We start from the raw sequence: 72089 nt of genomic DNA, 5'->3' as shown, positions 1-72089 counted from the left end.
AAGGAGTCCATGGATTGCTTAGGGCCTAAGCATCCAAATTAGGGTTTCCTTGTTAAATAACCCTAATAGCCTTACTATTTAAGGACCCCTTGGGCACCAAAAAACGTGGGCAACTGAATCCTTAGGGTTTCTACATGTTTTTGGGTGTCTTCTCTCTCCTTATTCTTCATCCTCTTGCTCTTGGTGTTTGTGAGCCATTAGAGGAGTGACATTTGTGACTCTAAGCTTTCTAAAGTCAATACAATAAGGATTTGAGATTGTTATTGCAACATAACAATCAATGTAATATCTTAAACCTATTTCTTATGTTAATATGATTACTTGTATGCTAGAATTAGGGTTTTAAAGTCTTGGATAAATAGCATGTACAATAGAGAAACCTAGATCCAAGCATTAGGGTTTGTATGAGCACATAGGATGTTCTTATGGCTAAAACCCATCAGTGGTATCAGAGCCTTGATTGGTTTCTATTGTATTGATGCCTTGGTTATTTGTTCAAGCCTTAAAAAATCGACTTTTTGCCTCCTGCCTGATGAACTCGGCGAGTCCCATTGTGGACTCGGCGAGTCCATAGGGGTACTCGGTGAGTTCGAGCGTCAGAAGGAGGGGATTTCGGGATTTCTTGTTGTTTTACTCATGGATACATGCCTTATCTGTTTTAGATCATTAAAATCTGATTTTATGCATATTTTTTAGTATATCCTTGATTAAACAAAAGATAATTACCAATTGATTGGATAATAACTTCCTTATATGATTAAAGTTGATTATTTGTATTAATTGGGTAACTTAGTTTGCAAGAAATTAAAATTAGGTCAAATATAGATAATGATAAAATAAATTGTTTAATTTATATTATTTGTTATTTGATCCTTGTGTTATGAAAAGTTTCAATTTTTCCCCTTTTGGTTTTATAGTTTAAATTTGAACTCAAAAGTTTTGTTTTGAAATTTAAATAGTTGAAACCCTAATGTTTTGAAAAAGGTTTCAAAACTTGCCCTCAAGTTTTGGAATTTAAATTTTGATTGAAAAGTTTGATTTTGAAATATTTAAATTCTAAACCCAAATGTTTTGAAATGTTTCAAACTTGCCCTCAAGTTTTGGAATTTAAAAGTTGATTAAACGTTTAATTTAGGAATGTTAAATTGTAAAACCCTAGTATTGTTTTGAAAAGTTCAAATCACACCCTTATGGTTTTATTAATTAATTAAAGTGTATAATTAAAAGAGATTTAGTAAATCCATAAAGTTTTGGTGTACAATTTAATTAAATTAAAAGTATAATTATTAAATTAGACCACCTAGTATTATAAAAGTGTAAAATACACCCTATACTATATATAACATTAAAAGTCGAACATTATATATATGTATGAGTAAAAGTCAGTCTTACCGTTAGTAGGCCTCATTCACGAAGCTGGTCTATAAGGGTGTTTAAGGAAATTGTCTATAAAATGACGATTGAATGGGTATCCACTCTTACCCACCGCACTCTTGACTAGTGGAGGGTCGTTAGCCGAACGGGTAGGATAGGACAGAAACCTTCCATTATAAGTATAATGAAGTATAAAAGTAACTAAATTCTTTTTCAAAATTCCCAATCTTAATTACTTTAGGCAAAAGTGAATTGATGCAATTCCATGAAATTACACTTTGTACCCTTGCGAAGACGCTAGTGGAGCGTGTGTGGTTAACCGGCACACTAAATGGTTCTAAGCAAAGGTAGCAAAGGGTGACTCAATGTTTGTCATAGTTCGGTGGAGCGTGTGTGGTTTACCAGCACATCGAATATATGACTGTAACATGTGAGGGCACCATGTAGATTTGCATGGTTATTCACACCCGCTTTGTGATCCTCGGCATCCCAATCAGAAACTAGAGGGGCATATCGAGATTTAAACATGCCATTGAAAAGGTTCAATGAATCTCAAAGGATCTAGGAGTTTTCATAGATTTAAAACTTAAATTTCTTTTTCGTTTTTAATGGTGGAAATTAGTGAATTGTCATTCACTTACCTTCAAATATTCTGCAACTAGATTACGGCATCCCTTTTTTAGGTTGTAGCGTATTGTGTTGTGTCCTAGCCTTAATATCTCATTTGGGTGATTTATTAAGGACTCAATCAATCAACTAACTTGAATTTGTTTTCTCCCGTTTTGTAGATGTCAAAGTACGACAACTATGGTCTTCCCAAATCCCGTGGAATAAGCATTCCACATGAAGATGATATTCCACGATTCGATCGAGGAACAAGAAATCATGCTTCACTTCCTCCTCCTCCTCCTGTTGATCTCCCTAACCCACAAGATCGAAGAATTGAAAGGTTCAATGTCACTAAAGCCCTATTGGAAATGAAACATGAAGATGGTAAACCTGTGTGTGCCCACGTTCTAGGAATGAAATCATACATCGATAGGTTGATAATGTTGGGTGTGTCGTTCCCTGATAAGTTGGCTGCGAACTGGGTTCTGCAGTCACTTCCTGAATCATATAATGAGTTCAAAAGAAAGTATTATATGATGGATCATGACGAAAACGTCATTGACCTAACTTACATGCTCATTGTTGCTGAATCAGAAATGATTTGGCAAAGCGATGGAGCGTATTTGTTGGGAAAGTCAACCAACCATGCTTCCGAGGATGTTCTAGGAGAAATGACATGCGTTTGCTGCCAAGAGAAAGGGCGTTGGATACAAGTCTGCCCTAAGAGCCTGGAGAGTCCAGAAGATGGGAGAGTCAAAGAGTATGGTTGTGCTTCAGGTAAAATCCACTATCTAACTTCATTAAGTTCCTATTCGTTGATTCTTAATACATGATGTGATAAGATTGCATTTGAATGTTTTGCAGGATCAGTGAAAAGAGAGGAAGCTTGATGAAAGAGCAAGATGAGTCTAATCACGAAGAAATGGATCTCGATCGCATGGATTCGAAGATTAGATTTTGAGCTTAGAAAGTTATGATAGAGTTGTTAGGAATATTTGATTACATAGTTTTTCAGTTGATTTTGCATTGTAAGGACAAATGTTTTCCGTTGCTATTATAAATAAAAATAAATTTTGGTTTGACTCATTTATTTATTTAGTTATTTCCTTTCAATAAAATCGTTATGAAAAATTGATGTTTATATATTTCTACAATAAATGGATGTGATTCTTAATTATGTTAATTGTGGAAATGTCAAGAATTTACCAAATAGGGAGTGTTTCCCATCGCCCAAGTTTCAATTGGACAGAAACTTGGAATCATGCAGCTTGGTTGCACGATGAATGAGAAATTTCATATTTGGAAATTAGACTAAGTCGTTGACAAAGTGTCAAGTGAAGGACTAGGAGATCGAGTACACAAAGTTATGTGTTGAGCAAGTCCACCACAAGAGTAACAAAAATATTCGTTTAGTAAATATGATTATATTTATAAGATTAAGTGTAATTCTGAATTGATTGAAAAGGTTTAAATCAATAGCAGAACGAATAAGAAGAATCAAGTAGGCAGAAAGATAAAAGGTTCTCTATTCTAAGAAGAAGGGAGAGTACTTTTTATGATGAGTCTTAATGATTAAGAACCATATCTCAATTGATCCTCTAAGTAAATCTTAGTACAATTGTATGTCTAAGAAGAGGAATTAAGAATTGATGAAATGGTTAAATCAAAGAAGTCAATCATACTTCGTTCCAAAACAAGTCTTAGAGTTAAGATTGTGACATTGACTGACAAGTCTTAAGAAGGTTTACAATATTTATTAAGTGTAGAATTTGGAAAAGGATTTTCTTATTTTCGTACATTTGAAATTGGAAAGTTGTGATGTCTTGGATAAGACAAAGACCAACTAGGACCAATTTTATATGGTGTTTTGTCTTGATAAAAGCTACACTAACTCTTGAATATTTATTTGTCAAGAAATGTTTATTGACAAGAAAATCTTATATGTCAAGGAGTCAGTGGGAGTCTTAATGGTCTTGAAAAAGTTTAAGAACTAATCAAGAATAAACCTTATCGATCATCACTAGCACACGATTTGAGGTTTACAACCTATCGTGTTGACACTATTTTCTGCGGTTCCATATTAAGTTAATTAAGCATGTGAGTCCTATAAGTTCTCATTTGAGTGCATAAAAGGCAAGGACTTTGATCAATGAAAAGTACATTGATGGGAAAGGGTGAGCTGCTTAACTACTTGGAAGACATGGTGGGCAGCCGTGTTACCATAAGGCAAGAAATCAAGATTAAGAAAGTTCAGTCCATATGAGTTTGAATTTGTCATAAACTTTGTTTTTAACAAATTCACATGGATAGGAACGTATACACCATTAAAATCGAAGTTTCATAAGATTTCCTCCTTCATTAAAACGACTGTGAGGAAATGCTTTCACTAAGGAGGCTTTTAAGAAGATAGTGATTGTGAAATTGTATTCTCGAATTCGATTATGGTTACGGTATCCCTTTCCGTGATTCGAATTGTGAGATTTGGCAATTAGTCTGAATTGTTTAAGACACACATATGAGCTATCTAAGGCAAAGGTGTATAAGTTTAAGAAGCCTTGATAAAAGATTATCAAAGCATTGGGTATTAGAAATATGAACTTAAAGAAATTCAATAGGCATTGTTATTTCTGAAAGTTAAGTTGTTTCTGAATACGTGTCAAAGCTAGGGGGAGCATAAGTGTTATGTTGATAATAATCATCATGATAGTGGGAGCATAAAAGTTGTGCTGGTATGATTATTAAGGCAAGTATTGCAAGTTAGCAATATTAATTATAGAAAACAAGAGTCATACTTTGCAAAGTAGTAAGGATGTAAAGTTGTTATTTTGTAATTAAGGGAGAAAATATTATGCTTCATTTCAAATCTAAAGGCTTAGGTTGTGGAATGTTGATATTTTTAGTCAAAGATACATAGTGTGTTCTTAAATTTCGATTATGATTACGGCATTCCTCTTCATAGTTCGAAATGTGAGAACGTAGCACATAAAATATTATGGCAGAAGATTGATAAAGTATTAAATCTTCATGTAAGACATTATGCATCGTGTCCCGTACACTTGGGGTATAAGATCGAATTGCAAATGCTATAATATTTGACCATTCTAAAATTTTCCAAATGTCCAGCACATTTAGAGGGAAAAGGACAAGAATCGGTTTTGACTAAGATAATTAAACAACTATCAAAGGACGATCCAAAGCTTGCTGAGGATTGATCGCTTGTGACTAGTTGGAAGTATGATATTGGATGGAGCGTATCGACATTATTATGAATAGATAAGATTCTATTAAGAATGAGTTGTGATATGGTAAGTATGGAAAGCTTTCCATATTGGGAGTTGGATATTGAGAATCAATGTCTAGATTAGAAACTTTTATGCAAAAGGATGTTCAAAGGAATGTACTTTGAGTGAGAGACATCACATCTACGAAATTGTCTTGTAAAATTTTCCGATAGAGAGCTTTGTAATATCATTGGTAATAGTCATTGTGACTTTAGTGCAGTGACATTACGAAAGGATCATCGCATAAAATGTTAGAATCTAACATATTCTATAAGTGGCAAGAATTTTATATTCTTTCACTTGTGAAAAGGATTAGGAGTTGTGAAATGAGTGAGATTGGAAATGTGTTCATTTGATCTATTTCACAAAGTAAGAACCATAGGTAAACATTGTGTGCATGAGCATGGGACAAGTGTAATAATTCAAGTAAGAAGTTGATTACCCGAAAAAACAAATAATGAGTAATCGATATGGTGATAAATAAAAGGTGTTTTATTTATACCCAAAGGTTTGAGGCCATATGGGATTAGTATTATTCTTGTGTTTCACTTTGCATGTTTTGACTTCCTGAATAATTTAATTGGTTAAGGACAGTCAAATTATTCAAACAGACCACGGTCGTTCATATCTTGGAAGTAGATATGAAAGAAGACTGTCGTGAATTGGTGTGTGGATTGTCTAAAGAGTATTAGACATAAGCAATTGTTTGCTGCAACGTTCATGAGTGCTTATGAATATGATTTGAGCATTGGATTAAACCCACGCTCACTTGGATCACTTCATGGATTTCATCACGAGTGATTGGTGAGACGATAACATCTTATATTCTTGAAACCGAGATGTGTGAGTTGTATCTTGCGAGTCGGTTGCACATTGATAATATGTAAACGCACCAGTAACTTGGTATTATAAAACATATTATTGTGTGTGATTTGGTGAGTAAGTGCAAGCGAGCATTGAGTCAAAGTTTATCCGTTCCTTTTATCCAAAGTAGGATAAAAGCGATATCTTTGGGCCCCTCGATGATTTAGTGATGACACCTAAGCGCTTGGCCAAGCCGGGACTAAATTGATGTGTTCAATTGTATTCTGTTGTCAGTCGTCATAAATCTGAATTCGGGAAACAACATATAGACAGAGAGAATGATTTAGATCCATGTCTCAGTCTATATGATAATATCTAGAATGGAGGAATATATGATCCCTTATCTAAAGGACAAGCGTATCTGATAAGATCAGAGTAGACAGTGGCTTTGGAAAGCTACGATTACAGATCAGGATCTGAAGTTATACGCATAATAGTTATTAGACTTATCCAAGTGGGAGACTGTTGGATTAGTGTCTAAGTCCATAACTATTTTGGTATGTACTTGACCCGATGGTGCATGGTCCTTTTGGGTTGCCTTCATCAAAGCAACTTGATAGGATGAATTATGGAGAGAAATGATTAATTATGATTTATTAATATATTATAAGAACAATATATTAAAGGAGAAATCATATTGCTTAATTAATATTAGTCAAGAATTAATAAGAATTAAGTTTGTGGCTAGAAGACATTAATTAAACTTAAGGGACTAAAACTGTCAATTGTATGATAGTTGAATATTGGGCTAATGGACTCCATATTAGAGGAGTGGACGAATTCTATGGGGGAAACCCATTAGAAATCATCCAAGGCCTTTAAGAAAGGAGTCCATGGATTGCTTAGGGCCTAAGCATCCAAATTAGGGTTTCCTTGTTAAATAACCCTAATAGCCTTACTATTTAAGGACCCCTTGGGCACCAAAAAACGTGGGCAACTGAATCCTTAGGGTTTCTACATGTTTTTGGGTGTCTTCTCTCTCCTTATTCTTCATCCTCTTGCTCTTGGTGTTTGTGAGCCATTAGAGGAGTGACATTTGTGACTCTAAGCTTTCTAAAGTCAATACAATAAGGATTTGAGATTGTTATTGCAACATAACAATCTATGTAATATCTTAAACCTATTTCTTATGTTAATATGATTACTTGTATGCTAGAATTAGGGTTTTAAAGTCTTGGATAAATAGCATGTACAATAGAGAAACCTAGATCCAAGCATTAGGGTTTGTATGAGCACATAGGATGTTCTTATGGCTAAAACCCATCAGTTACAAACCCATGGGTCATGGAAATGAAGAGTCATGACACATTAGGTTTTACATGGTGTAACCCTAGATGTGTCACATTATATAAGTAACACTTTCTCCACCAAAATCGGCTACACAAGAACATAAGAGGGCTAGGCCGATTTTACAAGGGTGTGCATTCTCTCAAAAGTCATTCCAAGGAATTTGGTGTTGTGTGAAGCATTTGAGGCATCACACTTGGGGTGCTAGGCTCACAAGGTTTCAAGGAATCAAAATCGACTACAAGATATGTAATTCTTGCCATCCTTTTAGGATAAAAGTTCCCCATGTATGCTAGATAGGATTATGAACCTTGGAAACCATATTTTGCATGTATTTTAGACAAACATAGATCCAAGGCTTTTCTAGGGTTGCATGTACACTTAGGGGGGTTAGAATGCTCAAAACCCATCAGTGGTATTAGAGCCTAGGCTTGTTTGTGAATACTTGATGCAAAACAGTGTTGAAAGTCGATTTTTTGTTGTCTGCTCAGGGGACTCGACGAGTCCATGGGGAGGACTTGACGAGTCCAAGTGAAAATGCAACCAACTTGGAGAGTTAGTTCGTGCACTCGACGAGTTGGACATGTAGAATGCAGAAATTCGATTTGTGCTGCTGGAAATGGACTAGAAGCATTACCCTAAACTGTTTTGGTGTTATAAAACTTGTTTTAGATGGTGTAATGGTTGTTCTAATCCATTTACAATGGCTAATATCATTTTTTCTTGATTATATGTGTTCATATGTTCTTGAAACTTTGATATGAATATTCATGTTCTTATGAGTTTTTAATAGATCATAGGAATTACTTGTTTAAATGTTTAATTCATGATCTTTATGTGTTTTAATGGAGTCCATAACTTGTCCTCAAGTTATGGATCACTACTAGAAAATAGGCCTTTAATGACGCGCAATTTCTGACACGCACGGATTTACGACGCGCGTTTTTTTGAAGGATTTAGGACGCGCGTTTTTTGCGCGCCCTACAATTTGTGTCAGAATAAAAACACGGAGGGCGCTTAATATAAAATGTGTGTCATCTCTGCATGTCGCTTTATAATTTTTTAACGCAACACACGTTTTTAATAGCCTTGGGGGGAAATGGAATCCCCAAAAATTAAAACAACCCCCCCATTCGATCCAATCTCAGTCTCCCTTATTCCCTTTGCTGATGCCTCCACCTTCTGTCGTTGAATTAGCAAGAAAGAAGCCCTATGGACTTTGTCTTCACCCACCTCCAGCACCCCTAACCCTTCTTCGATCATCCATCACAATTAAAGCTTTCTCTACAAGAAAACCTCCAACTACATCCTCCACATTAAGAAAAAACCCTAATTGGCAGCCACATTTTGACGTCAGGTACCCTTGGGATGAAAGCCTAATTGGTGGCCACATTTCTACGTTGGGTCCCCTAGGGCTTTTTCTGTTAGGGCCGATTGCTCATATTTAGTTCATACATCCCCTCTAACCAAACCCTTAGCAACCTAAAACAGCCCTAATCTTCTGTTCGTTCGTCTTGGCGGCTAGAAAAGGAGTTGTTCAAGTCTTTGTATGAGGCTATCGGATTTTTGAGTCACCGTCGAGGGAGGAGAAGGAAGAGGACCTCAGGAAAAACTTTTCTCCAGCCTAAGGTATCGATGCCTATTCTTTTCTTCTCTTTCTTTTATGTTTTCCCCGCGAAGCACCACCTAACACCATGGTCGGCAACCTAGGCTTCTGGCGTTTTTCTCTGCCACCACCCATCAGCATTAAGTGGTTATGGTTGTATGTGTGGGTGCTCTAATGTGTATGGTATTCAGATTCATATTCTAATTCATTAGCTTGTGTGTACATGATTTTTTTTCTTTTTGTCCACCACTGTGAACCACCATAAGACCACCACCGGTGACCTCCTGTCGCCGGTGTGTGACACCTCCTGCCACCATGGGTAGGTGGATCTGGATTATGTGTTCGCAATATGTTATGTGAACTTTTCAATGTTAAATTTAAGAGAATCATGTATGTCATTAGTTTCCATTAATCGTATGTGTTGACTTCAAGATCTGTTTCTTTGGTGTTGTTTATAAGCATATATATATATATATATATATATATATATATATATATATATATATATATATATATTACGTGTGTGTGTGCCTGCCTCTAGATTTACAGTTCATTGAAGAATACATGTATGTACTAAAAATGTGTGAAATGCATTGTGGTGCTGGTGGCATAGTTATGGCCCTGTCATCCCAGCAACAAGTGGGTTGGGTTGTGTACATAGTTTGGTTATGGATGGGTATAAGCAAAAGTAAAGAAGTGACGTAGTTTGTCCTTGTAAGAAATACAGGAAGCCTTATAAAAAATCTGTTGATGTTCATTTTGTGGTATAATGAATATGTAGTATCTCTTTCAGGGAGGTCGAAAAGGGAAGAAGAGAGCATCTTGGGTGAGATGGATTTCATGAGTACCATAATTACTCAAGATGATGGATATAGCATATCTAAAGGAAAAGGAGCTGAAACAAAAAGTAGTAGCAGTAGCAGAAAGAAAATGAACCATAATTTTAATATTAATAATAATAGTAATAAAGAAAAGATGAAAACATCATCATCATGTAATGTGCAAGGCAAAGATTGGTTCCTCTGAGCCAAGTTGTAGCATCGGGGGGCTTAAATCATCTCCGAAATCTTAAGTAGGACAAATCAGTCTCTGAAATCTTCAAGCAGAAGCCTGTGCTGCAGAAGTTGTTGCTTCAGGGGAATCTGATGCTCCTGATGTTGGTAAGTAAGTTTCAGATTTCCTTTTTTTTTGGTCTAATAACAAAACAAACATCCTAAAATTTTGGTTTTTATAAATACCATTACTACTCTTTCTTTTGATACCAATTTCTACAGCTGGAATTGTAATCCTGCCACATCTTGCTGATGGGTATGGTGCAGAAACAGAAGCAGAACCATCTCGATTGAAATGGCCCATAAAACTGGTATCATAGAGTCCGACTTCTTCGATTCCTTCGAGGATTCATTGTTTGATGCTCCGCTAAAGGAATTTATCCCAGATGTAACTACAATTTCAACATTCTTTTATACTTTACTTTAAGTGCAAGAAATATAGCAACCTTCTTCTTCTTCCATCTATTTTTTTCTTTATTACATAGTTGAAGTTGTTTGTCCCATTGCTGAGATTTCTGATAACAAGTTGGTTGCTGTTGATGCTAAGTTATATATATATATATATATATATATATATATATATATATATATATATCAAAAGTTGAAAATTAAAAAGAGTTAAGTATGTTGTGTTTAATTAAAGTGTTGTTGACTTGTTGTAGGATCTTTATCTCCTATTGGGGGCTCTGGTAGTTTCCTTGAAGGAGATGATAACAACATCAGACTGAATGCTAAAGCAATTCGCTCAGCACTGAATGAGATGGACCAACTACTACCACTGTGGACTCCACATTACCCGATGGAAATGGAAGTAAGTTTATTTAAGTCTCTCCTTTAAGATGTTAAATATTTTTGTTGCATATATTTAGGAAAATTAGTTTATTTTTTTAATTTTTAATTTGTGTGTGTGTGTGCAGAATATAGACTCATTGGGCTAGTGAGCCACATAGGCAGCAACATACAGTGTGGGCATTGTGTAGCCCACGTGTACAAAGAAGGAAGATGGGTTAATGTGTACAAAGTCCAAAAAATATTCTTTGGATTGATGAAATTGAAGAAGTAATGGAATCATTCATTCCCTTCTATACAAATTCCTAACTTTTTTTTTCTTCTTTGTGTTATTATTATTCAGCTGACTGTGGCAAGCATAAAGATGAATAGGCCTGAAATTGTTGAAAATGCAGTAAAAGTTGCTGAAAGAAGAATAGAAAGAGACAAATGGCCCAAATATTATGACACCAAAAGAGGAAGATTTATCGGGAAACAAGCACGCCTTTTTCAAACATGGTCAATTGCAGGATACATTATTGCAAAACAACTACTTGCAAATCCAGATGCTGCAAATTCCATGATTATGTTTGACTCCTACAGATTCATGAAAAAATAGATATAGCCAAACCAAACCTACTTGATGAGTTTAACTTTGCAGGGAAAGCAGGGCAGTAAGCATTGAATCACTTTGTGTCATTTCAGGGAAATTGGTATGTTTGACTCCTACAGATTCATGTTTTGTCCTTATTTTGAGGTTTCATTTCGGTTTTGTTCCTCCTTACTCGCACTATGAGTTGAAGTCCTTTAAACCTTGGAAAATGATTACTTTGTGCTTACTCTTATATGTTTTTTTATAAAATGTTATTAACAAATATAAATGCAAGGGTGAAATGGCCATTTTACATGGGTCTAACGGACTTCAACTCACGGGATGAGAGAGAGGCGCAAAACTGAAATAAGACGTTGAAATAGGGACCAAAAATGTAATAAAAAGATCCCTTTTTGGAGCTAAACCAAAGAAAATATTTTTCTTTCTTTTTTGGATTCATTTTATTTCGAGATGTCTATTGTTGTCCAGTGCAAAAGGTAATCATTTACTTTTGGTTGATGTTTACGATTACAAGATACAAATGTGCATATATTTTAGGATTGAATAAAATGTATTGATTTTTTTTGGTAGCTTTGGGGACAAAGATTTGGATTTGAGGCTGGCTAATCCCCTTCATCTTCAGAATCTTCTAAAAGACCCTAGATTCTTGGACTCTCGAATAGTGTTGTTACATGCATCCTACCCTTTTTCAAGAGAAGCATCACATTTGGCATCCATATATCATTAGGTCAAAATTTTAAAATGAAAGGATAAATAAGTGAGATCCTAATTCTGAGATCAATATATGAGGTTATAGAAGAAGTGGCATAATCGATTTCAGGTTTACCTTGATTTTGGTTTGGCAATTCCAAAGCTTAGTGTCCATGGCATGATATCAACAGTGAAAGAACTTTTAGAGTTAGCGCCAATAAAAAAGGTGATAATGAGATTTTTCTTACATTTAAAATATTTATTTCCGTTTCCATTTCTTTTTCTATTTCTTGTGTTTGTTTTAAGTCTATCTTTTTGAATACGTGTCATTTGATTAAACTCATTTTTTTTATGTTGGACCAAAATGGTATATACAACTGATGTTCAGCACCGATGGATGTGCATTTCCTGAAACGTTTTACTTAGGTTTGTGAAACCTGAACTATAATCGATTATTTATTTATTTATTTCAGTACAAATATAACGAGGGTATTTTGGTCTTCTAATATAAATAAAAAAACAGAACTGAATATCTCGCACCCTCCCATAGGAATAGTGATATCCATCAAACATGTACTTTGAAGGATTTTGATGACACAATTGAATTATGTCCATCTGGCAACTAGAAACGCCATGGAATGGAATCTTGAATTCCAATTCCGCCGGATTTTGCGAATATAACAAGAGGAATTTAAAAGAGATGTTGGCATGACAGGTGCAAAGAGGGCACGAGAAGTTGTTTTCTCTATTCTACGCGATGCATGCAATGAGGGTGATCTCTCGATTCCTGAAGCTCTTGAAGCTGTTACTGATATCTTTTCTGAAAATTCAAAAAAATTCTACAAGATTGATAGTGATGCCACATCTAGGGTTCTTAGACATGTTTCTGACACCTTAAAAAAGTCCAATAATCAGGAGCTTAACTCTACACAACAAGAGATTGTTCTTGTTCGTGTTTTATGGATAGATGCTTCCGGACAACACCGATGCCGTGTAGTGATTTTATATTTCCTACACTCACTTTTTTCACTATCTTGTGTCATTGTTACAATAATGTTTCCAAAATGTACTTACATTTCTATAATCAAAAGCAAAATGTACCTTTTGTTTTATCTACTATAATAGCATGCACTTACATATTTTGCTACTGATATAGGCTTTGTACTTTATTTGTTTGATATTGCTATTATTGGTAAATAATTGTAACTACATTGCCATTTTGGATAATAATTATAAGTACATTGCTATTTATTATGTGTGAAGAAAATGATAATACATTGCTTGTTATATGGGTAAAGTAAAGTATATTGCCAAAGATTGTATATAAATTGAGGTCATTACTGGATAAGTAGATAGTAATAATACATGCTGTTAGATATATTTAAAGTATAGGGTTTCCTAGTATTTTTTTGATTTGTATCAGAGCCTCTGTTCATGAAACCTTAGCCAAAACCATAGTTGTCGCGTCCGCTCCTGTTTCTTGTAATCTATGTGGTCGACGACTCCTGTTCCGCGCCTGAAACCTAGTTACCACCATCACAAACTTCGAGGCCATTGCAGTTGATTACTTCTTTCATTCTTTTTTTTTTTAAATAATAAGTTTTGCACCATTAAAATTAAATGTTGATTGCTAATAAATTTACAGGTGGAAAACCATTGTTGAAGTTAAACAGGATTCTAAGGCCTGGGGGTGTTTTTATCTGGTCTGCTACACCAGTCTATCGTGATGATGAAAGAGATAAAAAAGTTTGGGAATGTGTGTATACAAATTGCGCTAAACTTGTTTTTTTTCATGTAGTTTCATTAATAAATTGTTATCCTAAATTTTTTCTTTTAAAATTCCTGCAGCCATGATTGTTCTGACTGAATCTATTTGCTGGAAAGTAGTGGCAAAAAGCTTCTTCCTGTTATGAATCACGTAAAGTAAAAAATCCACCTATATGTGATGAGGATGCACATGCAAAAACTTCATGGTAGATGACATCATTTTTCTACCATCATCGTCATCATGGTAATCATCATCTTCATTTTTATATAGGTATACACCCCTTGATGGCTGTATTTCAAGAATCCCTACAACAACCACATGAATCCAATTACACCACTGCATAACCAAATAACTTGCATTAAAAAAATATCTTTCTTTCTTTTTTGTTTCTGCCATGTTATAAAGAACACCACCAGGCCTTAAAGGTTTTGTTAACATCTCAATGAAAGGCCTTTCCACAAGCTCTTGAGCGGGACCCACAGGATCAGAAGAATCAATGATTACAGCATCGTACTTTCCTTCTGGTATGTTCCTTATAAAATCAACAAGTATTGTAAATAATTATATGAAAATTAGATACCAAAGGGGCCAAATTTGCAGTTTACTCTAGTTATAAAAGTAGGGGCAAAATGGTCATTTTACAAAACCGAGTTACCGAAAAAAGACCTCGAAATAGGGACCAAAAATGAAGAAAAAAAGATTCCCTTTTTGGTTTAATCTTTGTTATATTTCCTTCAAAACTGATATCATCTAATATGTTGAATAGGTGTCGTTTTCTGGTTCAACTCATCCTCCCAATTCATAGTCACTAGATGATCTTCCAAAAACTGTGGTTCAGTTACTTAACCAGGGTTCAAATGTCATGTCAATGGACTTCCATCCTCGACACCAAACTATTCCCTTAGGTTGGTCCTCAATCTATTTGCTTCAATTCCTAACAATTTCTCAAATTGATTTAATCTTTTGTATCCTCCTTCCTTTAAAAAAAGAGGTAATGAGATTGTTCATGGCTTTCAGCTGGAACAAATGTTGGTGAAATAAGCATTTGGGAGATTGGAACTCGAGAAAGAATGGTGCATAAACCCTTCAAGGTTTGGGATTTATCTACTTGTTCAATGCCTTTTCAGGTAAGCTTCTATTACTTATTCTATCATTTTTAACTATTTTATAAACTGGCGTAACTTTAACATGAATTATCATCAAATTCATGTCTAGACAACTTTATTAACAACTTTTATTTATTCATGATCTTCAGCTATCTTCTGCTGGTGGGTGGCTTGTAATTTCAAGTGATGGAGTCTGGAATGCTCTTTCCACTAAATTAGCTCTGGAATGCAGTCCCGGATTGGCTCCGGAATCAGCAGCAACACAAATTGTCAAAGTACGGAAACAAAAAATATCAAATTTGTAATAAAATATTATGCAATGGATTCTATTTTTTGTATATGATATTTTGTATGACATTAAATTTTATGAAATGAATTATATTTTTTGTATATGATAATTTATTTTCTATTATGAGGCATTAAATGCAAATTTAATTTGAAAATTAGTAAATCTATAAAAAATATATTTTTTTAAACATTTAAAATTATGATACGCAAAAATGTGTGTCATCTTCATTTATGACATGCCCTTTCTAGACAGGGGCTTTCTTGATACGCATTGCGTGTCATTAACACGCGCGTCGTAAGGTTACGACACGCGAATGCGTGTCGTCTTCCTTTATGACATGGCCTTCCTTGATACGCATTGCGTGTCGTAAACGCGTGTCATAACTGCGCGTCGTAAATTAGCATCGTCTTTCTTTATGGCAGGGCCTTCCTTGACGCGCATTTGCGCGTCGTCTGAGCCTTTTACGACGTGCAATGAGCGTCGTAAAAGGCTGTCTTTCTAGTAGTGGATAACCAAAAGTCTCTTTGTGTTAAAAGCCATTAAAAGAACACATAAGTTATAAAATAAAGAGTCTTCATTTTAATGACTAATAAGTTATGAATGTGAAAGGTTTTGTAAAGTTCCAAAACTTGCCCTCAAGTTTTGGAACATGTAAAGTCACTTAATAAACTTTAGTTCCAACCCTTAGATTTTTACAAGTTAAAAATAAACCCTTATACTTTATAATATTATAAGTTAATAATATACATACATATATATATATATATATATATATATATATATATATATATATATATATATATATATATATATAAGATCAAGTCGTCTTACCGCTAGTATGCCTCATTCACGAAGTCGGTCTATAAGGGGGGTATAAGGTTGTTGCCTATAAAATGGCAACTTAATGGGTGTCCACTCTCACCCACCGCTTCCTTGATCGGTGGAGGGTCGTTAGCCGAATGGGTAGGACAAGGACTTATAAACTTTCATTAAAAGTATAATGAATATTATAAAGTAACTAAATGTTTTATTAAATTCCCAATCTTAGTTACTTTAGGAAAAATGTGAATAAGGTGCTAATCCATGAAATTACACTTTACACTTTGTTTAAGTCGTTGGTGGAGCGTGTGTGGTTAACCGGCACACTAACTTGGACTTAACAAGGGAGGTAAAGGGTGACTTAAGGTTTATCATAGTATCGGCAGAGCGTGTGTGGTTAACCGGCACATCGATTGAGTGATGAATTTTAAGGGTACCAAGTGATTTGCATGGTTACTTCACACCTCGTTTTGTGATCCTCGGTATCCCAGTTACAAAACTTGGAGGGCACACTCGAGATTGAAACATATCTTTGAAAAGTTCATTGAATCTCAAAAGAATCTAGGAATTTCTAAGAACCAATTAAAAACCTAATATTTATATTTCGTTTTTCATGGTGGAAATTGGTGAATCGTCATTCACCTACCTTTCAGATGTGTTATAGCTTGGATTACGACATACCTCTTCTAAGTTATAATATCTTGTGATTGGATCCTAGCCTTAATATTACATTTTTTGTGTTTTATTAAGGACTCTCTTAATATCTAAACTAATCTTGTCCTCTTCTTTCAAATGTCTTCAAACAATGCTGCTTCTTGCTCTAATCCTAATGGCTCCTTTACCCATATGAACTTGTGTGGGAAAGTCACTTTTGATGGATCCAACTTCAATGAATGGATCAGAAACATCAGGATGATTACCCGCTACGAGGACAAAGAATATATCCTCGATAAGGAGCTGAAGGATATTGATGAGACCACTGCAACTCCCCAGGAGATCGCTAACTTCCGAGCACATGAAAGGGATGCTACCAAAGTGGCATGCATCATGTTGGCCACCATGACAATAGAACTCCAAAAGTCCTATGAGGACTTCTACCCTTTTGAAATGCACCAAGATTTGATGGAAAAATACCATCAAAGTGCATGACAAGAGAGGTATGAAATCATCTACTCCATGATAGCAACCAGGATGAAGGACGGAGACTCTGTCACGAGCCACATGCAGAAAATGCAAAGGTATGTGGATCGTTTGTTGAAGCTTAATGTGAACTTCCCTGAGGAACTTGCAATAGATATCATTTTGTACTCCTTACCATCGTGCTATGATCAATTTTGCATGACATACCACATGAATAAGGAAGAAGTCACACTCAGCAAACTTCAGGGACTCCTCAAGACCGCAGAAATAGGTCTTAAAGGTAAGTCAGTTGTTAACACTCTTACTCCTACTCCAAACTCTGTCCCTGTCTTGGCAATCGAGAAAGGTAGAAGGAAGAATAGGAAGAGCTCTTCGAAGGGTACCAAGGCTAGGACCCTTGATGGCTCTTCTTCAAGTGGAACCAAGAAAGGTTTCATCACTCCTTCTTCTGACCCAAAAGAGGTTAAATGCTTCTATTTCCATGAAAAGTCGCATTGGAAGCAGAACTGCCCAAAGAACCAGCAAGATGTGAAGGATGGGAAAGTTAAACCCAACCATGCAGGTATTTACACTATCTTATCTAATAACTCACCATATTCTAACTCTTGGGTCCTTGATACCGGTTGCGGTATTCATATCTGTTCTGATTTGCAGGGACTAAGAAGAAGTGAGAATGTGGAGCATGGAAGAATAAACTTAATCATGGGGAATAAGAAAGCTTTACCTGTCACCAAGATTGGAGTTTATACTTTATCGCTAAGTAGTGGGTTTAATTTAGATTTGAATAAATGTTGTTACTCGCTAGAAATGGAAAGAAATATTATTTCCTTTCATGCATTGTATAAACAAGGTTTCACCTTTTTCATTTGATAATGAAGTTGGTTCGATTAATGCTTTCTTTAATAATGTTCTTTATTTTAAAGCATTACCTTGTGATGGTGTGTATGAAACTGTATTTGTGGTTAATAACTTAGGAAATAATGTATTTTGTATTGATTATGTTAATGATAATAACTTGGATAAAGCATCATTATGGCATTGTCGTCTTGGACATATAAGCAAGAAACACATAGGCCAACTCCAAAAGGATGGAATCTTGGAGTCATTTGACCTAAAGTCAGATGATAGTTGCGAATCATGCTTACTTGAAAAAAATGACAAAGTCACCCTTCACTGGTACTTGTGAGAGGGGTGAAGGTTTGTTGGATCATGTACACACGGATGTGTGTGGACCTTTCAAACATGCCACAAGGGATGCTAATCATTATTATTTGACTTTCATTGATGATTACAGTAGATATGGATATGTCTACCTAATCAAGCATAAGTCAGAGACTTTTGAAAGGTTTAAATAATTTAAACAGGAAGTTGAGAATCAATTGGACAGGAACATTAAGATGCTTCGATCCGGTCGAGGTGGTGAGTATCTTAGTTCAGATTTCCTTGACTATCTATGGGAATGTGGGATTTTCTCACAATCGACACCTCCTAGGACACCGCAGTTGAATGGTGTGGCTAAGAGGCATAATCGAACCTTGTTGGATATGGCCCGTTCCATGATGAGTTGAGCTTCGCTACCAATCTCATTTTGGGGGTATGCCTTAGAGACTGCCGCACATATCCTTAATCTAGTCCCTAGAAAGAAAGTTGTCAAAACTCCTCATGAGATGTGGACTGGTAAAGTACCCAAACTATACCACATCAATATTTGGGGTTGCGAGGCTTTCGTGAGACGCGAGACTCATGATAAGCTCAAACCTCGAAGTGAGAGGTGTATTTTCATCGGCTACCCACATAAATCCTTTGGTTACCTCTTCTACAGACCTAGTGCAAATGTGGTCTTTGTAGCTACGAGGGCTGTCTTGAGAGAGAGAGAGAGAGAGAGAAGAGAGAGAGTTCATAAGCCAAGGAAACAGTGGGAGGCAAGTTGACCTTGAAGAAATTCAAGAGTCAAGTGGTGAAGGAACTTCAAACCCTAGCACTCAACCTGAGGAGGAAACTCCTGTTGAGCCAATTGACAAGTCTATACCTCTGAGGCGTTCCACGAGAGTTAGGAATGCACCTGAACATTACTATGGGTTCCATATTACTGCGGAAGGTGAGACACTTATCAGTGATGAGACATTGGTAAGTTTGGATGAACCTAACAGTTACATGGAAGCCATGGCAGGCCCTGAGTCAGCCAAGTGGAAAGAGGCAATGGACAGCGAGATACAGTCCATGTATGACAATCAAGTTTGGAACTTGGTTCAGAATGTACCAGGTCGTAAGACTGTAGGGTGCAAATGGATTTTCAAGATGAAGACCGAAATGGATGGTAATGTACACACTTATAAGGCACGACTGGTTGCAAAGGGTTTCTCTCAAACTTCGGGAGTTGATTATGATGAGACCTTTTCTCCAGTAGCCAAGATTAAGTCTATTAGGGTTATGTTAGCCATAGCTGCATTTCATGACTATGGAATATGGCAAATGGATGTAAAAACCGCTTTCCTTTATGGAAAGTTGGTTGAGGATGTTTACATGAGTCAGCCAGAGGGTTTTGTCAATACAGAGTACCATAATAGAGTGTGTAAGCTTGAGAAATCCATTTATGGATTAAAGCAAGCACCTCGCAGATGGAATCTTTGCTTAGATGAGAAAGTCAAAGAGTTTGGCTTTTCTAGGAGTGAAGATGAATCTTGTGTATATGTCAAGGCTAGTGGGAGTATAGTTAGCCTTTTGGTATTGTATGTGGATTACATACTACTTATAGGAAATGACATCCCAACTTTGCAGGAAGTTAAGTCCTGGCTTGGGAAGTGTTTCTCTATGAAGGACCTAGGAGAAGCTGCCTATATTCTAGGGATAACGATCTTGAGAGACCGGAGTAAAAGACTAATTGGACTTAGTCAGAGTACCTACTTGGATAAGGTGCTGAAGAGGTTCAGCATGCAGGACTCCAAGAAAGGAGAGTTACCCATCCAGAGTAACGCCAGATTGAGTAAGACACAAAGCCCAAGTATTGAGGCTGAGATAGCATAAATGAGTCGAGTACCTTATGCTTCGGCTGTAGGATCGATCATGTATGCTATGACGTGTACTTGACCTGATGTAGCCTTTGTTTTAAGCATGGTTAGCAGGTATCAGGGGAACCCTGACAAGGCACACTGGACTGCGGTAAAGAATATCCTCAAATACCTACGGAGGACTAAGGACTGGGTCCTTACCCTCGGTGGGAGTGATGACTTGAGAGTTGTAGGGTATAGTGATGCGAGCTTTCAGACTGATAGGGATAATTTCCACTCTCATTCAGGCTGGGTCTTTACCTTAAACGGAGGAGCAATTTCTTGGAAGAGTTCCAAGCAAGAAATAATGGCTGATTCAACTTGCGAATCAGAGTATATAGCAGCAAGCGAGGTAGAAAAGGAGGCGATATGGCTGAAGAACTTTATTGGAGACCTTGGAGTTGTACCAGCTATAAAGGAGCCAATGGAAATTTTCTGTGATAGTGAAAGTGCAGTTGCCTTAGCCAAGGAACCAAGGGATCACGGGAGATCCATACACATTGACAGAAAATACCATTTCATCAGACATCGAATAGAAGAAGGACTCCTCGTGGCGAAGAGGGTGTCATCGGATGAGAATCCAGTAGATCCCCTCACGAAGGGACTGACTCGGGTTAAGCATCTCCAGCATGCTCGGAGCATAGGGCTGAAGGATGATATTAGTTTTAGTAGTTAGATAATTTTGAAATTTGTAAAGTGTAATTGACATTTGATGATGAATAAAAGTTGTGTTTATTTATTAGTAAAGTGTTGCTATCTCTTGTCAATCGTTTACTATATTTCTTTTGCATGTTTTGACTTCCAGAATAATTATGTTTGGTATATCATATTATTCGAACCTCCATAGTCGATCATATGTTGGAAGTAGGTATGAATCAAGACTGTCATGATTGGTTGCAGAGGTCTAAGTTGTTGGACATGGCTACAACACTCATGAGTGCTCATAAGTTCGAAGCATTGGACTCAACCCACGCTCACTGGTATCACTTCATGGAATTTATCTCGAGTGATCGTGAGACGGTAATATCATATAAGTCTTCAAACCTAGAGATATGATTTGTTGCCTATGAGTTGGTTATGCATTGATTGTACGAAAACGCATTGGTAACTTGATGTTATAAAACTTGCTTTTGTGTATAATTCAATAAGTAGTAGAGAAAACATATGAGTCGAAGTTTATCTGTTCCTTCTTGGATTAGAAGCTGATATTTGGGCCCCTCGATGATTTTGTTTTGACCTATGTACACGGCCCGGTCAGAACTAAGTTGATGTGTTCAATTAAGTTCTTTGTCATACAAATTAGAAATTGGGAAACAAACTGCTGGACAATAAGTAAGACATTGTTCCATGTATTTGTCCGGCTAATATCTAGAAGAGAGGATTATATGATCACGTATCTTAAATGGAGTGTCATCATCTTCTCAGTTCCGAGAGACCTTGAAAGAGCTACGATTGCTGATCGGTTCCTGAATTCATACTTGAAGTTATAGTTATTAGACTTATCCAAGTGGGAGACTGTTGGATAAGGTGTCTAAGTCCATAACTATTTCTGGTATGTACTTGACCCGACCCGGCATGGTCCATTTGGGTTGCATGGCATCATGCATTTGGATAGACTAAATGAGAGAAATAACACTTGTGGTTTATTAATATATTATAAGTTCTAATATATTAATAGTATTATTTAATTAGTATTGATCAAGAATTAATTTGGAATTAATTAAGTGATCAAAAGATAACTAATTAAATATGTGGGTTGATTATGTAAATCATCCATAACTTGTATAGTGGGCTAAAAGGCTCCATGGGTTATCAAGTTGGGTTAAACCCATAGGATGCTCCATGGATGTCCCATGGGAGTTACAAACCCATGGGTCATGGAAATGAAGAGTCATGACACATTAGGGTTTACATGGTGTAACCCTAGATGTGTCACACTATATAAGTAACACCTTCTCCACCAAAATCGGCTACACAATAACATAAGAGGGCTAGGCATATTTTACAAGTGTGTGCATTCTCTCAAAAGTCATTCCAAGGAATTTGGTGTTGTGTGAAGCATTTGAGGCATCACACTTGGGGTGCTAGGCTCACAAGGTTTCAAGGAATCAAAATCAACTACAAGGTATATAATTCTAGCCATCCTTTTAGGATAAAAGTTCCCCATGTATGCTAGATAGGATTATGAACCTTGGAAATCATATTTTGCATGTATTTTAGACAAACATAGATCCAAGGTTTTTCTAGGGTTGCATGTACACTTAAGGGTGTTAGAATGTTCAAAACCCATCAGAAATTTGCCGACTGTCAATATCATTGATATTTAGGATGTAATGAGTTTGGGAAAAATGACCTTGGAGTAGGTCTTACATCATATCTGAAGTAGAAAAGTTTTGACAGCATAAAGGCCTAACTAAAAGTACTTACAGCACAAGGATAGTTACTTAGAAAAGTGCTACTTGGAGCATAGATAGGAAGCCGATTCCTTATACCAGGGAAAAAAAGGTAGAATATCTCCTACTGGTGACGGTTATCCCTCGGGTGAACCCTTAGTTCAACCAGCTGATGCTCCACATCAAGCAGGTGCCTTTCGTACATGCTTTGGCGTACTCAGAGCTCTATGACTTCAGCTCGAGTTTCAGCTAGCTCTTGCTATAGGGCCTCGTGGTCTCCCCTAGATCTCTCATGAGCATCCTCCAGTTGAGTGGCGCGGATGGTATGCATTCTCACATTGGCGTTAACTTCCGTGATTCGATGGAGAGCTGTCCTGCCCTGAATTTCGTTTCGGGCAACTCTATGGACCAGGATTGGCAAGACTCTGTCTACTGAGCCTCCTTTGCTCAGGTCATAAAAGCTTCAGTCTCCATTGAATGGCTTGGGTTGATTATGCTCTTGGCTCCATGTTTCCATGCTTTCCACCCATGAAGGCGTTGGGCCTTGAAAAGCCGTACAAGGGTTAGGATTTGGGACAGGAGCCACCAGAGGTAGGTTATTGACCTCAGGCTCGGAGTCCAAACCATCAGAAAAGCCTTCAGCCTGGTGATCATCCAAAGGGATTGGGTGATCATCCTCTGGCTCTGCTTCAGACCATCCTCCATTACCTTGGTTATGGAAGTACGAGTTGTCGTGGGGATGGAATCCAACCATGTTATATTCGTGAGAAATGGGGATAAAGAAATAATTAATCAATGTACTAATTGGATACTTATAAGATGATCTTTACCAGTTACATCAATACTTGTATAGCGCATACCAGTTATATGTAATAAAAACATGATAGACCTTCGAATAAGTGACTCTAACTCCAAATCCACAAGGAGCAGGGAGTAAAGCAAAGGTCACAGATTCTAAGTCTATGCCATCCTAGTGACATATAACCTTAGCGTATCCACTTAGCAACTATTGACCTACTAATGAAGACCTTTAGTTCTCATGTAAGTAATTATGGTAACACAAAATACTCCTATAGTATTTTTGGTTTATGTTTTGTTCTAATGTTTTCATTGTAGTAGTATTGGTAAGTTTTTAGACTTGTTGCCACATCACAACCATTTATGCTAATCACTTCTCGGTCCAATATAGTTGATCAGGCTATGTCACTCCTAGAACTGACCATACATCTCCGAGTCTACTTGTGATGTTCAAAAATCGTAAAACTTTTGTTCTGCCCTAGTGACACTGATTTTAGTATAAATGCAAGTATGTATACTTGGTTGAATATTTTAGTATTTAAAAGTATAAACTCTTGATCAGAGTATTTTTAATCCCGATGTGTTTATAGTTTGTATATCTTTTATGGGTTGATACACTCGATTCACTATAAACAATAGTCTGATACCAATCTGTCACACCCCCAAACGAAAACGGCGGAATCGTTTCAGGGTGGATGACTTCATGTAGTATCGTAACAGTTGAATACATAGTAAAGAAAGTAAAACAACCATCATATATATAATTTAAAAGTTACATTGTTGAATGATACTTGTTTCAAAACAAATTACAATATGATGACAAAATGAGTTTTAAACCGAAGCCTTAGCGTCACTTCTCCAAAAGCTGAAGTTTACATGTATTACTGAATCCCTGAGAAATATAAGTAGATTTGAAAGAGTAGATCAGCATTTTAGCTGTTGAGTTCATAAGTATTTGATGTCAATGTTTGTATAAATTTGAATGAAATTGTTTGTAGATGATTGAAAACTCCTAGAAAATCCCATATTCCCTACTATTATAAAAGTAGTCTTCTACCAAGACCCGACTTTTTTGAATGTTTGCTTCTAGAAATCCTATATTTTTCCATAAGTGTGTGGTAGTTTAAAAGTTCCAAAACTATAATGCAATAGTGTTTTTCATGCCTAGAATAGTAGATTTATGTATGTATAAAATCACTAAGGCATTTGATAACCCCGTAAATCAACGTGATTTTAATACTCCATGTGAGTTTTATAACCATGCTATTGACCCAGACTGCCTGTAACAACGCTCTTCAGGAGTTGGAATGTTATGACGTGTGTCACCCCAGATCTGTCGGTCAAACTATAGCTAACAGTTTAGGTGCGGTATTGTCAATCCCGTATAGATCTATACACAAGTATCATGCTCTCCCAACAAGAGATTATAGTATATAATACATGACTTTAACTGCATACTTGAAAGTACATGAAGTTGAATGTCTCACAAAACTTAGTATCAAATAGATTTACGTATGAAAAATCCATTCGTTCTTGTATATGAAAGTATTTCCTTGATATAGTACTTATAGTATGTGAAATCTCATGAATATCTAGTAAACTATACCTATTATAGTTTTTCCAAAAGTCTGATTCGTTCGTATGATAAACCCTAGTGTAGTGTCGACTTTGTATGTAAAGTATAACATTTGTAATAACATTATTGAACATTTATATAATCAAAATATAAATAAAGTGTTTGATATTTATATAACAACATGTTTCATTCCAAAAAGACAAGTGTTATCGTGATATGTTGTATGAGAACGTTTTCGTACGATAGTTATAAATCACATATGATTTATTATATAACAAAAGTATAGCAAAAGATTGATGTTTTTCACACGAGGATAACCGTGTGTGTACTTGTATTCCACCCCCCCCCCAAAAGTGTATAAAAGCATTTACAAAACATTTGGAAACGTAGTTATAGGGGTATGAACTCACTTCATAGATTGAAGAAGGTGAGACGATAACTGGGCAGAACTTCGACTTGAGAAAGTTGATTTCTCGGGAATCTCAGGAATCTCGGGAGTGTAAAAGCTTCTTTCGGAACTTTGATGTGAAGACTGGGGCTTCGGGATGGCTTCGAGGGTTTAAATGCAGAGCTTCGGCACGAGAAAGAAGAGAATTGAGCAATGAAACCCGGAACCCTTTGAGCTCTATTTATAGCCCAATTTTTTGGTCCCACATCGTGGCAAAAGGGTTGCCCGCGTCGTGGAGTCGATCCTATCCCCTTCCATGGACGAGACGTCTGCTGCCAAGCCTGAAAACCCATCAGTCATGGACCCACGTCGTGACCATCTGTGCCACGTCGTGGCCAGCCTGACAACCTCGGATTTTGTGTCTCGAACTTGTAAAATCCATAATTTTCACGTACAAGCTCCGTTTTCGACGTTCTATATATGCACGCGTAGGTGAGAATATGCTCTACAACTATCGTTTATACTTCATCGACTAATTTTGACTTTATTTTTAATTAATTATTTTTAACAGGCCGGGACACGAAAACTCCGTCATAAATCCATAACTTCTTCATCCGACGTGCGTTTTCGTCAGACTTTTTACCGTTGCGCTACTATTGTTGATTTCTTCGATTCTCATTTAGGTTGTTTCGGCCAAAAGTCTCTCGATCTTTATTTCGAGTTTTTAGCTGTCTACTACTATACCCGGAACTTGGAAAAATCATAACTTCCTCATACGCAGTAAGACATGGACGCCCTTTTCACGTACGTTTACGGTTTAATGATATCTACAATTTTCATTTAGATACCTAAGGCTACAAATGTTTGTATTGAAACTTCGCGTTTTACGTTTAACAGTATTGAAGGTTTTGCTGTAAATCTTAGGTTTGTCATAACTTCTTCATTATAACTCGGATTTTATTGTTCTTTATATTTCTGAAACCCTTGACACGATATCTATCATTTATGCAATCCAGTAGAGTCTTTTGAACATTTTATTTTTGACGATAATTTCATTATATCAAAAGAGATTACAATTCTTGACTTTTTAGGTCGTTACATTGATTCGAAATATCGGGTTGTCATAGTTACCCTACGTTATTCATATTGGATCCACAACCTCCCGATTTGACTACCTTGACCCATAACCTCCTGGTTGGATTGTCCTGGCTCACAACCTCCCGGTTGGATTGCCCTGGCCCACAACCTCCCGGTTGGATTTCCCCGGGTATATTAACTGATCGCACAAAGTAGTACAGTCTCAACCCAACCACACTATGTCGACATATAAAAGATAACAAATATTCAACAAACACTTAATCATATAGGCAATCAAAAAACTCACAGGAAGATCTACAGACCACTACCGTATAACAACATCTTATATACCAGGAATCAGTTCTAACAGTTGAATACAACATACCAACATCCTCTTAACTAGGATACATAACTCAGTGGGCCGATATTAGCACCTTCGACCCACAAGTACAATAAGGAAAAAGTCACATCTTAGTCTGAAAAGATAGTTAAACAGGACATTGCTCTAAATATCAGCTCTACCAGTCACCTATTCATGGGAAAATGACCAAACTTAACTATAAATCAAAATACCCAAAATACCCCTACGTTATACTAGGTTAAAACCTTGTCAAGGCTAAAAGTCAAAAAGTCAACTGAGTTGACTTAGTTGGGTATGCCAACATACTCAACATGTATGCTTAGCGTACTCAAGATCTTGACCAAAGAGTGGGGTGTTGACTGTTGGATTAGGTGTCTAGGCCCATACAATAAAATAAAGCTGGCAACAGTAAGTCTCAATAGGCCATGAAAAGTCTAGATTTGAGGTCATAACTTTATAAAATGCTCAAATCCATAAATTACACCAAAACAAGCTACTAAAGGCCATAAACTTCTCAAATGAGAGATCTAGCAAATAAATAGTCAAGTTATCGACTATATACCTCCAAATGGTTATACCAACACTAAAAATCCCAGATCTAAAGCTTCTCCCTTCAACCTTGCACCACCAACTTCACACTCCTTCAAGAAAAGCACCAAAGAACACTTCTTAAGGCTCACACACACTGAAAATGGGGAAAGAGGCACGATTAGGGTTTTCTATGGACTGGGGGATGATGAGGGAGGCCACAATGAAACATTAAGGCCTTTAAATAGGGTGCAAAACCCTGAAAATTAGGGTTTCATTTTTGCCAGCCTACTCGTCGAGTTGAGGCCTCTCAACTCGTAGAGTAGGTTTCTTAACCCGCATCCCAAATTATTCCTACTCGACGAGTCTGGGGCTCCCAACTCGTCGAGTTCCTCAATGAAAGTGAATAAATTATGATTTTAAATACGTACCAGAAACTAGGCATTACAAATCTCCCCCACTTATCTTAGACTTCATCCTCGAAGTTTGTTGCAGATGGAAATAGCTCTGGGTAGGGATCCCTCATCTCGTCCTCTGGTTCCCATGTCCATTCTGAGCCCTTGCGGTGCTGCCACTGCACCTTCACCAACTCTACCCTCTTGTTCCTCAGATCCTTTGTCTTCCTGTCGAGGATGGCTACTGGTCTCTTGATGTAGTTCAGGCTGTCATCCACCTAAATATCCTCTAAAGGCACAACGGCAGAGTCATCCACTGAACACTTCTGTAGCTGGGAGACATGAAAAGTGTTGTGTATCTGACTAAGCTCGGCTGGTAGATCCATTCGATACGCAACCTGGTCCACCCGAGCCAAGACCCTGAACGAACCAATGTATTTGGGGCCCAGCTTGCCATGCTTCTTGAACCGGACGACACCTTTCCAAGGTGACACCTTCAGGAGGACCATATCCCATACCTACCTGAAACTCTAGGTCTGATTGATTTCTATCGGCGTAGCTCTTTTTCCGACTCTAGGTCGTCTGGAGTCTATTCCAGACCTGCTGGATCTTCTATGTCATCTTGAGTACCACTTCGGTACTCCCCATTACCCTCTGTCCCACCACACCCCAACATATCAGGTTCATGCACTTCCTCCCATAAAGCATCTCGAAGAGAGGACAGTCGATGCTGGCGTGGTATATATTATTATAGGAAAACATTTGCAAGGGAAGGTAGGTATCCCAGCTACCACCGAAGTCTAGAACGCACACTCGTAGCATATCCTCCAAGGTCTGGATGGTCCGCTCACTCTGACCATCCGTATGCGGGTGAAAAGTCATGTTGAAGTGAAAATGAGTACCCAACTCATCATGAAATTTCTTCAAGAATCTAGAAGTGAACCGCAGATCTCAGTCAGAAATCACGGAAACTAGCATCCCGTGTCGAGCTACTACCTTTCTGATGTAGATGTCAGCCAACTTCTCGGTCGAAATGCTCTCCTGAATTGGAATGAAATGAGCACTCTTGGTCTACCGATCTATGATGACCCAAAATGAAATCCATAGTAATATCCTCCTATTTCCACACAGGGATATCCAACGACTCCGTCTTCCCGTGAGGTCTCTGGTGTTCATCCTTGAGCTTATTACAGTTCAAGCACCTCTCGACGTACCAGACTACATCCTGCTTCATGCAGGACCACCAGTAATCAGGACAGAGATCTCTATACATCTTCGTCACCCGGGGGTGGATGGAAAATATGGACTTGTGCACCTTCTCCATCAGGATTTGGCACACACCGCCCGCGTACGGAATCAACACTCTGCGATAGAGTGTCAACAGCCCGTGATTATCATAGTCGAAGGAGGAAATCTGGCCCATGATACGCTCACTCTTCCGACATTCCTCCTTCATAGCCTCCTGTTGGGCTTCCTGAATCCGCTCCAAAATCGGAGTCACTATTGTCATCCTCAGGCAGATGTCTCTGAGCGGGGCCATGAATGTCGTGCGGCTATGTGTATCGGCCACAACGTTAGCCTTCCCCGGGTGGTAGAGGATCTCGCAATCGTAATCCTTCACCATGTCTAACCACCGTCGTTGTCTCATGTTCAGATTTGGCTGGTCCATCTAGTACCTCAAACTCTTGTGATCCGTGTAAATGGTACAACAGACCCCATAGAGGTAGTGTCGCCAAATCTTGAGGGCAAAAACAACCGCCCCTAACTCTAGGTCATGCGTCGGGTAATTCGCCTCATGACTAATTGAGAATTTATTATATATGGAAATAATATTTATTGGAGAAATAACAACTTATGAAATATATCATAAAATATGATTATTTATAAGTTATATTTATATATCTTAATAAACTAGTTCAATTTATTATTATTATTATTATTATTATTATTATTGTTATTTGTTTAAAGCCATGTAATACTTGATATTGCATATATTTTACTAAAACTGTTTGATCGTTGAGATATTGTCTAGAATTTCAAATAATTAGAACAAAGAGAATGTAGTTTGTGATCATACTCGAACTTTACTATGCTAAATAATAAACATTGATGTATTATGCATAAAGTGTTATATATTTAAAACTTGTGGCTTACAAATTAACATTATAAATATTTTTGAAACGAATTTAACTCACAGATTATATTATATTGATTTGTGATAACCATTCATTTTCTTCGAACAACCAAGATAAAAAAAAGTTGCATTTTCTTTTATTAATAATAATTAAGAATGAGGACAAAGTTAAATAAGCGATCAAAACAATATACTAACAAGCTCAAAAAATCATTAACTACAAAAATGGGTTTCGGGTTGTCCATTATGACTTTATGTTTTTGTCTTAAATCATTTCCCTGTCAACTTCTAGTTGAAACCCTCAAGATTTAAATATTGATCTTCCATATAAAAGGTACCAGATAGATTGTTACCTAGTTGATTAAAAAAAATATCAAACAATGTTATTATCATATACGATGATAACAAAATGAAGTATCACAACTTGGAATATAATCTTTCAATTATGTTTAAAGCTATATATATTTGACATAAAAAGTTATTCAAGATGAATATCTAAAATAAAAACTGAAAACGGATGATAAAATATACTTTATATAAAAATAATTCTTTAACAGTTGTGATGTATGTCTAATATTTGACTGATTAACTGCATTATGAAATGTATTAATGCCAAAAAAAAGAAGTTTGATCAAAACCCCTCTTAATCTTTATTATCTCTAATACTATTTTGTATTTTCCTTCTGATCACTCAATGAGTGCTACCCCTCATCTTGGACTGCTGGGCCTCACACGTTAACCGTTGCCACGTGAATAAACAAATCAAGTTGGGTGTAAGCCATCGCCACTTTAACGAATATTTTTTTTAGTTTATTAATGTACAAGTTAAATATTAGTGATGTCGATAAATTGACCACATTTCATTGTTACCGGAATGGTGGTGTGATGGAGGTGTGTTATGAGTGAGAAGGACGTGAATACCATCTTTGGGTGGCCTTATCAGGAGCAATTGTGATGGTATGTAGACTATAGGCATAGACGGAGCTTGTTTAGGGCAAGGGGGGTTGTGCGTCCCCTTATTTATTTATTTATTTTTTTTTCAGAAATAGGCCTTCCAACTCACCTACTATAAATCCATTAGATGCTGCAAATCCATCGGATACAATAGATTATAGTGGAAGTTGTCTTGATACAACCAATGCCAACACTGAACAAAATGGACCTGACACTACCCATTCCGTTCCGTTCCTGAACGACCTCCTCTACGACGTTCCAGTCGTAACAAAAATACCCCTGCATGGCACACTACCTACTTCATGCCTTCTCAAGCCAATTATTCAACCTCTAGCACAAGTACTCGTAAAGGGACCAGGTATCCTCTTTCTAATCATCTATCATTTTTGCATTTTTCACCTACTTATTGTACATTTTTAGCCAACATTATAGCACAAACAGAATCTCAATCTTATGATGAAGCTGTCTATCATCATCATTGGCAAGAAGCCTTGGCTAGAGAATTGAAGGCATTAAAGGATAATAACACTTGGTCTCTAGTTCCACTTCCTACAGATCACAAACCTATTGGTTGCCGCTGGGTATACAAAATTAAATACAACTCAGATGGAACTATCGAGCGATATAAAGCGCTTTTGGTGGCTAAAGGCTACACATAGGTTGAAGGGATTGATTATGAAGAAACATTTTCTCCGATGGCTAAACTCACAACGCGTTTGTTTATTGTGCCCTTTGGACCGGTGAAACTTTGAATATTTATACTTTATACCATTTGTTTGAAGGATTGTAACTCATTAAATATAACACCAAAAACAACAAAATTATAGTCTTAAATCATTTAGAAACTCTAAATTATACATTGAAAAAAAGCGTTTGTCAATCCGACTTAAAATGAATGAGATATATGTTAGTTTAAAGAATTTTCACAGAATACAAAGGTATAAATTTCTTGTTGAAAAGCTGAAATATTTCAGTTTTGTAATCTCATCTTTGAAGGATTGTAACTCATTGAATATAACACCAAAATCAACAAAATTATATTCTAAAATAATCTACAAACTCTAAATTCGTTGGAAAAAACTACATGTCAATCCAAGTTAAAATAAATGAGATATGCTTGTTTAAAGAATTTCACATAATACAAAACTTTAAATTTCTTGCTAAATTTCTGAAATATTTCAGCTTTGATATCTCATCTTTGAAGCATTGTAACTCATCGAATATAATACCAAAAACAATAAAATTATAGTTTAAAATCATCTACATACTCTAAATTACATGTTAGAAAAAACCGCATGTTAATCCTATTTAAAATGAATGATATCTGTTTGTTCAAAGAATTTCACAGAATACAAAAGTATAAATTTCTTGTTGAAAAGCTTAAATATTTCAGCTTTGATATCTCATCTTTAAAGGATTGTAAGTCATCAAATATAATACCAAAAACAACAAAATTATAGTGTAAAATTATCTATAAACTCTAAATTAAACGTTGGAAAAAAACCGCATGTTAATCCGAGTTAAAACGAATGAGATATGTTTGTTTAAAGAAATATACAAAATACATTTTTTTAAAAAAAATAAGCCTGTCCAAAACAGGTTTTTACCCGGAACCGGCCGGACCGGACCGGTAAAAAAACCGGACCAATTTTGCTGAAATCCTAGAACCGAGAACCGGCCCGGGGTCTAAAAAAAGGTCCGGTCCGGTCAATAGGTCCAAATGTTCACCCCTACAATGTTGTTTAGGATGCAGACTTGATCATGCTTGCATTGGCAACCCATGAAATCCACGTTTTAATCCTGAGAGAGGTCTGTCTAATGTCTAATGTCTGATGTCTAATGTCTAATGTCTAATGTCTAATGTCTATTCAGGATCACGACTAAATAACGATTTCTATAGTCTTACTCTTAGTAAATAATTGACTCACATTTTAATTTTGAGATTGTTTAGTCATATTTTGAAAATGAGAAATTTAGTTGAAAACTTAGGCCGTCACATACTTTATTAAGTTTTGGGGTATACTTGGCACATTTAATACGTCATGTAAAAGATTATTTTTACCTTTGCTATTCTAAAGATAAATCGCACCTTTACCATTAACATTGATCTATCTTTCATCGCCTAGTCGAACATTAGATTTGTGCCTCTAATCAATTTCCTCAAACATTTGATATAAACTCGACATGTGATTTGAGCACCCATTATCAACAAACCAAACATCCTCATGGAAGAATTATTTTTAATATAACTCATACTTTTCTGCAAAATTCACTTGGTTTCTCTTGTCATTTTTCTTCTATATGACATGTTTTTGTAAAAGCATTAAATGGAGCAATTTTTTATTGGGTCATTACTCGGAAGAACGACGACAACCTTTGCCTCTACCTATGAAGCTAATTTTTTTGTGTCATCTACCACTAGAACTTTTCTCCTTTTACCTTGAATTTGGAAAGCTTTTTCCTTGTCTTGTTATTGAGATCTATTCAATTGATCCTCATGAGCTTGCAAGGAACATATTAGTTAATCAAAAGTATAGTTAGACCTATCATGGTCTTCATCAACTATAGTAACTCCCGGATAAAATTAAAAAATAAGACTTCTGAAATGTTTTTGAAACAACCATTTTGTCGGTTATTCCCTCTCTATATGATTTTATCTTGGTTACAATTGCACTTTTGTAACGCCCGTGTTTCCGGGCTTGACATTTTTAGCAATGTAATAGTCTAGGTTAACCTTTGTAACCCGTTTTGAAATAATAAGATTATATTATTTGAGTATTATGTGTTTTGTGCTTAATTGCTTAATTATGTGGTTTGATTAATTAAGAATAAAAATAAGCGTCAAAATTAAAGTGTGAGATAAGCCCGATATCTTTTCATAAAGTTGTAGTGGTCTAAACAAGGATTCCGGAGATATAAGGAATGCCGAAATCCGAGTTATAACGAAGAAGTTATGACCTGTCGAAGTTTCGCGACAGAACCGACACGACCCAGCGCGACCCAGCGCGACGTAAATAGTGAATTTAAGGTAGATAGATATCTATCCTTAGTGATCTAAATGAGAATTGAAGATCTCATCGATAGTAGTGCAACGACGGAAAGACGGACGGAATCGGAGTTCAGATGAAGGAGTTATGAATTTCGAACGGAGTTTTCCTGTCCCGGCCTACTAAAGATAATATATAAGTAATATACTTATAATATATTAAAAATAAAGTCAAAATTAGCCAATGGAGTCTAAACGAGAGTTGTAGAGCATAATCTCACCTTCGCGGCGATATAAAGAACGTCGAAAACGGAGTTCGTATGCGAAAGTTATGAATTTCTGAAGTTCGGGGCGCGAAACCCCAAACTGTCAGAGCCCACGACGTGGAACAAGGTTGCCACGACGTGGCAAGTGTCCTGTCACCTCCAGAAGGCCCCCAGATGCAACTTGGGATGACGCATGCAGTGACGACCAAGCCCACGACGTGGAACAAGGTTGCCACGACGTGGCAAGGGCCAAATTTGCCCTATAAATAGATTTGAAGGGCCGGCCGTTTAGGGTTGCTATTTTCTCTCTTCTCTCTCCCGTTTTGCATCGATTTGCGTGCCAGAAGTACCCCGAAGCCCCGGTAATATTCCCAAGTCCCGAAGCAAGTCCCGAGATCCCGAAGATCCCGAGAAGTGCGGTTCCCGAGTCGAAGCTCTGCCCGCGAGAAGTTCGATTTTTGAAGAGATCTTCCAGATCTGCTGAGGATTACTACTTCTGCAAGTCATAGTGCTGTCCGATCATCTTCTGATCAAGTGAGTGTGTAGTTACTTTCTTCTAACGCATAATTATGAAGTATTTTATACGGAATACGTATTATGTGTATAATTTTGTGGTTATGTGTGTGAATGTGTATTCACTTTCTTCTAACTCATAGATATGATTATTTCTCTATGAGATATGTGTTATGTGTGTGTGTGCCTCATCTGTTATGTGATATAAGTGTTGATTAAAGCATGCTATACAGGTTTTTAAACTATGTATACAAATGTATATTTTTATCTACTAATATGTTGGGTAGAACATGGGTGGATAGTTGGTGTGTAATAAACAGATGAGAGGCCTCGTTGTTGTTTGATTTAGTCATCTAGCGGAGTTTAGATGACGACCACATACTTTTCTAGATAGTCTTGTGGAAACATTAGCAGGTTCACCACCTGTAGGTGTTAATGAACTTGGGTGTTCATTCGTTGTACTCCATCCCCCTCATGGTTACCTTATTTGACTTATATTGCTGAGGTACCCCCGAAGCATGTGTTGTCGCCCCGATGAAATATTCTTAGACTAGGTCCCTTATGTTAGTTGTTTTAGGGACATTAAAGTGAGAATAACGGGAATGGGTAATTGGGTTATTGTTGGTTGGTAAGAACTAAATATGATATTTATTGTGGGTTGAAAAACCTATATGCTCACCAGACTCCCAAGCCTGACCCACTCAGTTTTAAATTGTATTACAGGAAGTGGCGGAAGGGCATGAGATGGATGAACCATCAAGTTGTTTTGTTTACAAGTCTACATATGTTTATATTTGTTATATGACTTGTAATGTATTCGTTTATGCTTATTGGTCTGTATCGGAACATGACACCCCGAGTTTTGATTATAATGAAAATACATTTCTTTTATGAAATGCTTCGGTAAACATTGTTTTATCATGTTTTGTTTTTGGGAACAAATTCCGCAACTCTTTCAAATCAAAAGGATTTACTCTGAAAATATTTAAAAGCATAAATGAAAATCGGTCTTTTCTGGCCGAGATTTTGGGGATGTCATAGTTGGTATCAGAGCATTAGTTTAAGCGAACTAGGAATTTGTAGGATTTCTAGACTTAAACTTAAAATGCTAAGTGAAATTTTGAGATGTGTGTCTGTTGTGATTTAGACACGAGCACTAGTTTATTTTAGGAAAGTTGCCTAAAATGCTTTATGTGCTAAATGTTATATGTTGCCATATATGATATTATTTGTTCGGATCTATGGTCTGTTGCCGACCGGATCTAGAAACCTTATGTGTGTAGGATTCTAAGTGTACGTCTACGATATTAGAACTAGCATGTAAACGTTTCGGAGTGATAAGGATGATTTGAATATCTATCATGATTGATGATCTAATTTCACCTTATTCGGTGTGTAGATCAAAATGGTGAGAACAAGAAGTGGAGTTGGAAATGCTGACGAAAACAGGAATCAACCACCAGTGATTGAGCCAATACCTGTCGCAGCAGCAGCACCTAAGCCAATAACCATGGCTGGTGTGCAATTGATGATTCAGACGATGTTAGGCAAGACAACCATGATAGAAGCAATGATGCAATGGGATGCAAGTACAAGGACTTTTTAACTTGCAAACCATCGACCTTCAATGGAAAGGAGGATCCGATTGGAGTTATGGATTGGATCTCCGAAATGGAGCTAGCCTTCCTGACGAGTGGCTGCAGAGGCAAGTTGCAGACTATCTATGCGGTGCGACAATTCTGAGGTGGAGTCGTTCGTTGGTGGAACACTCTAGGGAAGACGTTAAGCCCTAATGAGCCACTGCAATTGACATGGGCAGAATTCTTGGTGCAGTTCAAGCGCAAGTTCTGTTCGGCTCAAAATTTGTTGGAGTTGGAGAACAAGTTCCTGACATTGACGAAAGGCAGCATGTCAGTTGATGAATACACCAATAACTTCACCGATAAGATGGAGTTTGCCTTGCGTATCGTTCCAGACGAGTTGACAAAGGTGGATCGGTATGCGAAGGGACTTCCATGGGAGTACGAGGTGCCAGTACGTCAGGCACTTACTCTAGAGGCAGCTATCTGGGCTGCCAAGTCTGTTAAAAACATGATCAAGGGGAGAACCACCGAAAAGGTTGATGTTGGTGAGAAAAGAAAGTTTGAGGGAACATCTGGTTCCGGTAAGAAAGGAAAATTTTCGAAATTTGATTCGAAAAAGTTTGGAGGAAAAGGAGGCGAAGCAAAGTGGTGTGATAAGTGTAAGAAAAAGCACTTTGGGAAATGTAGCGAGGATGTGACCTGCTACAAGTGTGGAAAGGTAGGACATTTTGCCAATGAATGTCCGAACAACAAAAGGATGTGTTTTGGGTGTAATGAAGAGGGGCGCATTTTGAAGGACTGTCCGAAGAAGAAGGAGGCAGCAAAGCCCAACATTCCACCAAAGCCAAAGGCGAGAGCATTCCAGATGACACTGGAAGCTGCTAAAGATGAAGCTGATGTCGCTTCAGGTACCTTTCTCGTTAACGAATTGCCTGCCCAAATTTTATTTGATTCTAGAGCCAACTACTCCTTTATATCGCATGAATTTGGTAGAAAGTTAGCTTTGCCTATTGATAGACTAGATAATGCTTTATTAGTCGAAGTAGCTAGTGGAAAGTTTGCACCTGTTAGCTATCGCATGAAAAACATCTTAATCGACCTTAATGGGAATAAGTTTCACGAGGCGTTATTGCCTATCGAACTTAATGGTTTCGACATCGTCTTGGGAATGGATTGGCTTAGCGCCAATGATGCCGAAATTTTATGCAAGAAAAAGATAGTTAAAGTAAACCCGCCTGGAAAAGATTCGTTTATGGTGTATGGGGACAAACGGCGAGTGAATTCTGGGATCATTTCTCTAATGAAAGCCAGAAAGTGTTTGACCAAGGGATGTACATCATATTTAGCATTTGTGATTGATGCTAAGAAAGAAAAAAAGGTGATGCAGAGCATTCCGGTGGTGTGTGATTATCCGGAAGTATTTCCCGAAGATCTTCCTGGATTACCACCTGATAGACAAGTGGAGTTCAGAATAGACTTGTTACCAGGAACCACGCCAATAGCAAAAGCACCTTATCGATAAGCACCGACGGAGATGAAGGAGCTGATGATGCAACTTGAGGAGTTATTGGACAAAGGTTTCATTAGACCTAGTTCATCGCCCTGGGGAGCTCCGGTGTTATTTGTGAAGAAGAAAGATGGAAGTATGAGAATGTGCATCGATTACAGAGAGCTGAACAAGGAAACAATAAAGAATAGATATCCGTTGCCGAGGATTGATGACCTGTTTGATCAATTGCAAGGTTCGAGCTATTTCTCGAAGATCGATCTTAGGTCAGGATATCATCAGCTAAAAGTAAGAGAGCAAGATATCGAGAAGACTGCATTCAGAACTAGATATGGACACTACGAGTTCTTGGTTATGTCGTTTGGACTAACCAATGCACCGGCAACGTTCTTGGATTTGATGAATAGGGTTTGTAATCCGTTCCTTGATAAATCCGTGAGAGTGTTCATAGACGACATTCTGATTTACTCGAAAAGCCAGGAGGAGCATGGCAGACACTTGCGAGAAGTGTTAGAAGTTTTGAAGAAGGAGAAGCTTTATGCGAAGTTCTCCAAATGTGATTTTTGGATTCGTGAGGTCCAATTCTTGGGTCACATGGTCAACCAAGAAGGGATAATGGTTGATCCAGCGAAGATCGAAGCTGTGACGAAGTGGGAACAACCGAAAAGTCCCACGGAGATTCGAAGCTTTTTGGGATTAGCCGGATATTACCGCAGGTTTATCCAAGGCTTTTCTTCGATTGCTACTCCATTGACAGCTTTGACCCACAAAGGAGCTACTTATGCTTGGAGTGAGAAGCATAAAGAAGCATTCGAGAAGTTAAAGAAGAAGCTATGCGAGACACCGATACTTTCTCTACCCGATGGAGTTGAAGACTTCGCTGTTTATAGCGATGCGTCTGGTGTTGGATTGGGTTGTGTTTTGACCCAAAGAGAAAAGGTGATAGCATATGCGTCTCGACAGCTGAAAGAGCATGAAAAGAATTACCCGACTCATGATTTGGAGTTGGCAGCGGTAGTTTTCGCTCTGAAAATATGGAGGCATTACCTCTATGGCACGAAGTGCAAACTTTTCACTGATCATAAGAGTCTCCAATACCTCTTTAATCAGAAAGAATTGAATATGAGGCAACGACGCTGGCTAGAATTACTTAAAGACTACGACTGCGAGATACTTTACCACCCTGGTAAAGCTAATGTTGTTGCTGATGCTCTCAGTCGGAAGGTCAATCTTGAAAGGAAGAGGCCAAGAGCGTTGAGAATTGAAGTTGTCTCGACCATTGTGGAAAGTATAAAGAAAGCTCAAGAGGAAGCTTCTGAGAAAAATGACCGAAAGGAGGAACGTTTGGGTAAAACGTTGGTGTTTGGTACTAACGGTCATGGACTGAAGGTATTCCAAGATCGTATTTGGGTACCTAAGTCAGGAGGAATTAGGGATCTTCTGATGGAAGAAGCTCACAAAACCATGTACTCAATTCATCCGGGTAGGACTAAAATGTATAGGGACCTGAAACCCTACTACTGGTGGCCGACGATGAAGCTTGATGTTGCAAAGTATGTGGCCGAGTGTGTGACTTGTGCGAGAGTCAAGACACAACATCAGAAACCTTACGGGAGTTTAGAACCATTGCCTGTGCCTATGGGTAAGTGGGAAGACATTGCTATGGATTTTGTCACTAAACTGCCCAGAACAAAGAATGGTCACGACATGATTTGGGTGGTCGTTGATCGATTCACTAAGAGTGCGCATTTCATAGCGTCCAGGGAGAAATGGTCTATGGAAAAGCTTGCGAATTCTTACGTGAAGGAAATTGTGAGGCTTCATGGTGTTTCGTTAACGATTGTATCGGATCGTGATAGCCGTTTCACCTCAAGGTTTTGGAAAAGTCTACAAGAGGAAATGGGTACCAAGTTATGTTTAAGCACAGCTTACCATCCGCAGACTGATGGTCAGAGTGAAAGAACAATACAAACACTTAAAGATATGCTGAGAGCATATACCTTGGAATTCCTAGGTAATTGGGATGAACATTTACCGTTGGTAGAATTTTCCTATAATAATAGTTTTCACTCAAGCATTAAGATGGCACCTTATCAAGCTTTGTATGGACAGAAGTGTCGTACGCCGTCTTGTTGGCTTGAGGCTGGGGAAAAGCAGTTTATGGGACCAGAGATGGTTCATCAAACTGCTGAAAAGTTGAAAATAATTAGGGAAAGAATGTTAGCAGCTCAAGATCGTCAAAAGAACTATGCTGACAAGAAGCGAAGACCGATGACTTTTGAGGTTGGAGATTCGGTTTTGCTTAAAGTCTCGCCGTGGAAGGGACTTATAAGATTTGGTAAAAGGGGAAAGTTGAGTCCAAGGTTTATTGGACCGTTTAAAGTTCTTCAGAGGGTTGGGAACCAAGCTTACAAGCTCGAATTACCCGAAGAACTGAATGGAATTCACAACACTTTTCATGTGAGTTATTTGAGGAAGTTCACGGGAGAAGTTCCCGATATAATTCCAATTTCCGAATTGAGAATTGATGAGAACAAAAGGTTGATTGAAGAACCAGAGGCAATTGTTGACCGAAAGACTAAGAGGTTGCGACGTAAAATGGTTGGGTTAGTGCTTGTCCGATGGAAACACACGAATGGGCCGAATCTCACCTGGGAGACGGAGAGTGACATGTTGAGTCGCTATCCACATTTGTTTGTCGATGTGTGATTCCGAGGACGGAATCATTCTAAGGTGGAGAGAATTGTAACGCCTGTGTTTCCGGGCTTGACATTTTTAGCAATGTAATAGTCTAGGTTAACCTTTGTAACCCGTTTTGAAATAATAAGATTATATTATTTGAGTATTATGTGTTAAAGTTGTAGTGGTCTAAACAAGGATTCCGGAGATATAAGGAATGCCGAAATCCGAGTTATAACGAAGAAGTTATGACCTGTCGAAGTTTCGCGACAGAACCGACACGACCCAGCGCGACCCAGCGCGACGTAAATAGTGAATTTAAGGTAGATAGATATCTATCCTTAGTGAACTAAATGAGAATTGAAGATCTCATCGATAGTAGTGCAACGACGGAAAGACGGACGGAATCGGAGTTCAGATGAAGGAGTTATGAATTTCGAACGGAGTTTTCCTGTCCCGGCCTACTAAAGATAATATATAAGTAATATACTTATAATATATTAAAAATAAAGTCAAAATTAGCCAATGGAGTCTAAACGAGAGTTGTAGAGCATAATCTCACCTTCGCGGCGATATAAAGAACGTCGAAAACGGAGTTCGTATGCGAAAGTTATGAATTTCTGAAGTTCGGGGCGCGAAACCCCAAACTGTCAGAGCCCACGACGTGGAACAAGGTTGCCACGACGTGGCAAGTGTCCTGTCACCTCCAGAAGGCCCCCAGATGCAACTTGGGATGACGCATGCAGTGACGACCAAGCCCACGACGTGGAACAAGGTTGCCACGACGTGGCAAGGGCCAAATTTGCCCTATAAATAGATTTGAAGGGCCGGCCGTTTAGGGTTGCTATTTTCTCTCTTCTCTCTCCCGTTTTGCATCGATTTGCGTGCCAGAAGTACCCCGAAGCCCCGGTAATATTCCCAAGTCCCGAAGCAAGTCCCGAGATCCCGAAGATCCCGAGAAGTGCGGTTCCCGAGTCGAAGCTCTGCCCGCGAGAAGTTCGATTTTTGAAGAGATCTTCCAGATCTGCTGAGGATTACTACTTCTGCAAGTCGTAGTGCTGTCCGATCATCTTCTGATCAAGTGAGTGTGTAGTTACTTTCTTCTAACGCATAATTATGAAGTATTTTATACGGAATACGTATTATGTGTATAATTTTGTGGTTATGTGTGTGAATGTGTATTCACTTTCTTCTAACTCATAGATATGATTATTTCTCTATGAGATATGTGTTATGTGTGTGTGTGCCTCATCTGTTATGTGATATAAGTGTTGATTAAAGCATGCTATACAGGTTTTTAAACTATGTATACAAATGTATATTTTTATCTACTAATATGCTGGGTAGAACATGGGTGGATAGTTGGTGTGTAATAAACAGATGAGAGGCCTCGTTGTAGTTTGATTTAGTCATCTAGCGGAGTTTAGATGACGACCACATACTTTTCTAGATAGTCTTGTGGAAACATTAGCAGGTTCGCCACCTGTAGGTGTTAATGAACTTGGGTGTTCATTCGTTGTACTCCATCCCCCTCATGGTTGCCTTATTTGACTTATATTGCTGAGGTACCCCCGAAGCATGTGTTGTCGCCCCGATGAAATATTCTTAGACTAGGTCCCTTATGTTAGTTGTTTTAGGGACATTAAAGTGAGAATAACGGGAATGGGTAATTGGGTTATTGTTGGTTGGTGAAAATTAAATATGATATTTATTGTGGGTTGAAAAACCTATATGCTCACCAGGCTCCCAAGCCTGACCCACTCAGTTTTAAATTGTATTACAGGAAGTGGCGGAAGGGCATGAGATGGATGAACCATCAAGTTGTTTTGTTTACAAGTCTACATATGTTTATATTTGTTATATGACTTGTAATGTATTCGTTTATGCTTATTGGTCTGTATCGGAACATGACACCCCGAGTTTTGATTATAATGAAAATACATTTCTTTTATGAAATGCTTCGGTAAACATTGTTTTATCATGTTTTGTTTTTGGGAACAAATTCCGCAACTCTTTCAAATCAAAAGGATTTACTCTGAAAATATTTAAAAGCATAAATGAAAATCGGTCTTTTCTGGCCGAGATTTTGGGGATGTCATAACTTTCTCTAGATAGATATCTTTTGCATGCTTAGGTTTTCTTAGATAGATAATCTAATGTTTCACAACAATTAACTTTTTGGAGACTTTAAACTCAGTATTGAGAGAATGCCATGCCTCCTTTACTGTTTTGGCTTAACCGGAGAAAAGGTAGTCATGAACCATTTTATTGAAGAAATAAGAGAGATTTTGCATGTTTTTTTTTGTTTTCCTTCAACTTGTATTGATCTCTATTTGGATCAACAAGCACCTTCAACTTGTATCCATCACAATATTCAATAACCTTTTCAGGTTGTTTTAGGAGAAATGTGTAAAATATGATTATACTTTTTGAACTCAAAGTTATCAGAAGAAGCTTCGGAGCATACAAAATTGACCATTCCTAAATCTAATAGTTCAAACGAAGCTATAATTACTACAAAAAAGAAAAGAGTGGTTTGATTCAAGTGTTGAAGCCCATACAGTTGCCAAATGGTGTCCAGAATCCCACATCATCCCCTTCCTCCTTTTGATCAAGAGGGTTTTTTGGATTTGAGAATCTTGCCTTATCGCTAAGCTCTTGAAAAGAGTTGAGTAGATTCTGAAGCCTTGCAACAAACTCGATCAAGGAAGATGTGAAATTGGCCAAAGACAAAGCACTTGCACTCTCGTAAGTCCTAACCTCACGTTCATTAAGAACGGTGTCCCCAAGAACCGAGAGGCGTGAAGGCCATTGTAACTGCTGTTTGAGTGCCTCTTCATCACAGGAACCCCAGTTTGCAAAAGAAGGAAGATTCATGGACATATTTGTGATATGGCGGTCGATATTTTTGAAGGTATGAGAATGTTTCAAAAGGGGGGCGTGTTGGGCTTCAGTGGAGGTCTCTTCCTCGGTTTCCTCTTGATCAAGATCTTCCAATTCTTTGTGTCTTTGTCTAGCAGCTACACTCACAAGATGGTATGATTTTTCATCTATCAACATTTGCAACTCCTCTGCGGCCTCGTGCACCTTCTCAAGTAGGTCAAAATTTGGGCTTAATGGTTCCAGCTTCTCCAACTTGTTTCCCAGCTCCCTCAGTACTTTGGCACCTTCACTCCCTACCCTCTGAATCTCGTTTCTGAACATCATCCTCAGTTCAGCTGCTGCCTAGAAAGAAATCAAAACATAATCTCATAAATCCCATCGATGATGTTGCTGCTTAAGTCTTAAATAAAATCAAATGTATACGTACGTACCTGTATTTCTGAAAGTATACACCCATGCATTGCCATAACCATAAAAGCACAATGCCTTAATGCACCGCCAACTTTCACAAATTGACCCCATGGATATCTCAACATTTTATAACGCCCATGGGGCGGTTCCCAAATTGCAAAGCCCAACTGCATGTATATATATAATCTTGTTGGATGCCTAACTATATATGTATATATAAAATTATACATAACCACTCGAAAAGGCTAAATTTAGAAAGAAAAAAAAGTAATACCAGAGCATCTTCTTGACTTGTAGATTGTACTGCTGCTCTATATCCCGTATAAAGAGGGTCATCAGTCGCCTGGTATACGAGAATTTTCGAAGGTATCCTATCATATTCCACGTTTTGCAGGTAACTTCTAACACATTCTATTGTATTCCATAAAAAAAAGGATACCTAGTTCAATATCCATATCGGCAATATATGCTTGTTAATAATATTAGTATATGAATTAATACATGCACTTGTTACCTTCCAAGGAAGTAGCAACACCCCTAAAATTCTTCACCACCAATTTATGTAGCTCTTCTCCGGACCAGACTGGATAAATACATATGTTAACTATAAAACATATGCCTGCTCCGACTATAACCAATAACAATCTAGAAACGGCTGTTCTAAAGAAGTGGGAAGTCCCCGACACCAGTACTATTGAAAATGTCAACATGAATACCCTGAAACCATATTCGTAGGGCTTCATTGATGGATAGAGTTTGATATAGGTTGACACAGAACCTAGATAAACACAAAAACAAAAAAATATATTTATATATAAATCTAGCACACACACAATATATATATATATATATATATATATATATATATATATATATATATATATATATATAATTGGTGAAGCTGACCTGCTATGAAGATGCTGATGATGACCACAATTTCATGCCATTCCCCAGCCCACACAGATACTTGAGCAAACCCCAATGCAAGCACTGCCGCTGAAAATGTCCCCAAAGTACGATTAAATCCTTTGCTAAGGGTCGCCCCTACATAGAATCACAAAATAATATAAACATGTGATGATGATGATCTTGATGCGAGCTATATAGCTAGGTAGGTGATAAATTTATATTTAAACTTTTTTACCGATGCTAAATTCAAATACGACAATGACAGTTAGAATTGCCCAAATGCAATATTGGCTGATGTAATCAAGGGGTTCTTTAAAAAAAATGAGCACGGAAACAAAAGCAAGTGCGAAGCCGGACTTTGCAGCGAAGATGATCTGTCTGGGGTCAGACCGACCCATTTCGTAAACCTTGACAAGGAACTCCTGAAGATCTTCCCATGATTTCGTGATTCTATCCAGGATGGACGCATCATCATCACCATCCTTATTATGATCAGACTCTTCAAACAAGGTCTTGCGAGATAGCAACCTTTCTTTGCTTCTATCGGTGTTAAAGTTGTATGCCATTTCAGGATTGCTTATGAATAATAATACATTAGTTTAATTTCATTACCGCTGGTTGGAAGGAGAACGAGGAAGCTGATCCGATCTAAAAGATGAGTGGGAGTGAAATCAGAAGTTGTTTCGATAGGTGGATTTTACTCCACGTGTCATTATTTTCTCATATCCATTCAATTCATATTAAAACCAATACAATTTTACAAACAATTAAACTCAATCTTTTATTGTGTTATTTATGTTTTATTTATACAACTCAACTAATTTAAAATTAAATTTGTATTATTTCATTATTAGTTTTTAGTTTTTCATCCAACTTTTTATTAAATAAGGATTATAATTTATAATCAAGTTTAATTATTTTTAAAATTATAAGACATATAAACAATGTGTTATTCTAAATATTTTTCAGTTTATATTTTTAAAACTATAAAAAAATAGACAAAATTGCGTAGGTGGTCCATGTGGTTTGCCAAAACATACCGATTCAGTACAACTATCAGATAGTATGCGAGGCATCGAGTTCTGTTGTTTTATTTCTTACGTGGTTGGTTCTTATGTTTTCGTTTTGTTGCATTTTTTACCCTTCAAACATTATATTTGAAATTTTGAGCAGTTAATTTTTCAAAAGTGACCAACGTATCTTGGACCAAATGTGAAAATACAATATAGTTTGAGGACCATTACTGAGATTATGAAGGTGGAACGTACTGAGATTATGAAGGTGGAACATACGGGACCGGAATGTAATTCTAAAAAAAGAACAAATTATTGAAATCGTCCCTATACACTTGTCAAAGTTGTGTGTTTGGTACGTAATATTTATTTTGCACTCAAACCGTCCTCGAGTTTTTATTTTGTTATGTTGTAAGTCCTTGCTTAATAGGAAATGACCATAATACCATTTATATTAAATTTTCAATTACTTTATTTATTTTAAATTTATCTATAACTTATAAAACACGTGGGCCTGTCTCATTCGAACCTACACCACAAGTTCCATCATCCCTTGTTAGTTGCTACAGCATCTCATAGAACACCTAAAGTCGTCGCTTGTAGATGCAAGCCGTTCTTTCCAGAAACTGAAAGCCAACGCATTATCGTCGAAATCTCAAACATCCCTAAACCCATCATTACAACCATGAAACTCTATCACCTCTACCATTTTTTTGTCCACACTACCATTTTTCCACGTCTCGTCATCTCCACCACATCTCATCAAAATCACATACAAACACCACAATAAGAACACCATCATTGCAACCATCGTCTTCTCCATACAACCATCATCACCATCTTCACAGTTGCAAGAAACCAACCCTTACATACTCCGGCTTCCTTATTTAAACCCTACATCGACTATCTTCTCTCAACTCACATCAGTGAGCATCAAACTGCTGCTTCACATCCAACGACCACCCTCTCTCGGCCACGGTCGACGACTACAATCTCACCGGATTATGCTTTTTTTGTTCTTTTTCAGGTACGTTTTAGGGATTTCACCTTAGAAGTTCAAGTTCAAGAACAATTTCATGTTCGATTTGGGAAATCTGATTCGTCCTTTGTTTTTTTTGGTTCGTATTTAGGAAATTCAGGACTAATTTTAAGTTTATTTTGGGGATTTCAACCTATTAATTCAAAGATTTCAAGTTCTTTTTAGTGATTTCTGGTTCTTTTTTTGTTTTTTCATGTTTGGATTTGAGAATTATAGGAATTATTTTGGGTTCGTTTTGAGGATTTTACCCTCACCAGATTCTATATTTTGTGTTCTTGTTTATGGATTTGAGCATTTTGATGTTTTTCTAGATTTTGGCTTCGACTCGTTTTGTGTTTTTCCTGGATTTGATGTTACGCATCATTTTTTTTTTCCGGTAGGGTGGGGCACTTACAAGTTTCCGGAAATGGTGGTTGTTGATAATTGTCAGAGATGTGGCCCGTGGTGGTGCCGGAATAGGTGATGGTCATGGTGCATGGTTGTGGTGCAGGAACAGGTGAATGGTAGTTATTGGTGACCGATTGTGGTTGTGGTGCAGGTGAGAGTATGAGTGAGTCCACATGTCTAATTGATTTTGCTTAATTAATAAGTGATAATTAAAAAACTAAAGATTAAAATATAAATGGTAAAATAGTCTTTCTATGTTTAGCAGCGACCAAATACGTAACAAAATCATATTATGAGGACGGTCCGAGTGCAAAATAAATGTTATGGACCAAACATGCAACTTTGGCAAACCACAAGGACGAATTTAGTAATTTTAAAAGAAAACTATTCTATAGTTCATTCGGTTCCTATTCTGTTTTTTAATTAAAAATAGACAAAACTATAAAAATGGTCCCTGTGGTATGCATTTTTTCTAGGGCTTAGTCCAAACCTCGAATTTTTTGATTTCATGGTCCTTTTGAACTGGTTTCATTGCGTTTTTGGTTCCTCGAAAAAACTGAAAAGACTACTATACCCTTAGTTTATTTATTTTTCATTGTTCGTTCTTTTTCATAAATATTAAATATACAAAGGGCTCATACTCATGGCTTACCTGCAGTTAGGAATGACTTCTTCTGCATCTCTAGTCTACAAGGACCACTCCAGTTGTACAAATGTTATTGGATGAATAATATTTGCTCTTCTGATGGTTCGATAGATCAATGTGTTTTATATTTTTCTTCTTCAACCAATTTATTGAGTTCTCCAATCTATAAGCAGAAACATCATCACTAAGTACAAATTTACCAAAAGGGAAATCTTTTGATTCTTAAGGGACATCTTTCATGGAAATTGGAGCAATTTTCATGGGATTTTTAATAATTTTTGAATAAATTTTACAAACAATAGGGACGATTTCAGTAATTTGTTCAAAAAAAGTGTTTTTGTAGTTCATTCGCCTCCTATTCCTTCTTTTTTTAACTAAAAATAGAAAAACTACAAAAATGATCCATGTGGTATGCATTGTTTGTGTGGTTTAGTGCAAACCTCGACTTTTTTGGTTTCATGGTTCTTTTGAGATAGTATCGTTGCGTTTCTGCTTCCTCGGAAAAATTGCAAAAAGACTATTATACCATTAGTATATTTATTTTTCATTTTTCTTTCTTTTTCTTAAATATTTTTCAATTATTAAATATACAAACGCCCATACTCATGGCTTACCTGCATGGAGGAATGACTTTTTCTTCTTATTCTTCTCCTTCTGCATCTCTAGTCCACAAGGACCACTCCAGTTTATAACTATTATTGGGTGAATAACGTGTGTTCTTCTGATGGTTGCAAGTCTAGCCTCTGATAGACCAATGTATTTGATCTTCCCTTCTTCAACCAGTTTATTGAGTTCTCCCATCTATAAACAGAATTCAACATCATCACTAAGTTCAAATTCACCAAAAGGGAAATCTTTCGATTCTTAAGGGACATCCTTCATGGAATTTGGAGTGATTTTCATGGGATTTTTAACAATTTTTGAATAACTTTGATAAACCAAAAGGACGATTTCAGTAATTTGTTAAAAAAAGTGTTTCTATAGTTCATTCGCCTCCTATTTTTTTTTAACTAAAAATAGACAGAAATACAAAAATGGTCCATGTGGTATGCATTTTTTTTGGGGTTTAATCAAAACCTCGACTTTTTTTCCGTAGTCCTTTTAAGCTAGTTTCGTTGCGTTTTTGGTTCCTCGGAAAAATTGAAAAGAGTATTATACCGTTAATATACTTATTTTTCGTTCTCTTTCTTTTTTCTTAAATATTTTATAATTATTAAACATATGAAGGGCCAATACTCATGGCTTACATGCAGGTAGGAATGACTTCTTCTTCTGCATCTCTAGTCCACAAGGACCACTCTTGTTCTACCCCAAGTATGAATCCTCGGAGCAAGTAAAGATGTCTAGGTACCTGAGTATGCTCAGGGCTGATATTAGAGAATTTGTAGCAAGCAATCGCTACAAGACCTTAGTAGAAATGCTAGATCATTCTAGGAGGAGAGAGATTGAGTTAGAAACTCAGTCGAGAGAGAAAAGTCAAACTCCGACTCCATCACAACCGGCAGCCAAGAAGAACAAATCTACTAGTTTGAGGGGACGCACTTTAAGAAAATGTGGGAAGTTTCATGATAGTCCTTGTAGAGCAGGACTAGGATGCCACAAGTGTGGCAAGGAGGGGCACTATGCCAGGGACTGCATATAGAACATTCGTGTCCGTTCCAAATGTAATCAGCTCAGACACTTCAAGGCTGAATGTCCTCTCCTAAAGCAGACACAAGCAATGCAGGCTCCAGCACCTACAACCCTAAAGATCGTTGGTGGATGTCAAGGGAGAGATGAATCCCCCAAGACTAAGGGGCGAGCCTTATAGATCATGGTAGAAGAAGCAAAGGAGGAACCCGACGTAGTAGTCGGTACGTTTTTAGTAAACTATATGCCTGACTTAGTATTATTTGATTCAGGAGCAAGTCATTCCTTCGTGTCACTTAAGTTTAGTAAAGGCTTTAGCATTACCATAGGAAATTTAGATAATCCCTTAAAATTAGAAATAGCTGACGATCGAGCGATTAGCACATCAAAAGTATAACGTAGTTGTACCTTAGACATCGACAACGTTAGTTTCCCAATAAATATTATCCCCATCATTATGTGAGAGATGAGCATAATAGTAGGAATGGACTGGCTGGAATAGTTCGAAGCCTGATCGACTGTAGGCAAAAAACGGTAAGGGTTCAGACCCCAAATGGGGGAGAACTAACCATCCAAGGTGAGGGATTGAGGAGCAATTCGACATTGTATTCCATCACAAGGTCCAAGAGATACCTACAACACGCTTGTGAAGGGTACTTGGCCTATGTGATCGACACTCGGGAGGAGAAAAAGGAAGCTATTTCTGAAGTACCTATAGTTTGCGATTTCCCAGAAGTCTCTCCTGAAGACTTACCCGGTGTGTCATCAGAGCGTCCAGCAGAATTTATGATCGTATTAGTTCCAGGTGCGGCACCTGTGATCAATGCACCTTATCATCTTGCACCCCCAGAGATGCATGAGTTTTCTAATCAGCTACAAGAGCTGATGTACGAGGGGTTCATTCAGCCAAGTATTTCTCCATGGGGAGCGTCATTTCTGTTTGTTAAGAAGAAGGACGAATTGCAAAGGATGTGCATATACTATAGAGGGCTTAACAAACTAACGGGTGAAGAGTCGTTATCCCTTACCTAGGATAGATGACCTTTTCGATCAACTCCAAGGAGCATCATGGTTTTCCATGATTGACCTATGGTCAGGATACCACCAGATACGTGTAAGGGAGGCAGATATACCGAAGACTGCTTTCAGAACTCGGTATGATCATTATGAGTTCATAGTGATGCCTTACGGGCTAATGAATGCACCCACCACATTCATAGACTTAATGAGGCGATTATGTAGACCTATGTTGGATAGATTGGTGATCGTGTTTATCAACGATATCTTGGTCTATTCAAAGACTAAAGAACATAATAAAGAGCACCTAATACAGGTACTCGAGGTTCTAAGGAAGGAGAAGTTTTATGCAAAATTCTCAAAATATCAGTTTTGGTTACGAGAGGTCCAGTTCCTTGGGCATCTTGTCAACCAGGATAGTGTTTTAGTAGACCCAACCAAGATAGAGGCAATAGTGCAATGGCCAGTCCCGACTACTCCTTCAGAAATTCAAAATTTTATGGGATTAGCTGGGTACTGCAAAAGATTCATTGAATACTTCTCCAATATTGTGATGTCGATGAATCGTTTAACGGAGAATGGAGTTGCTTTTCGTTGGGGTCCTGAGCAGCAAATAGCGTTTGAAACGCTAGGGTAAAATTTATGTGAAACTCCATTGCTAGCCTTTCCTGAAGGTATTGACGACATGGTAGTTTACTGCGATGCGTCAATCATGGGCATTGGAGAAGTCCTAATGCAACGAGGTCGAGTAATCACATATGCCTCGAGATATTTGAAGCCTCACGGGGCTAATTACCCAACACACGATTTAGAATTAGGAGTCGTGGTTTTTGCCCTCAAGATTTGGAGGCATTACCTATACAGATTTTAGTGTACCATATACACTGACCATAAGAGCCTGAGATATCTAATGGATTAACCCAACCTAAAAATGAGACAACGTCGATGGTTGGATGTAGTGAAGGACTACGACTGTGAAATCCTTTACCACCCAGGTAAGGCCAACATAGTAGCTGATGCATTAAGTCGAAAGACAACCAGTATAGCAACGAAGAGTGTCTGTTTAAGGATGATAGAGATCACTCCAGTGTTAGAGATGATCAAGCAAGCTTAGAGCGAAGCATTCAAGGAAGAGAATTGGAAGAGCGAGAGGATTGTAGGGTAAATCCCAGCTTTCGAAATAGATAGTCATGGATTAATGATTCTACATGGAAGAATTTGGGTTCCATACTCAGGAGGGATTCGAAAAATCTTGATGGATGAAGCGCACAAGTCTAGGTTATCAATCCAAGCGGGAGCTATAAAGATGAACATGGACCTTAGGCATAGTTACTGGTGGACATGTATGAAGAGAGCTGTAGCTTGGTACGTCAAAAGGTGTTTGACTGGTCGGAAGGTCAAGGTCGAACACCAAATGACTCATAGGAAGATGTAACCTCTGGATATCGCGATGTGGATATGGGAACAGATAACGATGGACTTCGTCACCAAGTTGCCAAAGACTCCTCGTAGAGTAAGCACTATCTGGGTGATAGTGGATAGATTAAACAAAAGTGCCCACTTCATACCCATCCAAGAAAGCTCCTTGTCTGTTTCACTTCTTGGTTTTGGAAGAGGTTCCATGATGAGCTAGGCACCTTATTGCATATCAGCATAGCTTATCACCCTCAGACCGATGGGCAGAGTGAAAGGACTATTCAGACTCTTGAGGACATTTTGAGGAGATATGTGTTGGATTAAGTGTCTAAGTCCATAACTATAATTGGTATGTACTTGATTTTAAAGTAGCATGGTCATTTTGGGTTGCCTTCACCCTAGCAACTTGACACAATGACTTTTGGAGAGAGAGGTTGAATTTATTATTTGTAATAATAAATTGATTTATTAATGTATTATGAAAATAATATACTAATTGGAAATCATGTTATTTAATTTGATATTTAATCAGAAATTAATTTTTGGGATTAAAGGAATTAATTAAAAGTATAGGGTTTGTTTTACAAATCATTGATAGTTGTGAAACTAGGCTCTTGGACTCCTTGGATAGGAGTGGACGAAAATTATAAGCCCTTCTAATGAGGAGTCCATGGGCTGCTTAGGCCTTAAGTAGGGAATTAGGGTTTCTACCTGCAAACCCTAGCTCTACGACTAATCCACCTCATGTATAAAAGGGATGTAACCCTTATCGAGGATTTCTACATAAGGCGGTAAGATGATATCTGAGGATTTCTACATAAGGCGGTAAGATGATATCTTGAGCAGTTACATATTCAGGGCCCCTGACACAAATAGACGCCTCACAATGGCTCTATGCCTTAAAACCCTAGTGGAGCCGATTTTTCTAAGTATCCCTTCCTCTCTCCTCTCATCCGCTTGCTATTGGTGTTTATGAACCATTAGAGGTGCAACATTTGTGGCATTAAGCTTTCAAGAGTCAAGGATCTTCAAGGTGTTCTTGTTATTGCTACATAACAATTGAGGTAAACTTCTAAACCCTAGTTATATGTAGATTTCAATTTATATATGCTAGATCTAGGGTTTTGCTTTGGTATTTAATTTGTATGTTCAACTAGTGAAAAACTTAGATCCAAAGCAATTAGGGTTGCATGATCACATAGGATGTAGTTATGATCATAACCCATCAATGTGTGCTTGATTTCGATGGGAGTTGGGATACGTATCTGCCGCTAGCCGAATTCTCGTACAACAACAGCTACCATTCCAGTATTGGTAGACCTCCCTTTGAATTGCTTTAAGGAAGGAAGTGTCAAACACCCATACGATGGGGAGAAATCAGCCAGCGAGTCTTGGGGAGCACTGATGTTATGATCAAAACCAACAAAATCATCCAACAACTACGCGAAAGGTTGAAGATTGTCCATATCAGTAGAAGAGTTATGTAGATTGACGAAGATCGGATCCTGAGTTCCTAGTAGGAGACCTAGTGTTAGTTAAGGTTTCACGATGGAATGGTGTTATTAGGTTCCGAAATAGGGGCAACATAGGCCCTAGGTATATCGGACCCTTTTGAGTCATTGCTTGAGTGGGCATGGTTGCCTATCATTTGGATCTGCCAAAAGAGCTCGGTAAGAACCACAACACCTTCCATGTCCCCCAATTAAGAAAGTGCATCTCGGATGAATCCGCAATTGTACCTTTGGAAGACATTCTTGTATTTGAGCGTTTGAACTACGTGGAGAAGACGGTGGCTATCTTGGATAGGAAAACCAAGACCCTCCGTAACAAAGTGATCAACTTAGCGAAGGTCCAGTGGCAGCATCGAAAAGGATCGGAAAGAACGGGAGTCAGAAGTAGAGATGAGAAGCAACTACCTAGAGTTATTTAGTTAGATTTCAGGGATGAAATCCTTATAAGTGGGGGAGAGTTATAACACCCTATTTTATTATCTTTGTAAATATTCACAATTTATAGAAATTTGAAATTCAGTTGGATAACACATTAGCTATAATAGTCTTAACAAAAGTTGTAGTATTCGTAAAATCGAACTCGTGCGTATGTAGAACGTCCAAATCTTACTTCAATAGAGGAAGTTATGATTTATCTAAGATTTCGGTGTAGCAGTGTGCACACAGAGATCGAATTTTAGATCGGTTGATTGTTGGCCAAAACAATCTAAATGATAATTGAAGGTCTCGTTATTAAGATTACAACAAAAAAACCATTGAAAACGGACATCGGATGTGAGAGATATGCATTTTATACGGACTTTAGTAGGCTAAGCCCATAGAAATAAAATGAAGTCAAAATTAGCCGACTGACTCTAAATTGAAGTTATAGATCTTGTCAAGTGCTTTCTGTGGATATAAAAAAATGTCAAAAATGGAGCTCGTATGAAGGAAATACGCAATTTCCAAGTTCTGAAAATTGTCATGCGTAGCACGGCAAGCATGGCTTGCACGAATCCAGCTACGCAACCCTACCCAAATCATGCCACATGTCAGTAGGTCGGTGGAGCTATGCCACCTATGCGCGGTGCGCCCCCATGTTGCACAACATGCACTTGTCCTATAACTAGTCCCTCCAAATTTCCTTCATTCCTCACACATTTTGACTCCATTCACTTTGCAATTACTTTAGTCCTTTAAGGCCCTAGTTTATGATAGTTTAGCGAGGCTCTAGAATATTTGAGAGGCCGACCAAAAGGATTTTATGGGTCGGGATTCTGTCCGCTTAGTCTTCCGATTTACACTTAAAATCTCTATAAGTTAAACTACACTCTCCTGTTTTAAGTATAACTTATATTTATAGTTATACGTCATTGTTATGTACCTATAAATAAGATTTATCAATAATTCCAAGTCAAAATATTGGCTAATCTACTTATGGTAGAGGTGTCTAGAATGGTCATGTTCGCTTGGTTGTTGGATTTCAGAAAGACTATATGTCAAAATGATCTTCCCTCCCAACTGTCCTGCCTAGCTGATCCTATCTGATAGATCTATCAATACTCATTGGGATTAGTGATAAATCTAGAATTCTTTACCAGATTCCGTTAGAATCTAATAATCTATAGTATTATAGTTTAATACTTAATAGACTCAGTGTCGTTAGTAGGATCGTCTGGTTAGCTTTTAGTGTAACGACTCAAATTTTCAAATAAATTTTTCGTTAAAAACAAAACATCATTATTCGACAAAAAGGGTTTATTCCAAGTTTGTTTCAAAATATAAATAATAAATCTCCAGGATCTTCAACAGTGGCAGTGTGTACGTGTCACGCCGGCGCCTTTCCACGGTCATCACTAGTACCTGAAAAACATAAACACAACTAGTAAGCAGAAATGCTTAGTGAGTTCCCCAGTATACGACTTACCCACATACGCCTTCCGGCCCGGACCTTTCGGTCCACATAACATTGCCTTCCGGCCCGGACCTTTCGGTCCACATAACATTGCCTTCCGGCCCGAACCTTTCGGTCCACATAACATTGCCTTCCGGCCCGGACCTTTCGGTCCACATAGCATTTTGCCTTCCGGCCCATGATAGTATAAAACATAACACATGTAACATAAAACTCATAACACATAGATCATACATCATACCGTTCTTTCTATCACATAAAGTCTCGCCTTCCGGCCCGTATAAGCATACATCACATATAAGCGCACATCACATATAAAGCATCTACCTCTCTAGACATAGCATAAATATAACACACACGACCTTCCGGTCTAACAGTCAAACCCTTCCGGGTGAAGTATAGTGAGAAGACTCAACTCGTAGTACACAGGCTATAACCTCTTCGAGCTACTCGCACACAATCCGCTAGTCCGCAGGTTCCCTATAATACCACAGCCTTAGTTAATGATCTTATCAAACAAGACAACTGACCCCTCTAAGATATATACAGGTCAACGGTCAATCTTGACCGGACTCGTCGAGTGCAAAGGGTAACTCGACGAGTATAGACATCCTGACACCACTCGCCGAGTCTGAAGAACGACTCGACGAGTTCCAGTAGATCTTCAAGCTACTCGCCGAGTCTGAAGAACAACTCGACGAGTCCTAGTGAACCTTCAAGCTACTCGCCGAGTCTGAAGAACAACTCGGCGAGTTCTAGTGAATCTTCAAGCTACTCGCCGAGTCTGATCATTGGACTCGGCGAGTCCCCGCCATGCAGTCAATCCGCTGCCTCCTGTATTTCGCATGATTTCGAAGTATATAGATATAGGGCTTCCTGGACTTTCATATATACTATTACAGGGGTTTTTAACACTTATAACAACAATATAATCTAACTAACCCTTAATTGGGTTTCCTAAACCCTAAACTCGCATACAACGTAAAAGTTACAGATTTCGATCCGAAGATTACCTGGAAACGTGTTCCCTGTGTCTCCAAACCTCCAATACTCGATTCCTTTGATCACCACCTTGCTCCTCCTTGTCTAACAATCTCTTCAAGCCTTCTCAAGTTCTCTCTCTTGCTTCAGATGCTCACACACTCCCAGGGGATCTTCAACCGGCCAAAAGACGCGACATGACGGCCATAAGATCGTTATATACGATCAGAAATGAAACGGCTAGGGTTCAGCTGAACAGCGTCGACTCGCCGAGTCCCTTATTGGACTCGTCGAGTCCAGTCGCGCGTCTGCGACCAAGACTATGGCCCTACTCGGCGAGTCGTGCACCAACTCGCCGAGTCCCCTCCTAAATGTGCCCCAAAAATAATTTAAAGAAATACCTGAAATTCCGGGCTGTTACAACTCTCCCCCACTAGAACTAGACTTCGCCCTCGAAGTCTCTCATTCTGCGAATAACTCCGGATGTTGCTCCCGCATTTCTCTTTCCGGCTCCCAAGTCATCTCCGATCCTTTCCGATGTTGCCACTGAACCAACACCAGTGGTATTTCCTTGTTCCGTAGAACCTTGATCTTCCGATCCTTGATAGCTACTGGTCTCTCGGCGTAATTCAGACTCGCATCTACCTGGATATCTTCTAACGGAACCACTGCTGCCTCATCGGCTATACACTTCCTCAGCTGTGATACGTGGAAGGTATTGTGAATCTGATTCAGCTCCGCTGGCAACTCCAACCGATAAGCTACCCGACCTACCCTTGCAATTACCCGAAATGGACCTATGAACCGGGGCCCCAATTTGCCCCTCTTCCTGAACCGAATCACCCCTTTCCAAGGAGAAACCTTTAGGAGAACGAAGTCGCCGACCTGGAATTCGAGCTCGGACCGGCGTCTGTCCGCATAACTCTTCTGTCGGCTCTGGGCGGTCAATAACCTCTGCCTCACCCGTTGGATCTGTTCAGTCGTTTGAAGTACGATCTCTGTACTGCCCATCACTCTCTGTCCCACTTCTCCCCAGCAAATGGGAGTCCGACACCTCCTACCATACAACAACTCAAAAGGTGGCATACCAATGCTCGAATGATGGCTGTTGTTGTAGGAAAACTCAGCCAGCGGCAGATGCGCATCCCAGCTACCCCCGAAGTCTAACACACACGCTCTATGCATATCTTCCAATGTTTGGATCGTCCGCTCGCTTTGACCGTCGGTCTGGGGATGGTATGCGGTACTAAAATGCAGTTTAGTACCCAACTCCTCATGGAATTTCTTCCAGAACCTGGATGTGAAACGTACATCGCGGTCCGAAACAATCGAGGTCGGCACTCCATGCCGAGATACTATCTCTCTCACGTACAACTCCGCCAACTTCTCTGCTGATGAACTTTCACTAATGGCAAGGAAATGTGCACTCTTTGTTAGTCTATCCACAATCACCCAAATCGCATCGACTCCCCTGGCAGTTTTCGGCAATTTGGTGATGAAATCCATCGTGATCTGATCCCACTTCCACTCAGGGATCTCCAAGGGTTGCAACTTACCGTGCGGTCTCTGGTGCTCGGCCTTAACTTTACGGCAGGTCAAACACCTCTCCACGAACCAAGCAACGTCTCTCTTCATGCAAGGCCACCAGTACTCCTTTTTCAAATCCAGATACATTTTCGTAGCACCGGGATGGATCGAGAATTTCGATCTATGTGCCTCCTCCATCAAAATAACACGCGTACCGCCCACGAATGGCACCCAGATCCGACCCTGAAATGTCAGAAGTCCCCGCCCATCCGTAACGAACTCTGAAATTAACCCGACGACCCGCTCCTGTTTCTGCATCCCAGACTTCACAACCTCGGCCTGTGCCCCACGAATAGTGTCTAATACCGGGGTCACCACCGTCAATCTCAAACATACATCCCGCAATGGAGTACCCTCCGCCCTACGACTCAATGCATCGGCTACCACATTAGCCTTGCCTGGGTGGTATAGGATCTCACAGTCATAATCCTTAACCACGTCTAACCATCTCCTCTGGCGCATGTTTAGGTTGGGTTGGTCCATCAAATACTTCAAACTCTTATGGTCCGTGTATATGGTACAACGAACCTCGTACAGGTAGTGAAGCCAAATTTTGAGGGCGAACACTACTGCCCCCAACTCTAAGTCATGCGTGGGATATCTCGCTTCGTGAGGCTTCAGCTGCCTCGATGCATAGGCTATCACATGGCCCCTCTGCATCAACACTGCACCCAGTCCTGAAATCGATGCGTCGCAATATACAACGAAGTCCTCCATTCCTTCCGGAAGAGCTAATACTGGTGCTTCGCACAGTCTCTGACGAAGTGTCTCGAAGGAAGTCTGCTGCTCGGGTCCCCATGAGAATGTAACACCCTTTCGGGTCAATTTGGTAAGTGGCACTGCGATCTTGGAGAAGTCCCTAATGAACCTTCGATAGTACCCTGCCAACCCAAGGAAACTCCTGATCTCCGATGGTGACTTTGGTGCCTCCCATCTCATCACCGCTTCCACCTTGGCCGGATCGACCAATATCCCTGCCTGATTTACAACGTGCCCCAGAAATTGAACCTCCCGTAACCAGAAGTCACATTTGGAGAATTTTGCATATAGCTTCTCCGACCTCAGTACCTCAAGGACCTCCCTCAAATGTCCCTCATGCTGCTCCCTAGACCGCGAATACACCAGAATGTCGTCGATGAATACAATCACAGACCGATCCAGCATCGGCCTGCATACCCTGTTCATGAGATCCATGAACACTGCTGGGGCATTGGTGAGCCCAAAAGGCATCACCACGAACTCGTAATGCCCATACCGCGTCCTAAAGGCTGTCTTCTGGACGTCCTCATCCCGCACCCTTACCTGATGGTACCCTGATCTCAAATCAATCTTGGAAAACCAAGATGCCCCTTGCAACTGATCGAATAGATCATCGATTCTTGGTAACGGATAGCGGTTCTTAACTGTCACCTTGTTCAGTTCCCGGTAGTCGATACACATCCGGTGTGAACCATCCTTCTTCTTGACGAACAGAATCGGTGCTCCCCACGACGAGCTACTCGGCCGAATAAATCCCTTCCCCAACAACTCTTGAAGTTGCGAGGACAATTCTTGCATCTCAGGAGGTGCAAGACGATAAGGCACCTTCGCAATAGGCGCCGCCCCTGGAACTAGATCAATACCAAACTCCACTTGCCTCGCAGGAGGTATTCCCGGCAAATCCTCGGGGAAAACATCTGGAAACTCGCGCACCACTGGGACCTCCTTCAATGTCTTCGGTCTCTCGGAACTCTCCCGCGTATCCATCACATACGCCACAAAACCGTCACATCCCTGCTGTAGACATTGCCTCGCCCTAGCGGCCGAACAAAAAGCTGATCCCGAACGGGTACCCTCGCCGTATACCGTAAGAACTCCCCCACTAGGGTCTCGTATAGTCACCAACTGACGCTCGCAGTCGATGACAGCGCTGAATCGGCTCAACCAGTCCATGCCTACAATGACACAGACATCACCCATCGCAATAGGAATTAGGTCAATCGGAAATGCGACCCCGAAGATCTCTAGCACACATCCCCGAAAAACCTCCGTAGCACAAATCACCCTCTCAGCCGCATTGGAAACGCTCAAAGGCCGACTTAACGGCTCACGACTGATGCCGATGTGCTGACTAAAAGCTAACGATACAAACGATCTACTCGCACCCGAATCAAATAATACTAGAGCAGGCATAGAGTTCACAAGGAAAGTACCTACACATATATTAACATAAGCATAACATTTCGACCTTTAATTAAATACATGGAAGATAACATACCTGCCACAACATCGGGCGCAGCGCGGACCTCCTCCGCAGTCAGCTGAAAGGCTCTCCCGCGAGCCTTCGGGGCCTCGACCTTCACCGGTCGGGTCTCAGTAGTCCGGGTAGTAGGTGTAGCTCCCTGACGAAGTTGCGGCCACTCGGCCTTCCGATGGCCTGTCTGGTTGCAGTGAAAGCAAACCATAAACCCCTTAGGGCAATCCCTGGCAATATGTCCGTCCTTGCCACACTTGTAGCAACCACCAGTTCGACACGCCCCCTCGTGACTCTTGCCGCACTTCGCGCAAGAGCGACCCTTCGAACCTCCCATCCTCGAATCAGCGAACTTAGTCCGCTTAGCTGCCGGCTGAGACTGGGTCGGCCGTCGATCCACCTGCCGAGACTCAGCCTCCTCCCTCGCTTGAGTCTCCAACTCAATCTCGCGCTTCCTGGCGTTCGCCTGAAGCTCAGTGAAAGTACGATAGGTGGAGTTTGACACAAACTCCCGAATCTCCCTCTTCAAAACACCCAAATAGCGGCTCATTCGCGACTGCTCCGTAGATATCAGCTCAGGGCAGAACATTGCCCTCTCATGAAACTTCCGTGTGATCACTGCCACGGAATCAGTACCCTGCTTAAGGGTCAAGAACTCCTGAATCAATCGCTCCCTCTCTACCGGGGGAACGTACTCATCCCTGAACATCTCTGTAAACCTCTCCCATGTCACCGCCGAAATCTCTGCCTGAGTGAAGTTCGCTGTCACGAACTTCCACCAATCCTTCGCTCCCAGACGGAGCTGGTTCAAGGCGAACCGTACCCTCAAGTGCTCCGGGCATGAGCAAGTAAAGAAACACCCCTCGATGTCGGCGATCCACCTCATAGCTGCAATCGGATCCTGCGTCCCATCAAATTCAGGGGGTTTCGTGTTGCTGAATTCCCTGAATAGTAATGAATCACCCCCTTGCGGCCTGGCAGCAGCCACCGCTGCGGTAGCGGCAGCAACTGCAGCTTCAGTAAGTGCGGCGCACCGCTCCTCAAACTCCTCCATCAACGTGGTCTTAATAGACCCAAACATCTCCGGGATCTCAGCCCGGACCGCCGCAGCTACCTCTTCCTGAATAATCTGACGAATCTCCTCGTCACTCGCACCGCTCGAACTCGCCCCATTGCGTGTGATAACCATGACGTCTCTGAAATACAACATAAAATCATCAGAGACTCCACCAAGTACAATTGTACTCGATATGCGCCCTACCCAGTCTCCGATTTTCAGGGATTCTTATTTGAGTCTTCCACTGATCCGGTGCCTTCGATAGTACGGGCCCAATACTACCGACCACACCGTATCAGTATTCGTCCCAAATCTTCCTCCCCAAATCCCGAATAACGAGTACTCTACTTCTAGTATGCACTATTTACTTGCACGCTACCAAGTATCTCATATAAGCAATCTCCCTAGACTAAGGCATCACAAAACAGGTAATTCTATTCCTATCATGTATACCTAGTCTTCTAGCATGCATAACAATTCATAATTCAGTGCATAACATAACATCGTAAGGTATTCTGGGGATCTTTACCGTTCGGACGCTGGCTGCTCGTACACACTGTCCCACCCTTGTTTTTACCGCCTTGCCCTTTATAAAATGTTACGTCCTTATCATTTTTAAGAAAAAGTTTTTTCCTCAAATCCCCGGTCTGAGTTCAGTTGCACCCAAAAGTACCCCCGAATCCCTCAAACCAAGGCTCTGATACCAATTGTAACGACTCAAATTTTCAAATAAATTTTTCGTTAAAAACAAAACATCATTATTCGACAAAAAGGGTTTATTCCAAGTTTGTTTCAAAATATAAATAATAAATCTCCAGGATCTTCAACAGTGGCAGTGTGTACGTGTCACGCCGGCGCCTTTCCACGGTCATCACTAGTACCTGAAAAACATAAACACAACTAGTAAGCATAAATGCTTAGTGAGTTCCCCAGTATACGACTTACCCACATACGCCTTCCGGCCCGGACCTTTCGGTCCACATAACATTGCCTTCCGGCCCGGACCTTTCGGTCCACATAACATTGCCTTCCGGCCCGAACCTTTCGGTCCACATAACATTGCCTTCCGGCCCGGACCTTTCGGTCCACATAGCATTTTGCCTTCCGGCCCATGATAGTATAAAACATAACACATGTAACATAAAACTCATAACACATAGATCATACATCATACCGTTCTTTCTATCACATAAAGTCTCGCCTTCCGGCCCGTATAAGCATACATCACATATAAGCGCACATCACATATAAAGCATCTACCTCTCTAGACATAGCATAAATATAACACACACGACCTTCCGGTCTAACAGTCAAACCCTTCCGGGTGAAGTATAGTGAGAAGACTCAACTCGTAGTACACAGGCTATAACCTCTTCGAGCTACTCGCACACAATCCGCTAGTCCGCAGGTTCCCTATAATACCACAGCCTTAGTTAATGATCTTATCAAACAAGACAACTGACCCCTCTAAGATATATACAGGTCAACGGTCAATCTTGACCGGTCTCGTCGAGTGCAAAGGGTAACTCGACGAGTATAGACATCCTGACACCACTCGCCGAGTCTGAAGAACGACTCGACGAGTTCCAGTAGATCTTCAAGCTACTCGCCGAGTCTGAAGAACAACTCGACGAGTCCTAGTGAACCTTCAAGCTACTCGCCGAGTCTGAAGAACAACTCGGCGAGTTCTAGTGAATCTTCAAGCTACTCGCCGAGTCTGATCATTGGACTCGGCGAGTCCCCGCCATGCAGTCAATCCGCTGCCTCCTGTATTTCGCATGATTTCGAAGTATATAGATATAGGGCTTCCTGGACTTTCATATATACTATTACAGGGGTTTTTAACACTTATAACAACAATATAATCTAACTAACCCTTAATTGGGTTTCCTAAACCCTAAACTCGCATACAACGTAAAAGTTACAGATTTCGATCCGAAGATTACCTGGAAACGTGTTCCCTGTGTCTCCAAACCTCCAATACTCGATTCCTTTGATCACCACCTTGCTCCTCCTTGTCTAACAATCTCTTCAAGCCTTCTCAAGTTCTCTCTCTTGCTTCAGATGCTCACACACTCCCAGGGGATCTTCAACCGGCCAAAAGACGCGACATGACGGCCATAAGATCGTTATATACGATCAGAAATGAAACGGCTAGGGTTCAGCTGAACAGCGTCGACTCGCCGAGTCCCTTATTGGACTCGTCGAGTCCAGTCGCGCGTCTGCGACCAAGACTATGGCCCTACTCGGCGAGTCGTGCACCAACTCGCCGAGTCCCCTCCTAAATGTGCCCCAAAAATAATTTAAAGAAATACCTGAAATTCCGGGCTGTTACATTTAGTCCCCGAAGAGACTGTCCAGGTGAGTTCTCCTCACTATATTATATACTCCGGTATGTGTCCATTGTATGTTAGGATATAGTTGGCTTGTAGTATATCCTTATGAAATTAGACTAGGATAGTTTGTTTCCTGATGTATGGAATGATGTTATATGTATGTTATATGGAGTTGAGAGTGGACCAGCCCTCGACTGAAGGCCAATAGACTCGGGCGGACTAGCTTTATGCTAAAGGCCATAAGAGAGCAGAACAGTTACATGCTTAAGGCTATATATGGCGGACCAGCTATACGCTAAATGCCAAATGATCCAACCAGCTATATGTGTTGTGTTGTGGAATATTTTGAGGGAATTCACTAAGCTTTGGCTTACAGTTGTTGAATAACTGCTTTGCAGGCTGTTCATCTGACAGTGGAAAGGCTCATGCATGACAGTATCCGCATCTAGGCATCAATAAAGTTTTATAGACTTCCGCTATGACACTCTTCATAATTAAAATGAAATAATGTTTTGTAAGACTCATATTTTGAATAAAAAAAGAAAATTCCTTGAAAATTTAGGATGTTACAATTTCATATGTCAACAAACATAACAAATGTGAATATTTTTGGCACCACTTTCGTTTCTGAGCTTTTTTTGACTGTACGCATCACATTCTTTCCTTTTTGAATTATTATTTTATAAAAAGATTTGTTATTACTCAGATCCTTAGTTTGAGTCTGGATTTACATGACTGTTCATCTGGTTCACTCAAACCAGGTTTCTGATACCAACTTGTAACATCTCGATTTTTCAAACTGTATTTTTCATTTTTATTTATTAAATATTTAATTACATCAAAGTATAATGTGGAAAACATGATTGTGAATGCACATGAATACAGTCGAACCTTCCCCTTCTCACGAACCAATGAAGTGCCTGAAAAACATTTATAACAATTGGGTAAGCGTAAGGCTTAGTGAGTTCACCCGATATACTATATACCACAATACACATACATGCATACAAATAATATATATGTATTTTAGACTTGTGGCCTACATGCCATTTTTTCTTTAACACGAGTTTACGTGTACTTACAACCTATATGTTATTTTGTTAACATGTATCAAAGTGTACTTACGACCTACATGTCATTTCGTTAACATGTGGGCCTATAGATTCCGACCTCTTTTTCATTCTTCCATCATCCCCTAAATAATTTATAATAACTTACAAGCATATTAGCAATCACACACATAGATACTACATATTCAGCTCTATAGGCACATAGAAAACTATACTATGTGCTCTATAGTGCCAGTTCCTATATCCTAACCCACATGGATATATACTGGAATACATAATATAGTCAGATATACTCACTTGGATAGTTACTTAGACGAATGACAAGATATGGGCGATCTAATTGATGATCTAAAAGATGTGTAATATGCCTAACGAGTACTAACCTATAATACTATAACTTATTAGTTTCTACAACGATCTGGTAACATATGTTAGACCTATCACTAATCCCAATGAATACCGATAGATTTATCAAGTAAGGATCAACCAGGCAGGACAGTTGGGAGGCAGGATCATTTCAGCATATAGTTTTTTGGAAATCCAACAACCAAGCCAGTGTGACCATTCTAGACATCTCTCCTATAAGTAGATAAATCATTATTATAACATGGAATTACTGATAATTCTTATTTATAGGTTCATAATAGCTGTTATGAAAGTAATTATAAGTTACACTAAAAGGAAAAGATTGTAGCTTAACTTACAAATATTTTCTAAACAAAGTCCGAAAATTTCACTGGCAGAACTCTAGTCTGATATCTACTAGTTATCGGGCTCTCCGGGGCCACAAAGCTCCACCAAACTATCCTAAAGACTATGGAGATTTCGTAACTATAGCTCATAATTTCAAGAGAGAGAGAGAGAGAGAGAGAGTTAGAGGGTGTGAGGGAAACAATAAGGGTTGCTACCCTTTTATAGGACATTTTTTGGATTCGCTACTGGCTTTTATATCTTCTAAAAATCATATATAATTTATACGGAGGCGAATTTCTACGAAATTTATATTTTCGGAATCAGGACGATGTGTAATATATATATATATATATATATATATGTGTGTGTGTGTGTGTGTGTGTGTGTGTGTGTGTGTGCGCGTGTGTATTGGCCCACTCATTTTTACGATTTACGGACGATTCATTTTATTGAATTTTATTGATATACGAAAAAGGGGTGTTATATTTTATTAATTTTCCATTCATATATCCTTGTGAGTGTAAAAATGGGATAATGACTTAAAAGGGTAATATATTTTTCAATTTGTACATATTTGGTCACTGAGTTTTTTTTCGTCCATATTTACCCCTTTAACTTGTTAAACTGTACACATTCAGTCCTTATGACCGGTTAGTCTAGGTTAGCCGGGAAAAATGAATTAATAGGGTAATATATTTCTCATTTTGTACACATTTAGTCCTTAATATTTTTGTATACATTTAGTCCTTAATATTTTTTTCAGTCATTTTTGTTTTTTATACTCATTCAATACTTATGAATGATTTCTTTAAGTTTTTCTCATGTCATCTTACGTGGGACAATCATTGATGCGGTATTTAGAGTTGTTGATGCTTATGCACATTGCAATCTTGACTGCTTGATTGCGTAGGTCTTGTGGTTTGGCTTAGGTCTTGTGCTCTGAACGTCGTAACTTTTTCACACGATATCAGATTTTAATGCTCTTTATATCCATGTGTTCTTTTTTTAAGTCTACTACGACTTTCGTTAAGATTACTCCCTTAAAAATATAATATATTTTTACTTACGATTTTATAAAAAAGCATTCATACATGCATTCATAAAAAACGTATGGATATAAAGATCACAAGTAAATATATATTACTTTTTAATGGAAGTAATGTAAACGAAAGTTGTAGTAGACTAAAATATGTACACATGGATATAAAGATCGTTAAAATCTGAGATAGTAGGAAGAAGTTATGACGTTCAGAACGCATGACCTAAACAACCAAGTAGTCGAGATCACGATGAACAAAAGCATCAAAAGCCCTAAACACCTCATTAATGATTGTCTTACATAAAATGTCGTGAGAAAAACCTAAATAAACCATTCATAATTACTAAATGAGTACAAAAACAAAAATGGCTTATTTTGCAACAAAAAAAATATTAAGGACTAAATGTGTACAAAAATATTAAGGAATAAATGTGTATACAGTGACAAATATATTACCCTATTAAGTCATTTTTACCGACTTACCGGTCATAAGGACAAAATGTTTACAGTTTAACAAGTAAAGGGGTAAATGTGGACGAAAAAAACTCAGTAACCAAATGTGTACAAATTGAAAAATATATCACCCTTTTAAGTCATTATCCTGTGTAAAAATTCAATATTTTTTATCTTGTTTTCTCATGTAATTTACCTTTTTGTTGGTGTTTAATGTTATGCAGTTGAGGAATATGAGAGGAGTTGGGAACATAATGAGGAGTTGAGTTTGAACGATATGGACACATCTTCAGCTGATGCAGCCTATAATGCCACATCATATATATTGTTTCTATTATTTTCTAACTACTTGTGAAACCCATGTATTACATGGGTTAATATTAAAAAAAGTTAATGTAACACCGTAAAAATGTAAACAATTTTTCACATTTCCAAAACACATTTCCATTCATAATTATTATAAGAATCTCAATGTATCACATCTCAATTCATAACACATATCCCAATATCAAAAGAACATATAAAACTCCGCTTGTGTGTACGAATCATGTCGGCGCCTTCCCGCGATCGCCACTAGTACCTAGAACACATAACACAAAACATTGTGGACCTTCTGGCCCTTAGACCCTAACTCTGTGGACCCTTAGACCCTAACTCTGTGGACCTTCTGGCCCTAGCTTTGTGGACCTTCCGGTCCTAACTCTGATATACACACAACATAAATCACATAGAAATAATGCAGTGCAACACATCACATAGATAGCATATAATAACTCCATCACATGGCTCTAATTACCACTCAAGGCAAAGTATAGTGAGAAGACTCACCTCAAGTGTCTTGGTAAATCTCTGACTCGGTAAAATCTGGTCTAGCCTCCGCCTAATCACATGGAATAAACACCCTAATCAATACCACTCTCAAAGGCTAGACTAAACTCTCTCTTAGCACTCTCAGAAGGGTAAAAGACCATTATACCCCTCTCATGGCTCAACGACCCAAATATTGACCAAAGTCAACCCTCTCCGGGTTACGATGTGCGTACCAAACATGTACGTTGGGCGTACCCGGCAACCTCACAGAAATGGGGGAACGCGACCCCTAGGCCCCGCGTATTGGGATTATGCCCGACGTAACTCCCAGTTTCAGTCTTCTTTGATTTTTAGGTCTTAATCAGTTAAGACTTGCGTCTAAATTCCAGATCTGACTTCTCGAATACGACTTAATCCATAAAGTTGGTGACTTTAAGACTTTGCATGGCTGTGGAAGTCACCAACACCCAACCCACTCCATTTCCACCCTTTAAAGGTCCATATCTCATGCATGAACAACGTTTGATAACCAAGACTGGATTTTTATCACATATCAACCCTAAATAAGCTAGCATGGGACAGATATCGGCTTCCAAGAACTCAACAACTCATAAAGCCATAAACTTGGGGGACTGTTGAGTCTAGTGGATTGCGTCATGGGCTCGGTCCATAGCCTAGTTTAGTTTCCGGTATTAGGCCTGTCCAGTCGTGCATTATTTTGCATTAGGGTTTAGTATATAAGCTGCATGCATGCAGACTTAGAAGAGAGCGCTTTCATTGTTTTTCGTATTCACTGTTTTGTAAACCCTAGCTCGCCTCTACAGCGGAAGTTCTTCATCAAGCTCTGCTGAGGCGTGACTTATTTTTGAATCATAAGCTCATATTTGATTCTGTTATGTGTTCGTTCTTAATTTATTCTTAACTGTTAGAATTCTTTTATCGTACTTGTGAAAGATCTAAACGATCTAAGAGTTTTGAACTCAACAATTGGTATCAGAGCAGGAGACTGTGTAATCTATACACACCTCTTATGTCGAAGAAGTTCATAGGGTTACTATTCCGTATTGATTGATATTTATTGAGCCGTCACTCTTTATTGACGTATCTCATTAATTGTTAATCCAACCCTAATTGAAAAATTACAAGTCTGATCTTTTACAGGTTTTCGATCAAAAGTATTCACGATGTCAATGGACGATTCTCAAACCAATCCGATCAATATCTCCAACAGCATAGGGTCTACAACAAGAATACCGATCTTGTATACGCAAGACTATGAAGTTTGGACGCATCACTTTGAAGACTACGTGATTGGATCAGAAGACAATGGGTATCTAATCTGGGAAGCAATCACTTCAGGCCCATTCGCTCATTCTAGCAAATCAAAGATTGTTAAAACGCAGAAGGAATACAATCAGCTTGTTAATGACGTCAAAGAAATTCCTCAAGATGAAAAAGAGAAGTTTCATTGCAACATCAAAGCTCTAAGGATGATAAGGTTTGCGCTGCAATCGGATACATTTCGTTTGGTTAGTTCCTGTGCTACAGCCAAGGAGATCTGGGATAGATTGAAGGAATTGTATTCCACAGATGAAGATCTGGAACACTCTATTCAAACCCTCCTGTTATTAGAGTTTGGTAATTTTAAGCAAAATCCTAAAGAAAAGCTTATCCAAACTTTCGATCGTTTAAATCATCTTTTGAACAAGATGATTAAGCATGGTATTGAAAGAAAGGTGATTGAACAAAAGGTCACTTTCATGAATGGTCTCAGACCTGAATGGATGGCCGTTGTGTCAACTGTCAAAGCTCGTGAACAGTTCAAATCATACTCTTTGGCAAAAATTGTGGGTATTTTAAAATCCCATGAGAATTCCTTATCGAAGGAAACGAACGTAGTTTCGGGTCTTGGTTCTCTGGCTCTTGTCTCCAAAGGAAAGAGTTCGATTGAAGAAGAAGAGGAATTAGATCTTGCTGACTTTGATCTAACCGGCGAAGATTATGCAATGATGGTGTCAAACCCCAGAAAATTCATCAAGAAGAAATTCCTAGCCAACAAAAACCGAAATTAGCAGGGAAGTTATAGCGCCGAACGGGTCAAGGAGGAACCGAAGATGGGATCAAAATCCGAAGAATCAAAGAAGGAAGCCAAAATTGGAGGCGACTCAGGATTTGATTGTCATTAATGTGGAGGCAAAAATCATTTTGCCAAAGACTGTATGTTGAGAAAGAAAGAAGAGAAGACAGGAGAAGATGATGAGGAAGCGATCCTCCTGAGAAGATTGGAGGAGATAAAGAAAAGAAAGTCTGCTGTTAATAACTCTACAATGAATGCTTTAATTGTACAGGGTTCAACCAACAGTGACGAGTTTGGAGGTGTGGAAGTCTGGTCCACAGATTCGGAGGATGATGAAGTTAGGAAGCCTACTCACGGAAAAGCTATGATGGCAAAGGAAGAGCAATCAATGGGAAGATGCTTTGCAGTGACTGAGGGTGTGTTCCAAATAAGAGGATACACAACTGATGGGGGAGTTGAAGAAGAAAGAGAGCGAGAGGACATATGTTTCGCTGCCAAGCCTGTCAGTACTCAAATCAACGAATGTGATGAGTTGATCAAAAAGGTACAAGATATTCTTGCTTCTCTAAAATTACCTGCTAATAATTATGAAAAGGAATTAAATAATTTGAAGTCAAAATTCACTAGCATAAGTAGCAGTCTCATCCAAACCCGTGTCACGAATTCTAACCTAACTGATCAAATCAGCAGGATTTCATCAAAGAGTGAGGAACGAAGAATGTGGATCGAGCAAAAGGAAAAGGAACTAATTAGATCAAAAGATAATTCTATTTATTTGCAAAGAGACAATCTTAAACTTCTCAAACAGAGAAACGTTTTTTGTAAGAGGCTTTATTCTAACATTACTCAGTTGCATCTTGACTGTGAAATAGGGAAGAAAATTCATCATATGATTTTACCTTTCCTTGAATTAAAGGAGGATGAAATCGATGCAGAAGCATACAACTGTGAAAGTGTTGTGTCCTCTGACGAAGTGTCTCTAGCATATAAGATTGGTCTGGAAAAAATTGAATCCTACATAAAGTCCAAGGACCACAAGGACATGCTCAAAAATCTACTAGATGAAAATGACATATTGAAACTGAGAGCCGAAACTATACAAAAATTTGAATCATTGAATGCCAACTTAAGTTCAGATAACAAAATTGATGTTGAAAATACATCTGAACTTAATGAGGACGATGATATGAGTGAAATTTTTGTAGAAGATTTGGTAGATTGTTCCGAATTAGCCAAGAATGAACCAAAGTCCAATAAAAACCTCATTTCTGAAAACTCTGTTGAGTTTGCTCGCTCCACTACCGACAAGTCCAAAACTCTCAAAGCTAAAGTTGTTGTGTACCAAAAGGTTCAAACTACCCCAAATCAAGTTTACACTGTGTCGGGGGTCACTCCAGAACAAACTGCACAGTTAATTGCGATGGTAGAAGAAAACAATGTTGGTGGATGTGATGAATACTTTTAGTCAGCCCCAATCGATAACGCAGATGAGACGAAAGGTCTCTCTCAGAAAACCTCATGGAGAGTGAAAGGTAGATATATACCTGAACCACTAAATGAGCCTACAAAGTACGATGTGCCGAGCACAAGTGGAACTAAACCATATGTGGATGAACCGATGCAAACTACGAGTGACACTTCTTCAACAAAGAGTGAATGTTGTGCTCATGCTTCTAAAAGAAAGGCCAACATTCATAGAAATCCCAAACAGGTTGTCGATCGAAAGCATCAATGGAACGTAAGATACAAGAAGAATCTCTCCGAAAGAAAACGATTTTGGAACTCTCAAAATCCTGATTTTGTAAGGATTGAAAGAAAGTCTAAATTGGAGGAAAACTCAAGGAACCAGAAGCACATTTGCGACAGGAACCAAAAGAGCGGTTTCGGTCCTTCAAAAGATTGGAACCGAAAGGGTAGTTTCGGTCCCTCAAGTGAATACAACCGAAAGAGCGGTTTCGGTCCATCACCCATCAACAACCGAAAGGTGGGTTTCAGTTCATCTTCCAACTACAACCGAAAGGAGAGTTTCGGTCCCTCATCCCTAAACAACCGAAAGGGATGTTTCGGTCCCTCATCCCTAAACAACCGAAAGGGAAGTTTCGGTCCCTCATCCAACTCCAACCAAATCCCTAACTTCTAGTCCTTCTGTCAAAAACCCTAATTCTCCTAAGTCAACAAAAATTAAAGTTTTCTCCATTAAAAGAAAAGATGAAACCACTTTAATTAAACGCACATATATGGTTGATATTTCTCTTACTATACCATGTCCTGTAAAAGGCTCACAAGGACCAAGAAACTTTGGGTTCCTAAATCTGCTTAATTTTTTGCAGGTTATATGTGACGAGCAGTTTGACGAAGAATGGTACATTGACAGTGGCTGCTCGCGTCACATGACAGGAAGGAAGGAAGAACTAAGGGAGTTTCGCTCTCTAAAAGTTGGCGGCATTGTAAAGTATGGCAACAACTCTTTTGGAACTATTAAAAGCTACGGAATGATCACAAATGGCGAATTCTCCATAAGGAAGGTAACGTACGTTGAAGGGCTCC

General features: G+C 38.8%; 2 protein-coding genes and 1 long non-coding RNA gene across 3 annotated transcripts; 2 read left to right on the top strand and 1 right to left on the bottom strand.

Annotated features, from left to right (window-relative positions):
• Positions 1-12503: 12503 nt before the first annotated feature.
• On the top strand, positions 12504-14057 carry LOC128126685 (uncharacterized). Its single transcript, XM_052764561.1, has 5 exons — positions 12504-12570; positions 12860-13137; positions 13270-13336; positions 13790-13900; positions 13993-14057. Exons 1-5 carry the CDS (start codon positions 12525-12527, stop codon positions 14055-14057), a joined length of 567 nt encoding a protein of 188 aa, XP_052620521.1. The 5' UTR covers positions 12504-12524.
• A 28935-nt stretch (positions 14058-42992) lies between these two features.
• Positions 42993-45229, bottom strand: LOC111880992 (aluminum-activated malate transporter 4). The gene is made up of 6 exons (XM_023877397.1): positions 44890-45229; positions 44652-44789; positions 44260-44523; positions 44020-44156; positions 43766-43912; positions 42993-43676 (listed from the first exon to the last, which is right to left on the bottom strand). Exons 1-6 carry the CDS (start codon positions 45218-45220, stop codon positions 42993-42995), a joined length of 1701 nt encoding a protein of 566 aa, XP_023733165.1. The 5' UTR covers positions 45221-45229.
• Positions 45230-46262: 1033 nt separating this feature from the next.
• Positions 46263-47354, top strand: LOC128126683 (uncharacterized). Its single transcript, XR_008224652.1, has 2 exons — positions 46263-46694; positions 47087-47354. It is a non-coding gene; the product is annotated as an uncharacterized LOC128126683 (long non-coding RNA).
• The last annotated feature ends 24735 nt before the right edge of the window (positions 47355-72089 follow it).

Source organism: Lactuca sativa, chromosome 6 (assembly GCF_002870075.4).
Source record: "Lactuca sativa cultivar Salinas chromosome 6, Lsat_Salinas_v11, whole genome shotgun sequence".
Taxonomy (NCBI): Eukaryota; Viridiplantae; Streptophyta; class Magnoliopsida; order Asterales; family Asteraceae; genus Lactuca; species Lactuca sativa.
This window is presented reverse-complemented; position numbering and strand designations above follow the sequence as displayed.

What these genes read in the sequence shown, in the direction of transcription:
- LOC128126685 (XM_052764561.1), top strand. Translation starts at nt 12,525, where the DNA reads ATGTTCAGCACCGATGGATGTGCATTTCCTGAAACGTTTTACTTAG. An exon ending in TCCTGAAACGTTTTACTTAG is followed by an intron (nt 12,571 to 12,859) that starts GTTTGTGAAACC and finishes TTGGCATGACAG; the next exon opens with GTGCAAAGAGGGCACGAGAA. An exon ending in AGATAAAAAAGTTTGGGAAT is followed by an intron (nt 13,901 to 13,992) that starts GTGTGTATACAA and finishes AAATTCCTGCAG; the next exon opens with CCATGATTGTTCTGACTGAA.
- LOC111880992 (XM_023877397.1), bottom strand. Translation starts at nt 45,220, where the DNA reads ATGGCATACAACTTTAACACCGATAGAAGCAAAGAAAGGTTGCTATCT. An exon ending in CGTATTTGAATTTAGCATCG is followed by an intron (nt 44,790 to 44,889) that starts GTAAAAAAGTTT and finishes GATTCTATGTAG; the next exon opens with GGGCGACCCTTAGCAAAGGA. An exon ending in TGTTGCTACTTCCTTGGAAG is followed by an intron (nt 44,157 to 44,259) that starts GTAACAAGTGCA and finishes GGAATACAATAG; the next exon opens with AATGTGTTAGAAGTTACCTG.